The sequence below is a fragment of the Muscardinus avellanarius genome (genome assembly GCF_963383645.1).
Source record: "Muscardinus avellanarius genome assembly, chromosome: 11".
Classification (NCBI taxonomy): domain Eukaryota; kingdom Metazoa; phylum Chordata; class Mammalia; order Rodentia; family Gliridae; genus Muscardinus; species Muscardinus avellanarius.
The window spans coordinates 9,366,949-9,438,211 of NC_137797.1; the positions used below are offsets into that span (position 1 = coordinate 9,366,949).

At 48.7% G+C, this 71,263-nt stretch overlaps 1 protein-coding gene across 1 annotated transcript; it reads right to left on the reverse strand.

Moving 5' to 3' along the window:
* Window positions 1-5,866: 5,866 nt before the first annotated feature.
* GRAP2 (GRB2 related adaptor protein 2) lies at window positions 5,867-29,332 on the reverse strand (the record flags this gene model as incomplete). The annotated part of the gene is made up of 7 exons (XM_080706232.1): window positions 5,867-6,046; window positions 6,866-6,988; window positions 8,298-8,489; window positions 10,879-11,047; window positions 16,508-16,627; window positions 20,287-20,378; window positions 29,255-29,332. 7 exons carry the CDS (start codon window positions 29,330-29,332, stop codon window positions 5,867-5,869), a joined length of 954 nt encoding a protein of 317 aa, XP_080562358.1.
* Between the last annotated feature and the right edge of the window lie 41,931 nt (window positions 29,333-71,263).

Below are 71,263 nucleotides of genomic sequence, written 5' to 3' on the forward strand. Positions count from 1 at the left end.
GTGTCTGGGCATTTATTTTGGGCTGAGGGTCTCAGCCCAAAATAAAGGGGCATCAGGGAAAGAGAAAAGGGGAAGGCTGGCATCCCCCTGCTCTGTCTCAGACAAGAAGGTAGGATGCTGTGTTCACGGGAGGCTGTGAGAGACGCGGGACACAACAGTGCCTTTCAGAACGGGGGACAGGCCACACCCCTGCCCCCCACCCCCAGTGTGCTTGCCTCATGGGCTGCGGGGCAGCTTTGATGCCCTGAGGGATGGAGTCAGCTCACCTGCAGACATGATGTTTGGTGGGTCCGGTCCACAGCATCAGGGATGCTTTGTCAGCAAAGGCTGTGTGGAACACGACGAGTGCACAGCTCATGCAGGAACAGGAGCAGACCAGGGCCTATACCTGTGAAATAAACCAGCCTCCGACTCCTGGGCTCTCAGAACCCGAGGAGAATCCGAGCGCGGGGGCTGAAGATGCTGCATGCTGCCGTCATGGTTGCTATTGCCTTGTTTTATGGGTCTGTAAAGCCCAAGATATTTGGTTTTCAGAATAAGCAAATAGATGGGACTGAACTAGAATAGAAGGCATAAGGACAGGTAGAAAGGAGGCCTGAGGGACAAGAGTGGCCCTGATGTAAAGTCCAGGTTCAGCCGAGGGAGGTGGTGCATGCCTGTAATTCTAGTACTTAGGAGGCTGAGATGGGAATCACAGGTTCAAGGATAGCCTCAGCTCCTTAGGGAGACTTTCAGCAAGTTATCAAGACCCTCTTTAAAAAGTAAAAAGGGTTGGGGGTATAGTTCAGAGGTAGAATGCCCTTAGGTTCACCTCTCAGTACAAAACTAACTAAATAAATAAACTCCAGACTTAAAGTCTACTTTCACATAGATTGAAAATCTAGATTTAAAATCCACTTTCACACATTTCGATCACAAACAGAGCTCTTAAATCAATGATTGGACTTTATCCCTAGGTCATTGATTAGCTCATCTCTGCCGTGCCTCCCATCAAACCCTCAGTGTTACGAGGCTGTAATGCTAGGTTCACAAAGCAGAATGACGGACCCTCCCCCATGGGAACTTATTAGAGATATTTTTCATTAAGAATAAAGAAGAAAATAACCCCTAATAGGTAATAATTAATATACCCAATTGCCCACACAAAGGAAAACCAAAAACTTCCTCTCAGGTCATGTCTTTATACCACAGAATTTACATATATAAATAGGCCTAGCGAGATAGAGCCAGCAAGTTCCTCTCTAGGGCCCGCACTCTGCCCTGACTCTCACTGTGTGTACTTTGCTTTTTTCTATAAGATCAGTCTGTGCTTCACTGTGACCTGTTCTAAAATTGCTTTCTGCAATGAGGTCAAGGACCTTTACGGCCTGAGTGGAGACCCTCTTCCTACTTGGGGAACCTCCTCGGGACCCCGTTCCAGTGACAAGAGGAGGCAGTTTCATTGTTCCTCATTGCATGTACATTTTTTGAGCCTCTGTGTGCGTGCACAGTGCGAGTCTCTGGGTACAATGTTTTCCCCACACACAGTCGTCACTGCTTGCGGAGCCTCCAGTCTGACAGTCTTATAACTTGGCCTGGCGCCGCTCCTGTGCACGTGCTGTTCAGGAGAAACACGGGATTCATGGTAAACTCTAACGGGAAGGGTTATTTTAGATTAGGGGTCAGGAGGGATTATTTGAGGAAGTGACATTTAAAACCCAGACCCAACAAGAATTAGCAGGTGGAGGACAGAGGATGTACATCCCAGGCAGGGGGATCAGAGGTGCAAAGGATTTGGGGAGAATCCTTCACCATCTGGAGGCTAAAAGAAAGCCAGTGGGGCAGGGACATTAAAATGAGGGCTGGAGCCAGGCATGGTGGCACGTGTTTGTAATCCCAGTGCTTGGGAGGCTGAGACAGGAGGATCGCAGGTTTGCGGACAGCCTCAGCTACTTAGCGAGGCCCTACACAACTTAGTGAGGCCCTGTTTCAAAATAAAAAATAAAATGGGGCCGGGGGTGTAGGTCAGGGGTAGAGAGTTGAGGGAGGCACAGGAGGGCTGGAGCGCTGGAGAGGGATCCCGCAGGAGCCAGACTTCTCAGGGCCGGCGCTAGGACTTGGAGCTCAAGGCTAAGCGCAGGGGGAGGACAGTGGATCAGGTTTCTTCTTACAAAGATCACCCTGGCCTCAGTGTGAAGAACGTCTGGGACAAGCGGGAAAGCAGGAGCAAAGGGAGGAAGGGGGATACAGATGCCTGGGGGACCCGAGGGCAGCATGGCTGTGGTGATGGAGTGGAGGAACTTGAGAAACTTTTTTGTTTTTTAAAGAACTGAACCAGGCACCATGGGAGCTGAGACAGGAGGAAAGCAGGTTAGAGGAGGCCAGCCTCAGCAATTTAGTGAAGTCCCATTAAAAAAATTGAAATAAAAGGGCTGGGGGGTATATCTCAGTGGTAGAATGTCCTTTGGTTTCATCCCCGGTACCAAAAATTAAAATAAAATAATAGAAAACAGAAGAGTTGAGACAATAAAGAGTTATTTCACGCTCTCGTCTTCGTCTGTATAGACCGACGAAGATGTCGCCTGGGGACAGTGCAATCAGCAAACCTTTTGGCTGTGACGGTCCGTGAGCAGCCGGCGTGGGTGTCTTGGTTTGGGTTTGCGGAGAATGTAAGGATGTGGCACGCGTCCCTACCTCACTCACGTGACCCAACATGGCGGGCATCAGTTTCACATTTAGAGATTTCCTGAGAAAGCTTTTGCAACTTCTTCTGTAACCTCTGCTCATGTTTAAATAAGTACTGCTGGGAAATTCCTGTTTGCATTTCATCCGCATGCCTGTCACTTGAAAGGGTCTTGATTTCTGATGGAGATGAAGATATGAAAATAATAAATCACTGGGCTGCCAAATGCGAATGCCGTCATGATGCCAGCTTTGGACCTGGACTGTCCTCCGCAGCAAAGGGAAAGGGCTGAATATTCTCAGAAGAGGAATCCAATTAGATTTTTGAAGCTGTGTATGTAGCTCACTGCCAAGGTCTGTGCCCTTGCTGCTCAAAGTACGGTGGACCCAGCAACAGCATCTGCGAGCTTGTTAGACATGCAGGGTTGAACTGGCGTCTGCATTATAACATAATCCTCCGGCAATTTGTAGGCGCTTGAAATTTTGAGACGCACCGGCCTTAGATCATCCCGAGGCCGAGGCCGAGGCTGTGTGAAAGTGGGTGGGCAGTGTTACATGCCAGATCGTTGAAATGCAGTAAGCCTCAGCCAGCGGTTGGCAAAGCCCAACTGGTAGAACAGGAACTGGGTTTTCTCTAGAAGTTCCCTGCTTCTAAGCCATGCAGGGCGTTGCAGCCCCAAATAGGCCGTGGCCGGCTGCTGGTTGTGTGGCTGAGGAGTGGCTGGCTGGACACTCCACTGGTGCTGAGATGAGGATGGGCGGAGCCTGGGGTAAAGGACTGGGCAGGGGAGCACCTCCCTTAGTGCCCGCTCCCTGCAGCGCCAGAGGTGGAGGACAGTGTGGACAGCTCCGTCCTTGTCTGCTTGGATTGGTCCCTTAAGAGCCCTTCTTCTCTCTCTGTGGTTTTAATGATTATCTTGTTTCCTTCTGGACGGAGCCCATCGATGAGCAGAACAAGGCAGTTTTAGCACCTCGATAAAAAGCACTCCCCCGTGCTCCCCCCATGGCCCTGGCTAGAGCAGGTCTCCCAGTTCTGGGGCCTTTGAAAGCCGTGTTTACACTGCCCATCGTGTGTCAGCCTCTCCGGGCCAAGGGCCCCTACCACCCGGTGTCCCCTGCCCCCCTGAGGGCTGGCCACACAGAAACCAGACAGCTGGGCAGAACGGGAAGGAGCCGGCTTCCCTGCTCCCTCCTTGCAAAGCGGTTCCAGGCTCAAGATCTAGACCAGCACAGCATCACTTCTCTTAACCAGGGCTGCTCCTCCCACAGCATCAGACAAATGGATACGTTTGTGGGCTGTTTAAGGCATATGGTTTGCAAATACTGTAAAGCCAAACGTCACTTTTGGCTTTCATCTACTCAGTGTGTTACATTACCTAGCCCTGCGCTGCCTGAGGGGTCCCGGGCCTGGGCTCCCTTTCTCCTGCTCCGCGTCCCTCCCAGGCTGCCTCTGAGCCTTGTCTGCTCTGAGGCTCCTCCCCCGCTTGCCTCAGCCCCTCCCTCGAGCCCCCCACCCGCCCCTGGGAGGTCTGCACTTTCCCTCTCACGCCCCGCTCCTCACTCACTCTGCTTCCTGGGCTGCTTCCCGGCTGTTTTCTCTTCCCTCCCAGTCCCCACCTCAGTCCCCGGCTTCCCTTTTTTTCTCTAAAGGGAACATGGGGATCAGAGAATTGTAGACTCAGAGTCACAAGGGGCAGAGCTTATATCACACGGGCAGTCACTTCTGAGTCAGAAATTCTCTTTTCTCATCTACAGCAGAGGGGCTGGGGAGGTCAGGGCCCCAGTGTGCACCCTCCCAGGCATGTCCCACCCAACCCTTTCTCACCTGTCTTAGCACATGCATGCACACACATGCAGACATAAGCACACACACCCACACATGTGCACACACCCAGGCTCGTGCATTTATGTGTGCCTACACACACACACACACACACACACACACACACACACACACACACTTCCAAGTGCCCTCTGTGCAGATGTTTTTGCTTCTAGGGTCCACTAAGGCACCGTGCTTTGTCTCAAATGTCCCTTTCCCCCAGCCAGGCTGCTCTGTGCTCTACACCCCTGGGGTGGGCACTGGACACATCATTCTAGTTTGAGGTGATAAGGAGAGACAATGGTAGTGGGGTTCCTCACCCCTGAGGCAACTCTTGGGAGAGGGGAGGCCAGCAGCGGTCCAACAGGAAGCTCATTTCAAAGCCAGATCCCAGTGGGATGGTATTCAATCATCAGTCCATTTGCCAACCCATAGTCAAAGCTCTTGGCTTCTCTCTGGGTCCCTGAGCAAGGCATCTCCACACACAGAAAAACAACAGAGAAAATGAGCCCCGCAGAGCACTCGAGGCCCTAACACAATGAGAGGGAGTGGGCACTGCCGTCCAGGCTTCCCCAAGCACTTGACAGAATCCTGGACGCTGCTTTCCTTTAGCTGGGGAAGTAGAGGCGGCATACGGGTGAGCCACAGGGGATCTGTGAGGGTCCCTCCATGACCATGTTGGAGACCTTTCTCCATCAGTCGCAGGGAAGAGGATTAGCCAAAGAATGTTTATTTAAGGAGGATGAAAGTCTGAGCTGGGCATGGCCAGGGGGCCACATAGCAGGCAGAGCCTCTGTCCGCTGCAGCTCCTGTCCCGCCCTGCCCGCTCCCTGCTCATGCTTGCTCGGGCGCCCATGGCAGTGGAGGTTCTGCTGCTCCTTAATTCCTAACGCAGCAGCGCCCACCCCTTAGAGAACAAGGTAAAGCTGCCCCAAGCCTCCAGGTGTCTGCACTTACAGGCGAGCTGCGTGTACCACCAAGTCCAGCTCCACCCCGTTCCAGCGCTGGGTGTGGTCTCTGCGGCTCTCTGGGAGATTCCCAAGCCAGGAAGGAAGCCATGAGCTATATAGGACAAGACCGAGTCCTGTCCCATTTCCTACCCCCTTCCCGACTCCCCACTGTCTTCCAGGGAGCAGAAGAGAGTTACAATCCAGCTCCTTTCTGTACCAACCAATTAACCAAAACAAATGCCAATAAATTACTAGTATAAAATGTGTGTATACATAGGCATACATATATGTTGTGTGTATGCATAGGCATGCATATACACGTATACATGTATACTATATGCATGTATATGTAGTCATGTAGTCCAGATTTCTCTCTGTGCCCCCTCTCTTGTGGGTAGCTCCAGACAAAAGCCCCTGGTGCTCCCAGAAGGGTTCATCTTGTCATGGGTGCCACGTAGTTGGCAGGGAAGAGGCCCAGCTTGTTGTGCAGGCGGCCGGTCCACCAAGAGGGGTTGGAGCTGTCCAGGACCTCCACCACCTCTCCACTGCGGAATCCCAGCTCGTCCTCCTCAAGGGCTTCAAAGTCGTACAGCGCCCGGGCCCACCGCACACGCTGTGGGGAACAGAGATGCTTCGTGAGCCTGGCTGGCGGGCTGGCCTCCACATCACATCCTGCGGCAGGCCCTGCACGCGCAGCCAGAGCTCGCAGCTTGCCAGAACTTTCCAGCTTTGTTCTTGAGGCTCAGGACTCTGAGCGTGTGTGTGTGTGTGTGTGTGTGCGTGTGTGTGTGTGTGTGTGTGTGTGTGTGTGTGTGTTTTGTGGTGCTGAACCAGGGCCTTGTGCATGAAGGGCAAGTACTCCACCCCAGCCTTGACACTCAGGATGTTCATGGGCAGAGATATTTTTCTCCAAGGCCCCCAGGCAGCCATCCCTAACTACTCTCCCCACACCCATAGGTGGTAGTTTTATTTTCTCTAGGTAAAAAGCAGAATGGGAACGTGCCAAAAGTAGCAGCCTTCAGGGTTAGTGTGTTCCAGTGCTGAGTTGAGATGGGTTGAGCCAGGCGTGGTGGTGCACGCCTGTAATCTCAGTATTTGGGAGGCAGAGTCAGGAGGATCACAGGTTCCAGGCCACCCTCAGGAACTTAGCGAGGCACTCAGCAACTTAGTGAGACTGTGTTTCAAAATAAAAATAAAAAGGGCTGGGGGTGTAGTTTGGAGGTATAATGCCTTTGGGTTCAATTCTCAGTATCAAAAAGAGAGAAAGAGAGAGAGAGAGAGAGAGAGAGAGAGAGAGAGAGAGAGAGAGAGAGATGGGCCATAAGGATAAAGGCCACCAACTTCCCTATTTCTCACTCCCAGACTAGACCCAAGAAACAGGAGAACAGGAGAACAGAGCAAGTCCAGGGGGTTCCTGGGACAGCTGGCTCACCCCTGCCATGTGGAGTTGTGCAGGGTCTGTGTGTCTCCGATGCATGAGGGCCGCGTTCACCTCGCTGCTGGCGCCTGGGCCACAGTGCCCGTCATGTATGTCCAGGCTGCCTCCCCGGCGTTCCTGCGACAGATGTGACAGTCCCTGTTATCCTGCCGCCAGGGGCACCCGTCGCAGGCTCGGCTGGTGCCTTTCGGGGTGCTCTGGACACAGTCAGGATCCAGAACTGTTTGCTGAGCGTGAGCAGGAGCTTGGGCGATGGAGAGAAGGGTGGAGGGACGAAGGGCCCTGAGAGTCTGAGGGAAAAGATGATGACTGGTCTCACTGACTCAATTCAGGAGTAGTTTTAGGGGAGTCTCATGCCACTGTGCCTTAGGCACCTAAGAAAATTTATGTTCTTTTCCTCTTAAAACAGCAGCAGCAACAACAGAACTATTCACTAGGCGGCTGTTGTGTGTCTAAAACTGTCCCAGACACGAGGGATGTGATGCTGAAGTGGTCTCTGCCTCCACGGAGTTCCAGTTCCAGGGGAGCCCAGAGTGTCTGCGTGCGCCTGGGTAAACTGGGGCGGCGTCGCTCACGAGGGGGCAATGCTTCAACCCCAGCTCGGAGGAGGACTGGTCAGGGAAAAGCCGTCTGGGCAGAGGGAGCAAAGTATAGAAAGCACACAGCCGGGCGTGGCGGCACATGCCTGTAATGCTAGGACTTGGGAGGCTGAGATAGGAGTGCGGGGTTGAGGCTAGCCTCAGCAACTTAGTGAGACCCTGTTTCAAAACAAAATATAAAAAGGGCTGGGGGGTGTAGCCCAGTAGTAAATCAATCAATCATTAATTACAATCCACACAGACATGAGAGAAAAGGCTGTGGGCCATCCAGGTAACTAGAGGCGCAGCTGGGATGTCATGTGTGTGAAGGGGAAGTGGCTGCTGGTGGTGGTGGGAAGAATGAAGCTAGGGAAATAGATGCAGCAGCTCACAAAGGGCCCTGTGTGCCCTGTAGGAATTTAGAAGTGATGTTGTCTAGCCGTATTGTCTATCTCTGTACGCCGCCTGAAATCCCATCTGGTACAGGCGGGGTATAAATAAATAAATAAGTAAATAAGCAAAGCTCTATTGTGGGTGTTAATCCTTTTTTCTTGTGGATCCCACAGCCAGATCGGTTAAGGGACATTCATAGATTTGGAATTCTGCTGATACGAATATGAGACAATTGTTCTGAGTCCTCATGGGAAGTGTGTGTGTGTGTGTGTGTGTGTGTGTGTGTGTGTGTGTGTGTTCAGGTAGGGAGCCGTTTAGTTCACAGAAACTTCTTTGCTAAGAGCAGTGCCTGCATTTCAGCCACCTGGGGGCGGGGCAGGAGCTCCTTCACTGGCCCTGGGAGACCCTGAGAGGTCGGGCCTGGCCTGACGCTGGTCTGCCTGGTCTGCCGTTACCTGATGAGCGTGGTGGTGCTGCAGGTACCGCTGCTGCGGGGGTGGCGGCTGGTGCTGCTGGTACTGGGAGGGAAGGGAAGGAGGGTGATCCGACAGCTTCCGGTTCATCAAAGGCCGTATTTCTTCCCCCACTGCCCCACTGAGGTGTGGGCCTCCCTGGGACCTCTGGTCCAGGCTGTTGCCCCGGCGACCCTGGGAGAGAGAATAGAGATGTTGCAGATGCGTCCTCTTCCCAGATCCCCTGGCCCGACCCCGTCCTTCAGAAAGCTTCTCGACTTTGCTCACTATGGCTCCAAGAAACAGCAGTGGGCTGGGTGAGCACTGTAAAGAGAACTGACGGCTCGGATCGCTCCACTTCCAGACCTGGCCTCTGCAGTCTCCAGCTGCTCCCGTTGGAGGAGTCCCCATCTCTGAATGTGGTTCCCATCAGCCATTTCCTCATGGGTTTGTTTCTCTCTGGGTGATCAGGCTTAAATGTTCCCTTTTCCTGACACAATGCCACCCTTCCTTATCACAGGTTGCCACATGTTGGACACCCTACCCTCCAGATAAGCTCTGCTGTTGACTTTGTCTGATTTTGAGCTGTCATTTACAGCTGGTGATAGAGACCCAATAGCCAGCATTCTGTCTGCACCATGGAAACCAGGCTGGGTGGGGGCAAGTCAGGAACGAGCAAGGTCTTTCTACTTCCTGTGGTAACAACTGGTGAATCAGGAATACTTTATTATTATTTTTATTTAACCAACTACAGTCCTGGCCTTGGTATATGCTGGCACTTTACAGATAAATATTGACTCATTTAACCTAGGTATATGCGATTTTATATTGCCTCTGTTATCTCTGAACGCATATCCTAGTAAATTAATACCTTCGTCCGTTTCCTGGTTAAAATAATTCACTAGGTTTTGGTTCACCTTTGTTTTTCTTCCTGAACTTTTGTGTGCACATGGTGGGAACACCCTTTTCTCTTTGAGTGTAACTTCTCAGCCTTAAAAAACACGGCCAGCTGTGTGGAAGGGAGGCTTTCTTTACCTCCACAAAGCACATGCTGCTTTTCTAACAACCTGTGTCTAGGATTACAAGTATTCTAGACAGTGCTTCTTCCTGTAATACCTGTCTCTTATACTTGTGTTTTTTTTTCCTTTAAAAATAATTTATATATTGTATGTGTGTGTGTACAGGTGGGGACAGAGGACCATTTCCTTAGCACCTACTTCGGGCCAGATTCTGTGCATGGCTATTACTATATTATATTTAATCCTTACAAGAGCCCACTGAAGGATGTATTATTCTCTCCATTCACTCTACAAATCGGAAAACTGATCCTTATAGCTGAGCACGGTGGTGCATGTCTGTACTTCTAGGTCTAGGGAGGCTGAGACAGGAGGATTACAGGTTTGAGGCCAGCCTCAGAAACTTAGAAAGGCCTCAGGAACTTAGTGAGATCCCCATTTAAAAACTAAAGTGAAGCCGGGCTTGGTGGCACACGCTTGTAATCCCCGCGCTTGGGAGGCGGAGACAGGATTGCACAGGTTCAAAGTTCGCTGGCTTAGGAGATCCTGTTTCCAAATAAAAATATTTAAAAAAAAATAGGTCTGGGAGTGTAGCCCGGAGGTAGAAGGGTTTCCAGGAACCCCAGAACCACCAAAAAAGAAAAAACAAATAAAAAATAAAAAATAAAATGGGTTGGGGTGCAGCTTAGAGGTAGAATGCCCTGGATTCAATACTCAGTATAGAAAAAAAGAAAAAGTAAAAGAAGCACTCTATCTCTGAGCTACACCCCTGTACCCACCCCCCTCTGGCTCTCTTTTTATTTTTTTGGTTGTTTTGAAGCACACTATCACTAAGTTGTTGAGAGCTTTGCTAAGCTGGCTTGAAGCTATGATCTTCCTATTTTAGCGACCCAAGTGCTGGGATTACAGGTATGCACCACCGTGCCTGGCTAGGGCTTCTTAACTTGACTAAGTATATGAGTAGTTGGTGATTAAATCAGTTATTTAAGCTGATGTTTTTCTACTAAATAATGCTCTATATTACAAACAGTTGCAAAAGTAAGAATCCCAGATCATTCTTCTCCTCCAGTGCCCTCCCAAATTCACAGCAAGACTATCTAAAGCCCCCTGCTGCCCTGCTCCAGGAGCCCAGCTGCCCTGTGTAGCCCCGTTTGTAGCCCTGACTGTGCCTGGGCAGCTCCTGAGCTGGGCTGAAAACTGTCATTTTTCAGTGTCTATGAGTCATAGCACCCCTATAAAGCTAGCGTTATGGAGCATTTGCAGTGATTCAGAATGATGTAAGAGAGAGGGCGCATCATATCCTCTCACCTTCACAAGCCTCTGTGGGGTGGGTGTGTTACTCTTATGCCCATTTTATGGATAAGAAAATTGATGGTCAGAGAACTTTGCAAAGTCACATAGCTAGGAAGCGTTAAGCTAGGAGGGGAACTGAGATCTGACCTCAGCATTATCCCGCCTTACAAAAGACTCTGGGGCTCTGTCCCCCTAAATGCATTTTCTGGGTGCTTAGGTGGGATCTTGGGCAGCCTAAAGTCTCCAGGCGGGGGTTGGTTGGGACTTGAGCGTACCTGATCTTCTCGGGCTCTGTCCCTCAGGAAGATCTGCTTCTGTTTGGAGATGGAAGTCGTCCTGTAGTAATCCACCAGCTTATTCAGGGAGGGAAACTTCTCAGTCCACAGGAAGTAATTGCCCTTGTTGTCTCGCATGACCTTGAAGTGCTGAACATCATCCTCGTGCCTGGAGATGGAGGCAAACCCAAGGGGCACGTGATGCGGTGTCCACGTCCTGCCTCCAGGACTCGGCACCCAGGGACGGTGCCGTTCTGCTTGGGCAGGAAGTGTGGACATAGATGGCCCGCCTATCACTGGGCAGGCAGGTTGGTCCAGCCGAGCTCCAGCAGGAGGTTTGTAGGAGGGACCACTGAGGAGACCAGGTAAATGAGAGGGGTTTACATCAGCAGAAAGTAATCAGATGAGCTGGAATCTGTCTTGGAAACTGGAGCCAACACTTACAAGAAAAAAAAAAATGTTCCAAGAGCCTTAAAGACTAAGAGGTGGAGGAGATTTTCATAATGTTTATTTGAAATGTAGCAATGCCTGAGTCCTGTATTGTGCTAAGGACTCTGCAGCAGGGGAGTTTATCTTTCTGTTATTAGAGAACTTTGAACCATCTTCTTTAAGCCTAAAAGGTAGCCCTGGTCAGTAAGGAGTTACTCTCTTCCCTAAGGCATTGGTCATCGTTCTTCTCTATGTAATGAGGATTTCTTGATCTTGGTTTATGTTTTGCATAAATACAATGACAAATCATTTTGAGCATTTTTGGGGAAAAGCAGCATATAGAGTTGTAGCGTTTGACTGGAAGACTCTGGAGACTGGCTAGCCTTACTTCTCCATTTCACTGCAGAGGATGCTGAGGCTCAGGGGCACAGAGTTTGGTCAAGGTCACCATGAGTGAGTGACAGTGTCGAGATGAAAGCCCGGATCTCTAGTGCCAGTCTGACGAACCTGGGCTGTTGTACCACATAAACATGCTAATTTTTAATCATCATCATCATTATTATTGTTATTATTTTGTACTGGGGGTTGAACCTAGGGGCTTTCAACCCCTGAGCTACACCCTCAGCCCTATTTATTTTATTTTATTTAATTAATTAATTTATTTATTTATTTTTGTGGTACTGGGGTTCCTGGAAGCCCTTCTACCTCCGGGATACACTCCCACGGGCTACACTCCCAGACCTATTTTTTAACATTTTTATGTGGAAACAGAGTCTCTTAAGCCAGCAAGGCTGGCTCCGAACCAGCGCGATCCTCCTGTCTCCACCTCCCAAGCGCGGGGATTACAATCTGCGCCACCACGCCCGGCAGCCCTATTTATTTTAAAACAGTCTTGTTAATTTGCTGAGGCTACAATTTAAACCTGCAATCCTCCTGCTTCAGCTTCCCAGTTACCAGAATCACCAGTGTGCACCACCATGCCTGGCTTAATTTCTTTTAGATCAGTACTTTTTTGATACCGGTCTAGACTCCAGTGATGGGGCACCTTTGTACCAGGGGTGGAGATACTGGATTTTATCCATCTAAAAGGAGGAGACCGGGCTTTTGTTATCATTTTCAGTCTTACTCCCTCAGTGAGTCATTGTCTTTTGGATATAAAGTTTATTTCTCAAACAGACATACATTTCTATCTAAAGATCCACGGGCACTCATGATACCAATGGCTTTCTGCAGCAGGAGGGCCAAGAGTTCAAAGGATTTGGAGAGTAGCAACGCTGCCAAGGCTAGCAGAGGTATTTTAGGGATGGGTTTAGGGTCTGTGTTCAGAGGACAAATGCTTTTTCTTTTTCTTTTCTTTCTTTCTTTCTTTTTTTTTTTTTAGTACTGGGGATGGAACCCAAGGGCATTCTACCTCCAAGCAACACCCCAACCCTATTTTTTATTCTTTATTTTGAAACAGGGTCTCACTAAGTTGCAGAGGGCCTCGCTAAGTAGCTGAGGCTGGCTGCAAATCTACAAGATCCTCCTGTCTCAGCCTCCCAAAGGCTGGGATTAAAAGTGCGAGCCACAACGCCCGGCCCAGAGGACAAATTCTAACCCTCACTGTCGTCTTCTGTGCTGGCATGGCTCATGGCTGAGTGAAGCCGAAGGCTGTACAGTGGCCTCTTACTTGACTGTTTTGGTATAGTAACCGAGACAGCGGTCACAGCATGCTCTTCTCCTGGTTTGAGGGCCACTAACAGAAACTTTTGCATGTGTCTGTATGTGTGTGTCCATGTGTGCATGCATGCACGGGGGATTGAACCCAGGGGCATTCTACCTCCAGGCTACATCCCCCTACCTCTGAGCTACACCCCCAACTCTATATTTTAATTTTGAAATAGAGTCTCACCTGTTGTGCAGGGCTTTGCTAAGTTGCTGAGGCTGGCCATGAACCCACAATCCTCATTTCAGCCTCCCAAGTACTGGGGTTACCAGCATGCACCACTATGCCTGGCTTCATTTTTTTAATTTGGAAACACGGTCTCACGAAGTTGCTGAGACTGGCTTTGAACCTACAATTCTCCTGTCTCAGCCTCCCAAGTACTGAAATGACAGATCTGTGCCACCATGCCCAGTAAACAGAAGCTTTCTTCACACTAAGATTTTATGGTTCAATTCATAATCATTACTATGAACAGGAGGCAGAAATTTTCTTATTAGTGGCACTGGGGATTGAACCCAGGGGCATTCTACCTCTGAGCTACACCTCCAGACCTATTTTTTTTTATTATTTTATTTTGAATCAGGGTCCCTCTAAGTTGCAGAAGGCCTCACTAAGTAGCTAAGGTTGGCCGCAACCCTGTGATCCTCTTGTCTCAGCCTCCCAAATACTGGGATTACAAAGTGTGTGCTGCCACACCTGGCTTGTATATTATAATTATTTATCTACTGTCCTTTTGTCAAAGAACTGAAGGTGTGAAACATGAGCCTTTTCACTCCCCTAAGCTGCAGCAAGGACACGGGGGTGGCAGAGGTGACCGGGTCTATGGACGTAGAATGACCTGGCCGTTGCCTCCAGTCCCGGGAACAGAAGGTGACTCAGGCTCCAGATCCCGGCCTCTAGTGTTTCAGACCCGGAACAAGAGCAAGAGGAGAATTACAACTGGCTCCTAGTTATCTGTGCCCACGACAGAAAGCAGATGCACCAAGAAATAAAAATGATTTTGCTTTAGAATATGTCATGCTACATTCCCCCAGAAGATATAAAATAGAGCTTATTGTGATAATCACCACAGCAAGAGCCCATCTTGCCTCAGTACCAGGAAAGAGCTTGGCAGAAATCAAGGCTGATCATTTGGTAGAATTCCTTTTTTTTTTTTTTTTTTTTTTTTTGGTGGTACTGGGGTTCCTGGAAGCCCTTCTACCTCCGGGCTACACTCCCAGACCTATTTTTACATTTTTATTTGGGAACAGGGTCCCTTAAGCCAGCGAGGCTGGCTCCGAACCAGCGCGAACCTCCTGTCTCCGCTTCCCAAGTGCGGGGATTACAAGCGTGCGCCACCACGCCAGGCAGGTAGAATTCCTTTCAATTGAGGAAATATAAACCATAATTCCTAAGTGAAAAAACCCAGGATCACGGCTGTGCAAACCAAAGGCACCGAGAGATGCCTTTCAATCTAACAAATTACCCAGTCCCACTTATAATCAGGGCCCTTAAGAAGTTTGACTTGTAAAGCTTATTAGCAGTGCAAAATTTCACTAATTAAAACCTAATGAGTTTAGAATTTGTGATACATTAATATTAATCTAAAGTTTATATCGCCCATCTATGAAAAGGAAAGTTTCAGCTGGGGAAAATTTAGTTTAAGCAAGATTGCCAAGGCAAAGCTAAAAAGACCAAGCCATTTGCAAGGGCCCTGGAGGCGCGTGTGCCAATAAATGATTGATGCTGCCTCTGTTTCAAACACTCCGTTCTTTTTAAATGACGGGATGAGCCGGGCGTGGTGGTGCACGCTTATCATCCCCGCGCTTGGGAGGCTGAGACACGGGGATCACCCAAGTTCAAAGCCAGCCTCAGCTACTGAGTGAGGCTCTCAGCAACTTAGTGAGACCCTGTTTCCAAATAAAATATAAAAATAGGTCAAGGAGTATAGCCCGGAGGTAGAAAGCCCCTGGGTTCCATCCTAAGTACCACCAAAAAAAAAAAAAAAAAAAAAAAAAAAGACAGGATGGCTGAAGTTTATACTTGTGATTAGATTTTTGTACTTGAAGGAATAAAGCAGCAAAATCACGCGAACAGCCCCGACCAGAACTTCCTGCTGGTGAACTTGACAGGAGGGTTTAGTGTACAGGTTTTCCCGACCTGCTATCAGCTCTATTGCGCTTTCGTATGTGGTCACCGGGCCTGACTTGCCGTCGCTGACAGGCTGACCACACGCGCTGTGTCCGAGACCTGGGGCTGCTCATCGGGGGCCGTGTCACGCCTGGCCGGGGCTGAGTCATTTCCTCCTGGGTGCTGCACAGCAGTGAGGTTTCTCAACTAGTCACCGCCCCCAAGTGGGCGCTGCCGCTCGGCTCTGCTCTGGGGCGGTGCTGTGTCCAGGCTGCTGCACTTCCTGCCCAGCCACAGACAGCCAGGTAGGCTTCCTGCAGCAGCAACCTCAGAGCCCGAATCTTCTCTCTCCTTTTTTCTTTTTTTTTTTTTTTTTGGTGGTACTGGGGGTGGAACCCAGGGGCCTTCTACCTCTGGGCTACACTCCCAGACCTATTTTATATTTTTTTATTTGGAAACAGGGTCTCACTAAGTTGCTGAGAGCCTCACTCAGTAGCTGAGGCTGGCTTCCAACCTGTGCGATCCTCCTGTCTCAGCCTCCCAAGCGCGGGGATTATAAGCGTGCGCCACCACGCCCGGCTTTCGCTCTCCTTTCTTCCCCCCTTTGGTACTGGGGATTAAACCCAGAGGCATTTTCCTGTGAGCTACACCCCAGTCCTTTTTAGTTTTTGTTTGTTTGTTTGTTTTTGTTTTTCAGTAATGAGGATGGAACCAAGGGTATTCTACCTCTGAGCTACACCCCCGGCCCTATTTTTTATTCTTTATTTTGAAACAGGGTCTCACTGAGTTGCAGAGGGCCTAAGTAGCTGGCTGCAAACCCCAATCCTCCTGTCTAAGCCTCCCAAATGCTGGGATTACAAGCATGAGCCACTATGCCCGGCTCACAGCCCTTTTTAGTTTTGATTTTGAAGCAGAGTCTTGCTATATTGCTGAGGCTGGCCTCAAACCTGTGATCCTCCGGTATCTGCCTCCCTCTTCAGACATACATCAGTAGAAACAGAAAAGGTTAAGACTTATGCCTCCGGGTGGATGCGTTCATACGGGAGCTCCTTTCTTCCTCCTCCCCTCCTTCCTTCCACAAAGATTCCTTGATCATCTACAGTACGCAAGACTGTCAGGACACAAAGAAGAGGTAGATAAAAATCCTGCTCTTCCACAAGCACCTGGGTGGGAAGGGGAGGCAGATCAACGGACACATGATTCTGAACCCAGACCACATGTTCTGGGAAGGAAATGAACAACAGCCCAGTTGATGTCACCCGTCTCGGTCCCCTTAGCCACCAGGCTTCTGATCCCTGCGTCACGGCTGAGAGGCCAACTCGTGCTTCCGCAGCCTGGGGAGCTATGGGCGAGAAGGGTCAGAGTGGTGTCAGGAGCGGCCAGTACCTGACGGAGATGGAGAAGTCCCCTGGCGAGCTCTGGCTGGCCCGGATGATGAAGGAACCAACGCCCTTGCCCATGAGCAAGTTCTCTGCCTGGTGTCGCGAGAGCCCTTCGTGAAACCACCTACGGGGGAGACACAGAGGGTCCTTTAAGGCGTACGATGGTGAGGGGGAGAGAAGAGGTGATCCAGGGGTGGGGGACCGGGGAGTGCAGGGGAGGACCAGAGGGCCAGGTCCTTTCTGAAAACCAAGAAAACCTCGAAGCAGTTTTCAGAGAAAGCAAATGAGCTTGATTCACCCTCTTTGTCCCTTCCCTCCAGGAGAAGCCTCTCTTCCCTTGGAAAACCTGAATCCTGGGGCAGTGTGGGCCTGTGAGGGCCAGGAAAGAGCTGCAGGAGCCCAGCGTGGTGGTGCACCCGCCCCGCCACCATAATCGCAGTACTTGGGAGGCTGAGACAGGAGGATCGCAGGTTCGCGGCCAGCCTCAGCAAGTAGTGAGGCCCTCTACAACCTAGTGAGACGCTGTTTCAAAATAAAAACTAAAATAGTTCTGGGGGTATAGCTTGAAGGTAGAAGGCTCCCAGATACCATCTCTAGTCCCTCCCCCCTCACAAAGAGCTGCAGGGACAGACGATGCAAAGGTGGGGGGGCTGGTTGGCCCCGGGGCTGGGGCACCAGGCCCAGCAGACTGGCCAGGCCTGGGATGCTTACCCCCAGGCTACACCCAGTGACTTGGAGACCCCTCCCTGAGGTGGTGGAGGGAGTTCCAGCCCAGGGACTGGGGCTGCCTGGAGCAAAAGGAGGTTCTGCTCAGGGTGCCAGGCAGAAGCTGCAAGGCACCCCAGCCTCCCAGGCACCCAAGACACCCAGGCAGCTCTGCACAAACTGGAGATGAGGGCGGCGGCGGCAGCCAGACTTCAGCTTCTGCGGCCAGCTCCTTCTGATTCCTTTGTGAACAATTCTCTCTGCTTCAGGACACCCCCCACCCCCGCAGCGTGGGCATATAAAAAGCCACAGTCACTCTGGGCAGGGCAACAGTGGCTTCAGCCTGAGGGCAGGAGGCCAGAAACCTCTCTCAGCTGGAAAGGCGAAGGAAGGTTTGTAATCACTCGGTGGCCAAAGGTAGGACTGTGTCAACCGCTTCAAGGTGGCAGCTCTGATTGCTGCCACCAGAGGCTAATACACAGGTCCCCTTAAGGTTAGCACCTGATAGATAGGTCTCTTCTGGATTCCGCTGTGAGCCTCCCCTCCCCTCTCCTCCTCCTCCTCCTCCTCCTCCTCCTTTTTCTCTTTTCTTCTTGCTCATTCTTCTTATTCTCCTCATACTGAGGATTGAACCCAGGGAAATTCTTTTTTTTTTTTTTTTTTGCGGATCTGGGGATGGAACTCAGGGGCATTCTACCTCCGAGCTACACCCCCTGCCCTATTTTTTATTCTTTATTTTGAAACCGGGTCTCACTGTGTTGCAGAGGGCCTCACTAAGTAGCTGAGGCTGTCCGCGAACCGAGATCCTCCGATCTCAGCCTCCCGAATGCTGGGATTACAAGCATGCGCCACCACACCCGGCTCGAACCCAGGGAAATTCTACCTCTGGATCTATACCTTCAGCCCTTTTTAAATTTTTTTCTGTTTTGAAACAGGGTCTCCCCAGGCCATTGAGGCTGGCCTCAAAGCTATGATCCTCCTGTCTCAGCCTCCCAAGCACTGAGATCACAAGTGTGTACCCAGTTTATTCTCTTGCTTTCTAGGGCTGGAGAAGCTGGATTCCCCGGCAGGGATGTGCTTATCCAGAGCTGGGCCACAGGGGAAGGCTGGTTGTGCCCTCGGGGGGGCTGGCAGCAGGGCTTCCTCTGGTGGCCTGGAGATCCTGCCAGAGAAGTGGCCACACACTTTTGCAGGGCTAGACAAGTGGCCGCCACATCACTGCAGTGTGTAGGAACCATAATGGGGATGGGGAAGAGGGCAGTGTGCTCCGGGCTGTGACTTAGAAGAGACATCAGATGCTAAGGGGATCTAGAAAACTAGATTTGCTTTCTAACTGGCATTTCTTTCAAGAGTTCTGGAAATTTCCACACTCCACATATTAGTTACAAGAGGCCAGGGTTTATTTATTCCCAATCTTTCCAAAGCTACTCAGTTCACTGTGGCCTTGGGTTCCAGAGAGAACTGGAGGCAGGAGTTGGAAGCAGTGAACACAAACAGTTCTTTTGAGGAAATGAAGGGGTAGCTGGAGGGCCCGGGGATGGAGTTCTTTGGTTCTGGCTTGCGTTTCTTTTTGGCGAGTGAGCCGGGAGAGACCGCAGCATGTGTGTTTGCTGATGGGAAGGATCCAGCAGAGAGGGAGAGAGAGTGGGTGTGGGAGAGGGGGGGCTTCTGCTGGAAGCCGGGCAGCTCCTCCCAGGCAGCTGCAAGGAGGCAGAGCGGCTCTGGCAGTTGCGGGAGGTGGTGGGTGGGTGGGTGGGTGGGTGGGGCAGCCCAGGGAGCCTCCTTCTGGCGGCTTCCGCCTCCCAGTTGCCCCAGTGCCTGGAAGCAGGATAGAAGCCCAGGGCGGGGCTGGGTGGGGGCTGCAGGTTGGAGAAAGTGCCAAGTGTTTGCCTCGCAGATCTCTGGGCAGTCTCCTGGCCCAGTGAGGTCCCTCTTCTGGTTCATGGTCAGTGCTGGGTCACTGAGAGCCGAGCTGCTGTGCTTCGTGGGGGTCTCAAGACCACTTCCGCTTTCTCACAAACCTTTGCTGTTGAGTTAGCCCCTGGCTCTGAGACAAGGCTAGATTTCTGTCTAACCCTCGTGGCCAATTCTTAGACAAATGGGACCAACCTCAGTGTTTCCTCTGTCTGGAGGAAAATCCCTGCTCCCCCCACCCCTTCTCTTTCTGTGGCGAACATTTATTTTTTATTTTTTATTTTTATTTTTTGGTGGTACTGGGGTTCCTGGAAACCCTTCTACCTCCGGGCTTCACTCCCAGACCCATTTAATGTTTTTATTTGGAAACAGGGTCTCCTAAACCAGCGCAGCTGGTTAAGAACCAGTGCGATCCTCCTGTCTCCGCCTCCCAAGCTCGGGGATTACAAGCGTGCCACCACACGCCCAGCTGTGAGCATGTTTTACGGAAGGCAGGGAGTGTCCACACCGTTAAAGGAGAGAGCTGTCTGCGATCCCTGGTTAGAGTAAACAAAGGGCTGAGTGGTCATAGAAAGGCATCTTCAAGTAGCAGCTTTTTTTTTTTTCTGTGTGTGTACGTGGTGCTAGGAACTGAACCCAGGAGCATCCTACCTCTGACTTACATCCCCAGCCCTACTTATTTTTTATTTTGAAACAGGGTCTCACAAAATTGCTGAGGACCCTGCTAAGTTTCTGAGGCTGGGCTCAAACCTGTGATCGTCTTGTCTCTGCCTCCCAAGTACTGAGATCACAGGCACGCGCCACCATGCCTGCCTAAAGTAGCAGCTTTTGAAGTAGGGTGGCCAACAGTGCTCCTTCTGGGATTCTTGGAAACCCTCTGGTAGCAATTATTATGACTGATTTAAAATTTAAACCTATTTTATAAAAACTTAAAATAGGCTCTAGGTGCACCCGGTGTAAACTTCCAAAGGGAACGGCCTGAATGCACCTCTTGCTTCCGCCCCGGCCTTCCGCTAGGAGGAGCCTGAGGAAGCTTCTAGAGGGAGCGCTCTAGAGGAAGCCATGTTTGACAGTGTCTCGGGTATGCAGGTATAATTTTAGTGATGACTGAAAAAGTAGGAGCGTGTGTGGGTAGACCCATCTCAGCAGGCTAGAAATACTTACTCAGGAAACTGGATGTCTATAAAATTCTTGGGCACGTATCCTTCTTGGCTCCCAAGCTCCGCCTTGAGCCACTCTTCTTGACTACTTAAGACCTACATGGAAGAGTGCAAAGGACAAAATCACGGCTGGGGACGCACGGCAGCACGAGGAAGGGGCTGTGGGCCGAGGGTGCTCTTTAGGACTTACAGCAAAATACGCTCAAGGAACTAGACAGTAGGATCACCGCCGTGCCGGTGCGGGTGCGCGGGGCTTATCATTGGAGTTGGTCTCTCTCTTTCCCCCTCCCTCCATCCCTTCCTCTTTCTCTCTCTCTCTCTCTCTCTCTCTCTCTTTTTGGTATGAATGCCATTCTACCTCTCAGCTATGCCCCTTAGGCCCCCCTTTTGGTAAAATTGGAAACATGGTTCTGTTAGGTTGCTCAGAGTCTCATGAAGTTGCTGAGGCTGGCCTTGAACCTGCAATCCTTCTGTTTCAGCCTCCCAAGTACTGGGATTACAAGCATGCACATCTGGCTGGAGTTTGGCTTCTCTTGACTCCAAGTTATTTCTGTCCGCTGTGCCGTCCACCTGTGTCACCCCATTGGAGCCCGGCCTCCCAGAGCCAGCGCCCAGGGACTTCCCTGGAGCCCTTCCTTCCGCTACTGTGGGAATTCCTTTGTCCTAAATCTTGATACCTTCAGTTCCTCATCCGGGAAGATGGTGAGAAGGCAGGCATGGCTACTCCGTGGTCTTTTGTTTTTTCTTTCTTTTCCAAGTTACCCATGAGAATTTTATTTTATTTATTTTTGGTGCCGGGGATTGAACCCAGAGGCATTCCACCTTCAAGCTACAACCCCAGCCCTATTTTTTATTCTTTATTTTGAAACAAGATCACATTAAGTTGCGGAGGGCCTCACTAAGTAGCTGAAGCTGTCCGTGAACCACGATCCTCCTGTCTCGGCCTCCCAAATACTGGGATTATAAGCATGGGCCACCATGCTTGGCCCCATGAGAATTTTAAAAATTTAATTTTTTTTTTTTTTTTTTGTGGTACTGGGGTTCCTGGAAACCTTTCTCCGGGCTATCCTCCCAGACCTATTTTATATTTTTATTTGGAAACAGGGTATCTTAAGCCAGCGAGGCTGGCTTCGAACCTGCGCAATCCTTCTGTCTCCGCCTCCCAAGCACTGTGCGCCACCACGCCCGGCAAAAATGTAATTTTTTAAAAACAAGTAGACTAAAACTTGGACCTCCAAGGGGACCTGCTTTGAAAACAGTAACTCTTTATGTTCACGCTCTCTCTGTTTTCACAAATAGCTGGGACAGGATTCAAGATACTCAGATGCCTTTGGTAAACTTGCTTTTAAAGCCAGATCGCGAGCAAACCCAAAAGTTCTGTCTCATTTCTCTGTGGTCCCACCCTGACTGTTACCCCCACACATTGTCAGATTACCCACCCGACTTGGCTGTGGGGCTTCTGGCTGTTTCAGAAAATAAGATTCATGGGCAAAAGAAAAACACTTGCCACCCCGCCGAGAATGCCTGGAGCACAGGCCTAGGCGCAGTGTGGCGCCGGACGAGAAGGGCAGAGCAGAGATGGGCAGAACCTGACTGCCAGGAGCGCGGGAGGCAGCCCCCAGGAGCCCTCCTGCTTCAGGGCTTTGATAAGAACCCTTGCTATTGTTTTATTTAGCACTGGGGATTGAACCCAGGGACATTCTACCTCCGACCTACACCCCGGCCCTTTTTGATTTTTCTATTTTTATTTTGAAACCAGGTCTTGTTGAGTTGCTGAGGCTGGTCTACAACCAGTGATGTTTCTGTCTCCACCTCCCAAACCACGCCTGGCTTCCTGGTTATTGTTTACGCTGTTTTAGTTCCTGTTTCTCGTAGCTTGGACATGCCTTAATGGCGTCAAGTACTAGGGAACGCAGAAGACCCGAAGGAGCGGCTACCCGCCCCACGCTGGGTGGGGTGAGGCCTAGCCGAGGCCCCTGGGGAGGCCGAGGGGCGTGGTGCATCCTGGGAGTAAGTGCTCCCTGGCTGGGGTTAGGAAGTGCTCCCTGGCTGGGGTTTAGGAAGTGCTCCCTGGCTGGGGTTAGGAAGTGCTCCCTGGCTGGGGTTTAGGAAGTGCTCCCTGGCTGGGGTTTAGGAAGTGCTCCCTGGCTGGGGTTAGGAAGTGCTCCCTGGCTGGGGTTTAGGAAGTGCTCCCTGGCTGGGGTTTAGGAAGTGCTCCCTGGCTGGGGTTAGGAAGTGCTCCCTGGCTGGGGTTTAGGAAGTGCTCCCTGGCTGGGGTTTAGGAAGTGCTCCCTGGCTGGGGTTTCGATGGCGAATCCGGGAGTAGGAAGAGGGAAAGTTAGAAGCACGCAGGGCCTCGTGGGCCCACGTCGAAGAGTTTGTATTTTTTCTTGAAATTTATGGAGAGCCAGGAGAGGATTTTAAGCAGGGATGTAACAGTAAGAATGAGAGTTAGGAAAGAGCTCTGCATCATGGGAGAAGATGAACAGGGGCGGGGTAATGCCAGAGGAGGAAGAGGGAAGCGGACTGGCCCCCCAGGCGAGAGAAGGTGGGTTTTTGAGGGATCAGGAGCCACTGGGCGGGATTTCGTGACAGTTTTGGGGAGCCGCCGGAGAAGGGGGCCCTGGAATGACTCTGGCTTTCTAGCTGGGAGACTGGGTGGGTGGAGATGATTGTACCGAAATAGAAAGGAGGAGGAGGAGGAGCAGGAAGGACTCATGGACTTCAGATTGTGTGCGCTGAATTGAGTTGATTCTTCCAACGAGAAGAGCTCAGGGAGCAGGTAGTGTGTGCGTCGGGCTCAGGAGACAGATGGCGCCGGAGACTGCCATTCCAAAGTCATCTGAAGGGTGTGGCGTTGAGGTCATGGGTCCCTTGGGTTTCTCTCTCCCAGAGAGATCTGGGAGGAGAACTGCGGAGAGCGGCTTGCTGGAGAAGCAATGGTGACCCTGGAAATTGAACTCGGGGCATTCTACTTCGGAGCTATTTTTAAATTTTGAAACAAGTCTCACTATGTTGCTGAGGCTGACCTCCAACCTGTGATCCTCCCGTCTCAGCCTCCCAAGTACTGAGTTTCCAGGCATGCACCACGCCTGGCTTCATGGTTGACCTATTTCTATCACTACTGCTGAGGTGGGAGGGAGGGGGGAGCGCCGGGGCGGGAGGAGAAGGCCTGGATTCCGGCTTGGCTCTGCCACTCGCGTGTGAGTGACGTGACGCTGGGCAAGTCAATCGGCCACCCGAAAACCGGGATAACAATAACCCCGCGCCTCACAGATCTGACGCGAGGATCAAATGAGCCCTGAAAGTCCCTCTCAGGTGTACGCTCTTCTAGAAAATCGGATTCTGTCAAACGCGCTATCTGTATGAGGGCGGCCTCTGGCTCTGAAGGCCACACTGGAAGGTTTATAAAGTTCTTTAAAGCATATCCGCGTGTGTTTTGAATGTAGCCATTTGTTCTGAAGAAACGAAAGCGTGTCCCACATTTGAGTTCGAGAATTGCTGAGAACAGAAAACTTTATAGTTCCTAACTTCAAATGGGGTGTGGGTATCACTGAGGACGCGTAGGTATGTGTGTGCTCAAGGGGGGGCAGATGGCGAGGAGCAAATCTAGGTCAGAGGAAGAACTAGGAGGCCCGCAGCGGCTCCTGCCCGAGCCGCGCTCCCAAGCTCCCCCTCTGCGGCCCTTGCTCCGTACCTCGGGAGCGTGGCGTTTGGCCTGGGTGGCAGATGTCAAATCCAAAGGCGGCTGGGATGAGGGGAAAGTGGTTTATCACAGTACGAATCACACTCTGTACTTGTTCTCTGACCCGAAACCAGCTGTAATTTTAGTCATCACGGCATCTACCCTCCTAACTACAAGCTCTTGAAACAGAAAGATTACCCCCCAATGCCTGCCATTGCTCCACCACCCGGTGCTTGGCCTGAGATTGGGTTTCCAGGAGGTGAATTTACAGGCTTTTTTGGTATATAGGAGGCAAGGTCTTTAAAAAAAAAAATCTCATTTTCTGCAAGGAAAGTATGTGGGGGAGGGGAGGCGATTTCCTCCCCGCGGAGCCTGCCGCTTCCTGTTCCTCTCTTCTCTCCCCACCTCCCGCACCCATCAGGTGACCTGAGCCCGGAGTGCAGCCTGAAGCCAGGAAGTTTTACGCTTAAATTTTGGTGTCTTACTTCTTAAAATTTTCCCTAAGAAAATAATTTTCTGGGTTACATGGCCTGAGAATAAGTTACACGTGGGAAGAGAAAGACCAAAAGTGCAGCTGGAAAACATTTAAAATTGGATGGGATTGCAGCTCTGAGAGGCACGGCAGAAATAGGAGGGATGGAGGAAGTTAATTATGTAGGATTAACTTTTAGCGCTTTTAGGTCTCTGTTTTAGTAAAAAGAAATGGGGTCGAGCTGGACGCATTACAGAGGCAAGTGGAAATGGCCTGGGTCAAGAGACATTTTTCAAAGCTACTGGAAAATTCCAGCAGTAGATTCCGACGAAAGCCTCGTGTGTAGCTACAGGTATGGAGGTTTGTGACATGACGGAAAAATTTCATTCCTGACTTTCCAAACATTTCCCCCAGGAGAACAGAGATCAAGTCCTCGGGCAGGGTTCCTAGTCCACCATCTTATTTGCCATTCTATGCAAGTCAGTATGTGGTAAGCGCCTGCTGTTTGCAATTAGGTGTCAGGAGCACAGAGGTAAATGAGCTGGGGCCTCCACCCGGGAACTCAGTCTGGAGAGGGTGGGTGGTTACTGAACTAGTCAGACACCTTTTGGTAATTTTCTAATGAAAAACTCTAGTCTTCAGCATCGAAGGCCAAACGTGATCAAGGGCGCTCCACAGGGCACTGCTGGGGCCGCCGAGCGCTGGCCTGGCCGAGGATTGTGAGGATCCCTGGGTGCGCTGCCCATCTCGGGATGGGAGGGGCTGGCACTGCAGTGGTCCTGGGGCAGCTGTGGCACAGGCACCGGTGCCATCATGCAGACACTGTGAGCTCAGTTACCAGTTCTGTGTTCCCCTCGTGGCCACTACAGCTGCAATGGGCAGAATTTGCAGAGAGATTGGCTTTCTAAATGAGCGTGCAGAAATGCAATTTAGCAGTTCAAGAACCCTGCACTGGGCACTTATGTGGGGGCCGTGGCTTGTGTTGGGTGCCGGGAAGTCAAAAGGATGAAGCTGGCATGGCTCTGTTCCCAGGAGCTCCCAGTGGAGGGACCCAGTCACCAAACGCCAAGGAGAGCCAGCACTCTGCTGTTGGAGACATGGAGGCAGACAGGCTCCTGCCCTGGCAGGGCCTCCGGTAAGTAGGGTAGCCAGCATGCAAATGGACCGGCAGGAGCCCACAGGGCAAGGGCATAGGTGAGAAGTGTACTCCAGAGCTGCGGCCTCCCACAAATAAGCATCACCGGAAGCAGAATCACAGGTGCCTGGAGATGAACTGTGTGTGGGACGCCGGGGAAGGGCGGAGGAGGAGGGGGAGGACGGAGAGGGCGGGGAGGGCGCGCTCCCTGCACAGGTGGTCGGGCCTGAGTGTGCGGAAAAGGACACTCGGAGGACGGTATGTAGGTTGCGGTGGAACCCGGGGCTGTTAGTACACAAAGATTGTGTGTGTGTGTGTGTGTGTGTGTGTGTGTGTGGCCGCACGCCTGCGCCTGCCTGTGAGCATAATGAGATTGGACAGTACATTGGGGCCAGATGGTTTAGATTTCAATCAATCGGTAATGGGGAACCACTGAATGCTTTCGAGCAAGGAAATGATATGATCTGATTTGTCTTCTAGAAAAATCCTTCAGGGACTAGGATGGAGAATGATTGAAGGAGGAAGAGACAGGAGGCAGTCAGGTCAGTCACGGGGCCTCGGCAATAGTCTGAACATGCAGAGGCAGCAGAATTTTGTCTACTGATAGTATGGCAACCATTTATCGAGCATCTGCTTTGGGCCAGGACCCTGCGGGATAGATACTCCTTCCACTGACGGCAGATGACACTGAAGCTCAGAGAGGGCAGACACCATGCTGAGCCACACAGCCAGCGAGCTGGGAGTGGAACTCACGTCTCGCTGGCTCAAAGCCTGTGCTCCTTTGCACTGCATTATATATTTTTTCCTAGCTAGAAAGCGCTTTCTTAGAAAGACAGTCAAAGCAATGCCTGGTGCTCAGCGGTCAGAGCTCGCCTCGACCCTGGCTGGGTCACAGTCTACCTCTATGAACTTGAACACACAATTTAATCCCTCTGCCTGGGTTTCATATTTGTTAAATGGAGGAAAGTTTTAATCCTATCGCATAGGTTTGCCGAGATGATAAATAATGCCTTCAAACCACCGGCCAGGCCCTGGCCTCAGTGGGGTTCAGGAGACATTGGCTACTGATGACCAGGGCTTGGCAAGGAAGGTTGGGCTGGCTGCAGGGGTGACCGACCTCTGGAGACACTTAGAAGGAGAATGGGGAGTGGCTGGTGAGGAAGTGGGGAAAGTGGCCGAAGAGGTTTGGGTTGAATCTGGACACTGGAGTGAGGGCCGGAGTCCACATGGCCATCTCCAGCAGAAAACTGGAAGTGTAGGTCTGGGGTTCAGGGAAGAGACCAGCGCTGGGGAGAGGGCTCACTGGAGGGCACGGAGGCGGCCCAGAGGGGAGAGCGAAACCAAGAAAAGTGGCTCAGAGCAAGGGAGGAAGCTGGCGTCTCAGGTTAGAGAGAAAGAAGACCACTAAAAAATGAGACCCGACCAGGCATAGTGGTGCACACCTGTAATCTCAGTATTTAGGAGGCTGAAATAGGATTGCAGGTTTGAGGCCAGCCTCAGCAACTTAGCAAGATTGTTTGAAAATAAAAAGGGCTGGGGGTATATAGTTCAGAGGTAGATAGAATGGTTTAATCCCCAGTACAAAACCAAACCAAACCAAAACAAAAAATCATAAGTTGGCTCAGGACGGGAGGAGGAGAGTAAGAGTGGGTCCCACTCAAGCAAGGAGAAGGGCTTCAGGATAGGGGCAGTTAGCAGAGTCACAGTCTACAGGTGTTTTGGTAGGGCTATTATATTTCACATGAAAGAGGTCTCTGGTGGACTTTGAGAGGGTGTCAGCAGGTAAAAGGCAGGTTCCAGAAGGTTCAGGAATGAATGGGAAGGGAAGAAGAGGGTGCCTTGGGTAGAGAGTATTTTTTTTTTAAGTGGTACTGGGGATGGAACCCAGGGGCATTCTACCTCTGGGCTGCACCCCTATTTTCTATTTTCCACTGTTTATTTTGAAACAGGGTCTCACTGAGTTGCAAAGGGCCTCACTAAGTAGCTGAGGCTGTCCATGAACCGTGATCCTCCTGTCTCAGCCTCCCAAATGCTGGGATTGCAAGCGTGCACCACCATGCCGGGCCTGGGTAGAGAATTTTCCCCAGTAAGGGCAAGAAAGCAGAGAAGAGACGTTGGGAAGCAGAGCTGGGGAAGGTTCCTCCTCCTTCACCTTTCTGGAGAATGGGAGAAACTTAAAGGAGAAGTCAGGTGTGTTTGCAAGGGAGGGTGAAGGTGGCAGCTGGCTGCCGGCCTCGTGAGGGGTGGGCGTTCCAGCGTGGTTGGGATACCCCACAACAAAGGGAATGACTTCTCAGCACAGGGCAAGTCCCCCAAGGACTCGCCTGGTCAGCAGCCCAACCCGAACGTCATGCTGGTGAAGCTTCGCCGCTGCACCTTTCCAGCCGAGGGCTGTTCGGAGCTTGTGTCCTGGGAGTGCCAAAATTCCCAAAAAAACTCTTCTATGTGCCTGGGTTCCATGGATACTTGCCCGGTCCCCCATCAAGGCTCTTTATATAGCACATAGTTCTGCACTCTGTGACAGTGGTCACCTTGGGCCACAGGCATCTGAGGGCAGGACCAGGCTCTCTGATGGCGCTCTGAGGCCAGACTGGCCCACTGGCCTCCTGTGCTACCGACTGGCCTCAGGAAGGGCTTGTGTTCTTTTGCAAGGAACAGGGCTGAGCTGGACGTGGTGACACACACCTGTAATCCCAGTACTTGGGAGGCTGAGACAGTTGGATCATAGGTTTGTGGACAGCCTCAGCAATACAGGGAAACTCTCAGCAACCTAGTGAGACCCCGTTTCAAAACAGAAAATAAAAGGGGATAGGGGTTTAGGTTGGTGTTTGAATGCCCCTGACTTCAGTTCCTAGTACCAGAAAATTAAAAAAAAATAAAATAAAAACAAGGGCTAACTTACAGTGTGCGCAGGAAATAATGTGGAAGAAGTCCAGGGTCACTTCAGCCAGGCAAGTGGCTACTACAAGTCAAGTGCAGGCTGAAGACAAGTTTTACGAGCCTCTGAGTGGCCGGAGGGCATGGCCTCTGCGAGCCACACCTGTCCAGCTGCCTTTCCCAAGCTGTCTGCACCGCACGTGCACGCACGGCTTCCCCTGGGCTCTAGCCACACCGATCCGGGGTGCTCCTGCATTCCGCACAGCCCCGTGCGCCCCACTCCTGCTCCTGACATTCCCGACTCCGGAATGTCCTCCCAGAGAGCTCTTCAGAAGGGCGTGTTTCCCCCCCACACCATGAACCTCTCCAGACAGGATGGTGACTTGTGCCAACTCTGTATTTCTGTCACCTAGCCTGGTGCCCAGAATAAACAAAATAAATGTTTGGGTAGAGGTGAACTTTTCTCTTAAGAGGAACTGTGTAGCTGGACATAGTGGCCCACACCTATAATCTTAGTACTTGGGAGGCTGAGACAGGAGGATCACAGGTTTGAGGCTGGCCTCAGCAACTTAGACCCCATTTCAAAATAAAGAAAAAGGGATGGAGGTGAAGCTCAGAGGTAGAATGCCCCGGATTTAAACTCCAGCACCATCACCGCACATAAAAAATAAAGAAGGAAAAAAAATAAAGAAAAAAGTTGCATGCAGTTCTTTGGAGACAAAGGCCATGGATTGTTAGATGGCCCCAGTGGCCAGGCTCAGGGACCTCGACTCTCCAACTCCCCTGGACCCCTCGTCACCTACCTTCAGAATGTCTCCAGCATGGAAGCTCAGCTCATCTTCACCAGAGGCCACGAAATCAAACTTGGCGACAGCTTCCATCTCGTGATGCGAAACTGGAAGAGAAATAATGTGGTCATTGTGCCTTTCCGCCAGGGGAAGGGCCACCGAGCAGATGGCGCTGCCTGGCAGTCTCGGCGGCAGGCAGGACCAGGCTGAACGGGCGCCTGCAGGCCGGAGGCGAGGGCTCCGTGTGCAGCAGGAGCCTTTCAGATCGGGTTCCTGGTTTCCTTCTCAGAATCGCCAGATGCCAGGAGCAGGAAATGCAGGCCAGAGACAGGCTTCCCCCTCTTCTTTCCTCTCCAGCTGCCCGCCCTGGCCTGTCACCTCTGCTGGGGCCTCTCTGTTTCCAGTTGATAAGGGCAGAGGCTTGCTATCTACTGGAACCTGGGCCCGAGGGGCTAGGAAGACTGTTCTGTAAACACTGTCCTGAGGCTGTCCCTTGGCAGCTATATTTAACCAGGCGGTGTTAATTAGACAGATGCCACTTTCTCTTTTACATCTGAATCATTTAAGAGAATTAGACAGCATTGGCCAGTAGGGAACTCAGTGTCCTTCTGCAGGGTTGGAGAGTAGGAAGCATTTTGGTTTCTGAGCTGGGGAACTTGGTTAGATTCCTTATTCTATTATTCTAGCACAAGCCGAGTACATTTGGAAATTTTGGAAATTTCTATTTTGATATCCAAGTTGAGTAAAAAATCCTGACCCTTATAATGCAGGAGACCTGTGTAAAGATCAGAGTTGGCCTACACACTATATTGGAGATGGAATACAAGTATTTTATAGAAGCCTCTGGGACATCAAAGAGAGCGGGGTAGAATCCTAGTTTTGTTGGTACTGGACGAAGAATTAAACTTCTTGGAGGCCAGGCCTGGTGGCACACCCATGTAATCTAGTACTTGGGAGGCCGAGAGAGGAGGATTGCAGGTTCGTGGCTAAGCCTCCGCAACTTAGTGAGGTCCTGCTTCAAAATAAAATAGCAGAGCTGTAAGTGTAGCTCAGAGGTAGAATACCCCTGGGTTCCACCCCCAGTAAATACGCACGCTTGTGCACACACACACACACACGCACACACGCACCTCTTGAAGCATGTTTCCTCATCTATAAAATGGAAATAGTAATATTCAATGAATAAAATTGTGAGATGAGACTAAATAATAGATGTAAAGTATTATAAAAGATAAAACTAAGGGATATTTATGTTTTAAAATAACTTTGAGCCGGGCACGGTGGCGCACGCTTGTAATTCCAGCATTTGGGAGGCTGAGACAGGAGGATCATGGTTTGCAGACAGCCTCGGCTACTTAGTGAGGCCTTTTGCAAGTCTGTGAGACCCTTTTTCAAAATAAAGAATAAAAAATAGGGCTGGGGGTGTAGCCCGGAGGTCAAATGCCTCTGGGTTCCAGCCCCAGACCCACAAAATAAATAAATAAATAAGTAAATAAATAAAATATGCAAATGGCTGAGGATATAGCTTGAAAGGTAGAACACGTCTGGATTCAATCCCTAGTACCACACAATAAAAAGATAGATAGATGAATAATTTAATGGAATGACTTCTTCCCTAGCCAGATGCAGCACGTTTCTTGTGTGTCTCCCTTCTCCTCTCAACTTTTCTCAACAAACTGTGGCTTTTAGTCTCTAGGACTATCAAATCCTTAGATTCTATGCTAAGACAGCTTACTGTCAGGTCAGAGCCTGGGAAGCCAGGGTTTGGCATTTCTGTTTTTCAAAAATTTTCCTAAGTCTTGAACCCTTTGGGTAAGTTAATAAGTAACCCTCGAACCCAGTGGACTTTCAGTGATCAGCAAACTGGGGCCACAATTGTCTGCGCAGTGGGAACTTCTGCCCCAGTAGACAAGATTTGGGTAAATTAGGAGAGTGACGGCAGGTGGCAGAATGCAGAGCTGGGAGCTCAGGGGATTAAAGCCACGTGTGACGGGTGATAGCAAAGAGCTCGCGTCTCTGATTTTCCATATTTGCTTGGTTTTTTTTCAAAGGCAATTTGTAGCCGCAAATATTACCAGTTCAAAGGTAGATATTAAGCAAAAAATAGCTCAGGATCCAAATGAGATGTCATAGTCGAATCTCTGAGTTTTGCGTCAGTTGAAACCTATCCCCAAACAACATAAATATGCTTTTTATACACTTTCTTCAAGATCTAAGGCAAATTAACATTTTCATGACCTCAGTTGACCGGCTCAGCAGGAAGGAGTATTCCGCCTTCCTTCATTAATGCTAAATGCCTTTGCTAATTTGATTCACCCCATTACAGTGACATGCAAAAGTTCTCCTAATTAAGGCCTTGCCTGTGGTTTGCAGGGGCCATGGCTTCTGGGGGTCACCCTCAGGGTATCCACAAGAGACACTGGTCAGCGCAAGAGATCAAGTGTCAGGTGAATGGCCTGAGACCACGGTGCCATTTCCATGCAGATTAACCTTAATAAACAGCATGGAGACAGGGGAGGACAAATGCCAGACTTAACAGAAAGTCATATAAATTAGAGATGAAAAAAACGTCTAAAGCAGGCTCCGGGCGTGACCTTGTGCTTGGGAAACTCTCCCGCTGTCTGCGGAGCTGGGCTCTAACTCTGGGGCGGGGAGGGCTCTGGGTCCAGGCCGGCTGTGAACTGCTTGGTGAGAAGGCGGAGGCAGAAGTCAAATGGCGTCTGAATCGCCACTTCCCTGCCTTCCCCCAGGAGGCGGGCAGTGTGCGAAGCCAGCGGCACAGCCCAGCAGAGTCCCGGCCTGTAATATTTATCCGGGCTCCAAAAACCCAATTAAACAAACCCACTCTTCACAAAATCACTTTGAAAAAAAAAAAAAGAAAGTATTTGCTCCCATTTCAATTTGTGAAATGAAATCTGTTCAGGGGCTGTGTGGCGGGAGGGAGATGTTCACGGTTGGGGCGAGGGTTTTCTGTTTTTGTTTGAATCACAGAGCTCCAGAGACTCCTCCCTTGATGCACCCTCCCCCCCAGCGGAGAATGGGAAGCAGGTCACCCTAGGGGCTTGTCTCCCGTTTGATGGGTAAAAGGCATAGGAATTTATATTTCCATTCCTCTCTGTCCATTAGTGGTAATTTTGAAAAGTTTAAAAATTACCACCAGGGAAAAAGAAAGCTGAACTCATATAGTTTATTCAGTATGTATTGATTGGTTTTATAACTGCACCTGCCACCACTACATAGTGTGTGTGTGTGTGTGTGTGTGTGTGTGTGTGTGTGTCTCCCCAATATGTGAGAGGTGATAGATAGATACAGATATGATGGAGGTAAAAACTGGGTAGCATCAATTCCAAGAAAGAGAGAGACAGAATGTGAATGCACAGAAGCCTGAGTTCCAGAACACAATGGAACAATGTGGCCGCCGTTTGTGATTTCAGTGATTTTGACCTCTGGGGGAGATGAAGAGAGAGCCCCCTTTTGAGAACCTCATGGATGGATTCGCCGTGCTGTCTCTGCTGGTGACTAGCTGTAGAAATGGCTAAATGCCACCTGCCATAGAGCGTGAGAAGCGGTAGCCTGCGGGGGCAGCTAAGCCGCCTCCAGCAACCTCTCCCTCCCCCCACGCCACGGACGATGCCATTTGTGGGGCTCTAATGCCAGCGCTGCTGCTCCCCGGCCCCCGAGACTCTCTGGCACATTTTCCATTAGCAGCCCTGCGACACAGGTCGCTTCCCCACAGCTTAAGGCCGCACAGGACCGCCCCGGCATGATTTTCTCTGCCCTTGAATTGCCATGGAAGCTTCTTTTACCATCCAAAAAAAAAAAAAAGCCTGAAAAATATTCAGGCGGTACACCAGGACTGCTTGTCTACTCCTAAAATACAGTGGCCAGAAAATAAAAACAAAAGGCATGAGATAGCTCTTTAAAATAACCTCAATTCGAAAGCCAGGTTTAAGTGGATTGTTCAGAAATACAGTTGCCATCGAAATGGTACCAGGCAAGAAACTTCCTGAACAATGTCAGCTCCTCCTAAGCTGCCTATGAATAGCCAAGGGTTCCATTTTCTGTATGTCCTAAAAAGGAAATTGCATAATGCCACAGAGCTAGGGGAAGATTCAGGCTCAGGACCCAGTGAAAGAAGGAGATGGGTCCCAAATTGAATCAGCAACACCACTTCCTATTTTGCAGGGGAGAGCTCTAATTTGAACACTTGCCCCAGTTTATGTTGTAATTCAGATAACATAATGTCTTGCAATTTTAAAGACACAGAGGAAAAGGGAAAGAGAGATTGCTTTTTTTTTTTTTTTTTTTTGTGGTACTGGGGATGGAACCCAGAGGATTTCTACCTTCGAGTTACACTCCCAGACCTGTTTTCTATTTTATTTGGAAACAGGGTCTCACTAAGTTGCTGAGAGCCTCCCTAAGTATGCGATCCTCCTGTCTCAGCCTCCCAAGCACTGGGATTACAAGCGTGCACCACCACGCCCGCCTGAGAGATTGCTTTTTATAAGTATTGCTGGTCACATATCTATCAGGACATTCACATATATGTAATCTTTATCATTTTGTCTTGTATATAAGAAAATAGTAAAGAGTTTACATTTTAGGACTTTGGCTACAGCCACCAAGAGAAGCTTAGCAAAAAAAATAAAATCATACCAGCTATCTAATGTCATATAATATAGGCACTTAGAACCCACAGTCTTGCTGGGCGTGGTGGTGCACGCTTGTAATCCCTGCGCTTGGGAGGCAGAGACAGGAGGATTGCGCAGGTTCGAAGCCAGGAGGTAGAAAGTGTAGCCCGGAGGTAGCCCGGAGATAGAAAGGCTTCCAGGAACCCCAGTACCACCAAAAAAACCCCACAGTTTTTATTTTTTGAGACGTGTGCGTATGTGTTGCGATGTTGCCCGGGCTAGCCCTGGACTCCTGGGCTCAAGCAATCCTCCTGCCTCAGTCTCCTGAGTAGCTGGAGCACAGGTGCATACCATGGTGCCAGACTGGATCTGTGCCCTTTCTGTGGTCAGGTAAAGCCTCTTTCAGAGACAAGCAGGGAGGACCCTTCCTCCCCCACCAAACTGACAAGGCCGTCTCATTTACTTTCCCAAAGTAGGAATCCTTACACTGCCAAGAGAAAATTATTATAGCTAAGCCCCACTGTACACAATAGGCGTGCTCTAGAAAAGTTATTATGAATAGAGAATTTGTAAATGGGATCATATTAGCATGCATTATGGAGACTCACTTGACAAAGGAGCCCTGTGGTGAATTCCCTTATAAAATGAAAAGGAAAGTGTATTATGCAAATAGCTACCTTTTAATTGATCTCTTTCAAAGTTTGGGCTTCCAGGCATTGAATCTTAACACAGAGCACACCTGTACAGACCTCCAGCTCCCCATGCTGGGGACCAAATAAATACTAGTTTTCCCTCTTCTCAGTTCCCAAAGCACTTTAAAAATGGTTGATACAGGTTAAAACATTCTACCTTAGCATAAGATCAGAGGCCAGAGGCCAGCAAACCTTTTCCGTAAAGGCCTGAGATTGGAAATATTTTTGGCTTCATGGGCGCACGGTCTCTGTCATCAGTGCATCTGTGCTGCTGTAGTCGGGTGCTAAATAAACAGCTGTGTCTCAAAACTTTATTTGTGGGTAATGACATGTGAACGTACATAACTTTTACATGTCACAAACTATTATTATCTTTTGATTTCCTCCCCAGCCATTTAAAAATGAAAAACCAGCTTAGCTCAAGGGCAAAAACATGTTATGGGCTGGATTGGACCCACGGGATGTACATGTTTGTATCTATTACCTGTTTCCTCTAGTAGTTTGCAAACTTCTCTGGGGGAGGGTTGCAGTGCATTTGTGCACAGACCCCGACACATAGTAGGTGTCCTATGAGTGGAAGTTCTTGTTAATCTATTCATAGATGTCCTACCATCTCTAGCCAGAGCTTAGTAGGCACTTAGCAAATGTTTGTTGAATGAATAAAATCATGACAAATGGCCACCTTTAGGGCTACAGCTATACTTGATTTTCTGAGAGAAGGGACAGCAGGCAGAAGGGTCCATTTGTAAGAATCAATTAATTTCCCAACTCCAAGGTGCACCAACTTTTCAGCAAATTCAGCCAGAGAATGAAACACACACCGACACTAAGAAGTCTGATTTACTTAATCCAATAGAGGGCAATGGTGCTCCCCAAACCTTCCTCTGCGTCTTGGAACTTCTCTGCCTCTTTGAGGCCCTGCAGTCTCTACCTAGCTGGACGGGTTCGCTGATTGTCCTCATTGTCCCTTGTGAGTTTTAAGGCAAACACCAGTGTTTCAGAGTCTAGCACCTATAAAACACAGAATTGCTTAGATGGAAGAGAATTAGAAATCATCCTCTCCCACACGTTTTCTGATGCTTAAACGCCTTCCAAGCTTCCTGGCAAGGTGGCCCCCATTTATTTCAAGGTAACGAGTGAGTCCCTCTCTCTGCTTTTGATTCTAGGCGATGGTTCCTGCGTCGAAGTCCTTATTTGTGTGGTTTTCTTTTATCTGAACCTTACGGCTGTGTTCGGGGCCTTTCTGCCTCAGTGAGCGCTGGGCGCCGGCACAGGAAACTGAGAAGGGTAACAGAGGGCCCTTCTTGAAAACCTGCAGGCACAGGATAGACAGTGACTTCACGCCCATCTCTCAACCACTGCTCAAATGTCCTTCCAGAGACCCTAACTAATCAATTCTGGAAAAGTGTGTGTGCATAGGGGAGAGTCCAGGCCTGGTCAGGAGACCCAGGATTGGCCTCTGCACATTTGGGGCTCTCGGTGATGACATTTTGTTTGATTCTATACCAGCAGAATCCCTGCTTGCAGGATCATTCCTCATGGGCTGGCCATGTTGGCAATGTTAACCCCTCTCTCTCAGTGCCTAACAAAGTTTACGCAGTGCTTCAGTGCACCTGCCCTTGAATGACCTCCAGCTCACCCTCTGTGGCCTTTTAATCAGACCCTCCGATCCCTGTCAAAGGAGATCTGATTTCTGGTTTATCTGAAGCCCAGCGCAGAGGGTGGGGTGAAAACTGGAATGGCAGTGGCTACAAACTGGCTCCTGCCAGGCCGGTGGGCCCCACTTGGCTCAAGGCTACAGGCAGCTATGTTCTTGGGGTGCCCGCCAGAGTCCTCTGATTCAGGAGGTCTTCTACTTCTCCACCTCCCATGTGGGAGTTGCAGGGCCATATTTCTTTTTGGTTCAGGATCTCAGGAGAATCCACAGCCTTCTCCATAGAGCAGGTACTCTCTCCAGGTGATATAAACAGTTCTGATTTTTATTGCAACCAAAGTAAGCAAAGATGAGCAAAATATACCCGCTACACCGTTTCTGACTAGTTGTCTGAGATCCTAGTTCCCCTCGAAAAGCCTCTATTTTAAGTGATTTTGTGCACACGGGACACTCTGGTTTTTCTCTTGTCCTCAGGCGACTCATTATTTTCCCCTCCTAAGCCCCAGGAAAGCACAAATCCCCCGTCAGGAGCGGCAGGGGTGAACACATGGAACTCGATGGGGCCCTCTGCCACTCGTCCGAGAACAGTAATTCATCAGTGCTGAACTGCTGGCTCCAGTCTTGGAGACGCGAGGAAGTGGCTTATGAATAGAAGCCGCCAGGGTGCCCCCGTCTCCCATCCATTCCTGTCCCGGCGCAGGTGCATTCCCCAAATAACAATTCATCCTCTCGCCACCGTTTCTCTTCTGCTGAAAGCCTCCGACAGAGCTGTCTCCGATGACAGGCCACTAATGGGAACTGGCTTTCTAGTGAGGTACTGAGCAGGGGGGTCGCTTTCTCCTCCCGGGCTGGGAGGGAATGAGGCTGCGTCTGCGACCACCCACGCTGAGGAGGCTTTACCTGCTCTGTCCTTTATTTTACTTTTTTTTTTTGTGTGTGTGTGTGGACCTGGGCATTGACCCCAGGGGCATCCTAACTCCAAGCTTTACCCCCTGCCCTGTATATTTTTGTTTTGAAACAACATCTCACTAGGTTGTTGAGAGTCTGGCTAAGTCGCTGAGGCTGGCCTTGAACCTTCAAGCCTCCTGTCTTTCTTGGCCAGCCTCTGGGTGTTCAGAGCCCACTGGGAGTCCCCAGGCCCTCTGAACCCTTTAGCCTGGCCTTGTGGTCTCTTCTTATTTTCCAAACAGAGACCATCTCCCTAGTTAGAAGGCACTTGGTCTTCAGGTTTGGAAGCCAAATAAATATATATATATATATTTTTCAGACTGACAAACGTTACATAACTGGAGAGTCTCTCTCAATCCCTTATATCCTTATTTAATCAAATTGCTGTTCTGCAGGTCCCTGTCTGTCACTGTGGATTACGGGAGATTTCACTCATCTCGAGGATGCTTTTCTTGTTTTTAATTAGCTCCCTTTTTCCTGAATAAGGGCTTTTATTCGGGTGTGGGGGAGGGAGGGAGGAGACAAGCCAGGAGTCTGTCCCCGTGCAGGTCCCGCCCTGCCAAGGCCCGGGCACTTGGGTGATGCCGCAGAGGCACGGTCACCCACTCTCCTCCTGCCTCTTTCTTGCCTCCTCTTTAATCCACTCCAGTCTGGCTTATATAATCGAACTTTTTTTAGTTCAAGGCTTATCACATAAAATCTCATTTGTCCTCAAACTTTCCGTAAGAAAAATATCTTTTTAAGTATAGTGCACGCGAGCAAATTCCGCTGTTTCTCGCTGACCTGCCGCTCTCGGCAGGGGGAGGCTGCTCACGGTTTTCAAATTTCAAGTCCTGTTGCTTATTTGGTAGCTGGGGAACCTCAATTTTTCAGTGCCTCGGTTTGTATTCCAGGACTTTAGATGATAGTCCTCACCCTGTGACATCTTAGGGCAGACCATGTGGAATGGTCGGCTCAGCCCTAGTTCCAACTGTAAAGTGTGTCTTTTTTTTTTTTTTTTTTTTTTTTTCAGTACTGGGGATGGAACCCCGGGCAGACCTCTGAGCTACACCCCGGGCCCTACTTTTTAGTCTTTTTATTTTTGAAACCGGATCTCACTGAGTTGCAGAGGGCCTCGCTAAGTAGCCGAGGCTGTCCACAAACCGCGATTCTCCAGTCTCAGCCTCCCAAATGCTGGGGTTACAAGCGTGTGCCACCATGCCCGGCCCAAAAATGTCTCTTTTTCCAAAATGTTTTTGCATTTCAGCAGTCTACCAACATTTTTTCATAGATTAAAAACAAGTTCCCAAACTGGTGTTGTTGTGTGTGCATGTGTGCACGCGTGCATGTGTGTGTGTGTGCACACGTAGGCGCATTTTGTGGTACTGGGGATTGAACTCCAGGATATTCTACCCCTGAGTTCCACCCCCAACCCTTCTTTTTTGTTTGTTTATTTATTTATTTATTTATTTTTTGGTGGTACTGGGGTTCCTGGAAACTCTTCTACCTCCGGGCTACACTCCCAGACCTATTTTTTATATTTTTATTTGGAAGCAGGGTCTCTTAAGCCAGCGAGGCTGGCTTCGAACCTGCGCGATCCCCCTGTCTCCGCCTCCCAAGTGCGGGGATGACAAGCGTGCCCACCACGCCCGGCTCAACCCCTCTTTTTGATTTTTTGTTTTGAAACAGGGTCTCACTAGTTGCTGATAGTCTTGCTACTTGCCTAGATTGGCCTCAGATCTGCACCTGGATCTCAAACTGTTCTCAAAGAGTATAAACCCTGCAAGGCTATGCCTTTCTTCAGCCTCCCCTCCCTTCTTCTAGGCAAGGATGGCGAGGCCCTGGCCGCAGCTAGCTGAAGCAACTCACGCTGTGATCACCACCACCCAGGAAGCAGGGAGAGGTGGTGGCCCTGGCAAAAGTGTGGGGAGTGGAGCGGGAGGAGCAGGCCACCCGGTGACCAGCCGCTGTGTTGCTGACTTTAAACAAAAAGCACCGGGCCACTCCAGAGGGAACATGTCACCCAAGATCTGCCAGTGTCTGAGAACGCGAAGGAGCCAAGAGTAAGTTAGCATTTACTGGCGTGGTCTAGCATTTGCCAGGGCTTTACAAACGCTCACCCTTCACAACAGTGATTATTATTATTACCGTAGTAGTAGCACTCATACTTTATAGATGGGAAACAGAAGTGAGAGATTTGAGTACGTATCTGTTGGCTTCTAAGACTCTTTAAGTGATGACTCTGCCTCTGTTTTTCTTTTCTTTTTCTTTTTCTTTTTCTTTTTTGGTGCTGGGGATGAAATCCAGGGGCCTTCTAATTCTGGGCTACACTCCCAGACTTTTTTATACTTTATTTGGAAACAAGGTCTCACTAAGTTGCTGAGAGCCTCACTAAGTAGCTGAGGCTGGCTTCGAACCTGTGCGATCCTCCTGTCTCAGCCTCCCAAGTACAGTACTGGGATCACAAGCGTGCGCCACCACGCCCTGCGCCTCTGTTGATAATAAGAAAACCACGAACATCCTTACTAATTGAAGATAATTGCTAACTAGCTTATGCCCCTGAATCTTCTCAAGTGTCTGTCCTTCGGCTAAGAAATTGACAGCAGCAGTTCTTACCCATGAAATCCAAGCTATTACTTCTTGATCAAAGAGTTTGACCTGGTTGACCTTGGACCAAGCAATCATGTGCTTTAAGGCAATTGCAGAAATGAGAAAGAATGTCAGTTCATAAACCTCCCAACAGCGGTCCTCCTCCCCAGCTCCTCCTCCTCTCACCCCCTCCCTCTTCAGTTCCTCCTCCTCTCTCTCCATCACAATTTCCTTACCTTTCCTATGATACACTTTTCCAGTACATTCTGCATTTCTTAAGCTCTTCCTCCTTCTCCTTAAAACACCAGTGACTTACCCTGAATCTCGTTAGAAAAAATGTATCTGAAACACTTCTGTTTTGAATCCCCCTCACTTTTCTTATTAAGATGACACCGTGATCCCATCAATTCCAAACAACGGCCACAGAAACAAACTCCACAGAGCCGCCAGCCCCGCCGGCCAGGCCACTTCCAGCCTGCTCAGCTGCGGACCGACCTCGCCGGCCGCCTCCGCCTCTCATCTTAGCCTAGTGTTTCCTAAAGCGATAACACTTGTCGGCAGATTCACCATGAATCCTGCCAGCAAGACCAAGCATCCACGGAGCATTACAAATATCACCCTGAACCAGACATCATTTAACAAGCCCTATCAGGAGGGCCGGGGGGAGTAGGTGAAAGCGGAGGGCAAGACAGACAGACAGACAGGCCTTTTAATAAGTCCAGGCTTCCTTTTTCTTTTTTTTTACTTCCAACTTTCAAGCTGCATCACGATCCCCCTTCACATACACCAGCAGGATTCTCTGGCGCCTTCACGTTCTCTTTTTCTTCCCTTCTGTCCACTTCATGTTTGTTTTTATTACTCGGGCTTGGGAAGCTTGGCTTATTCATCACAGAGTTGAAAGCCTCTGTCTTCTTGTGCGGTTGGCACCGGGGCCGTGACATTCTTCTCCAAGGCTGTGAGTACTCTCGGCCTCCCCTCTCCTCTCCCTCCTCCTCGGGGCCCTGGCTGCGGCAGTTCTCATTTGGGCGAAGTAGAGAAGTGTGAGCGGATGACTACCTGACTGCAGCTGCTTTAATCTTTCTGCCACTTTTACTTATGTTCCCCAGCCCCCATTTATTACGGGGACGCTGGCCATTTCTTGGCTCACTGGTCTCAGAGCTTGCAGAACTCAACATTAATTCATACAATAACTTACCGGGTTTCATGTGATAAGTCTATTCCTGAAAAGCTGGAGGTGATGACATTTGCACATAGCAAGTCACTGGGTACAGGTACTCAAAAACTGGGCTGGGAATGTGATTCAGTGGCAGAGTGCCTGCCTCGTGTGCACAGGGCCCTGGGGCTGATCCTCAGCACCACGAAAAGGAAAGAAGAATGGAGGACACTAAAGAGTTACCAATCAAAGGGATAATATTGTGAATTCCTCTCATCCAGTGAATAATTAGAATTTTCTTATTTTTGGAAAATTTAGGTCTTTCTAACTTGAGTTTGATCAAAGAACATCTGTACTTGTCTTATTTAAGACAGTCTCTCTCTCAGTAGAGCCTCGCCCATGACAGGCACACACTCTACTGCTGAGCCAAACTTAAGCCTCAGTATCCTTCCTTCCTTCCTTCCTTCCTTCCTTCCTTCCTTCCTTCCTTCCTTCCTTCCTTCTTTCTTTTTTTTATTTCATAGTGGTGATTGGACCCAGAGGCAATCTACCTCCGAGCTATATCTGCAGCCCTTTCTTTTTGAAACAGGGTCTTGCTGGTCGATCTCATTAAGTCACTGAGCCTGGCTCAAATCTGACATCCTTCTGTATCAACCTCCCAAATACTGGGGTTACAGGTGTGCACCACTGTGCCAGGCCCCCAGTTCTCTTTCTATCTTCTTTCTTTCTTTCTTTCTTTTTTTTTTTTTTTTGGAACTGGGGATTGAACCCAGGAGTATTCTACCTCTAAGCTACACTCCCAGCCCTATTTTTTATTCTTTATTTTGACACAGGGTCTCACCAAGTTGCGGAGGGCCTCACTAAGTAGCTGAGTATGGCCTTGAACCTGCGATCCTCCTGTGTCAGCCTCCCAAGTACTGGGATTACAAGCGTGTGCCACCATGTCTAGCTTCTCTTTCTTTTAATCAAATGCCAGATCTAAGGAGGTTCTCAAAGTTGGAAGCTCTTCAGGAAGCTGGTGGGTCCTTCTCTACTTCACTGAGATGTTAGAGCCTTGGGGGTGGGGTGGGACTGGACAGAGGGCAAAGAGCTAGCCTATGGCTTGAGAATTGGTTTTGCTGAATCAAAAGGCTTCTCATTTTGGTCAAAGTCTTCCTTAAGAAGTAAAACAAACAAGCAAACCAAACCTACAAGTCAGCCAGGCATGGTGGGGACGCTTGTAATCCCAGTACTTGGGAGGCTGAGACAGAAGGACACAGGTTCAAAGCCAGCCTCAGCTACTTAGGGAGAACTGCAGCTAGTTAGTGAGACCCTGTTTCAAAAACATAAAAAAGGGCTGGATGTGTAGCTTAGAGGTAGACTCCCTCTAGGTTCAATCCTCTTCCATAATAATAATAATAACGATGATAATACTAATAAATAAATAAAAATGATTTGGAGCCAGGCACGGCTGGGAACAAGTTGGCTCCTTCGTTTGCCACCTGTGTGTGACCATCTGCAAACTGGCCGTCTTTGAACTCAGTTTCTTTACCTGAATTCTCCCTCCAGGCTGGCATTAAACCACAGTCAACGTCCTTTGAGTATCCATGACGCGCTCATCAAACTTATGCCGTCTGTCTTCATTTTGTCCCTATAATTTCATGAAAAATGCAGCCCGATGTCTGGCTGGGATCTGGCCGTGGCCTCCCTATGTGAAGTCTGAGGATCCCATGGGTGAAAAAGAAATGCACTGTTACGGGGTTGGCTGCTGCTTCAGGGCCGCTTGGGGAGAGGCCGTGTAGAAGAAATTCACCTGAGCCAGGCGTGGAGGTGCACACCTGTAATCCCAGTACTTGGGAGGCTGAGACAGGAGGATCACAGGTTCAAGGCCAGCCTCAGCTACTTAGTGAGCCTCTCAGCAATTTAGTGAGAGCCTCTTTCAAAATAAAACATAAAAAGGGCTTAAAGGTAGAATGCCCCAGGGCTTGATCTCCAGTACCCACCCCCCAAAAAAAGAAATTCCTCTGCTCCGTTGCTCTCCTGTCCTTTTTTCCAAGACACAGGATTTCTTTTTGTCAAATCTCTAGATAGGCCACTGTCACCGTGCCGCACGCCCAGTCTTGCTCTGCTACACGCTTTCTGAGGCCCGTGTTCCCGTTCAGGACTCGTCAACGTCCCAGAGTCACGCAGGCCTCTCTTGTCACGTCAGCCTCCAGCAATCTCTCTCCATCCTGTCTCTCAACATCCACTTCAGAATTCCACCTACCGGAAGCAAAAGCTTCTTGTTCAAGCACAGGCAGCATCCTGCTTCTGCACCCAAGCCGACTCCCATGGTCACCTACCGCTTGGGCCGGCTCCTGTCTTGATATGTCTACCCTTTGCCTAATGCTGCTGCCAGGCAGAGTGAGGTGGCAAGCACGTGAGCTTCAGAGATCTGCTGCCAGCGCCCCAACACTGGCCCGGCCACTGCCACTGTAGGTGGCCTTGAGCAAGTTACCTAACCTCTTTGAGCCTCCTTTCTTTCTTTCTTTCTTTCTTTCTTTCTTTCTTTCTTTCTTTCTTTCTTTCTTCCTTTCTTTCTTTCTTTTTTTTATTTTTGGTGGTACTGGGGTTCCTGGAAGCCCTTTTACCTTCGGGCTACATTCCCAGACCTATTTTAGTTTTTTTTTATTTGGAAACAGGGTCTCTTAAGCCAGTGGGGCTGGCTCTGAACCAGTGCGATCCTCCTGTCTCCGCCTCCCAAGCGCGGGGATTATAAGCGTGTGCCACCACGCCCGGCCTCGTTTCTTTATTTTTAAAACAGATAATTAGAATGACTGCCTCATAGTATTTTGGGGAAGAAGCTATAAAATCTCCATCTAAATCACTTAATATGGTCCCGACACATAGTAGGCCCACTACAGATGTTAGCTAGTGTTACTGTTATGCATATTTCTTTTCTTTCTTTTTGTGGTAGTGGTGGTTGAACTGAGGGACATTTTTACCTCCAAGCTATCCCCCCAGCCTTGTTTTGTTTTGTTTTGAAACAGGGTCTTGGTAGATTGCTGAGAATCTTGCTTTGAACCTGTGATCCTCTCGTCTCAGCCTTCCAAGTACTAGGAGGACAGGTGTGCACCGCCACATCCAGATCATGTATGTTTCTCAAGGCTAACAACTACTGAAATGTGTGATGAGTTGCCTAAGGCCTTGCTAAGTTGCTGAGGTTGTCCTTGAACCTGCCATCCTCCTGTCTCGGCCTCCCAAGTACTGAGATTTCAGGCATGTGCCATTGGGTCTGGTGAATGGAATCTCTAGGGTTTCTTTCTGTTTCTTTTTTTCTTTGCAGTCTGTGGAGGGGACCCCAGGGCCTTGTGCGTGCGAGGGAAGTGCTCGGCCACCAAGTCAAACCCCAGTTGCCAGGAGCGTCTCATGCACTTGTGGTTCTTATGCACAAGTATAGATCTTCGCTCAGACATCCTGGGGGCCCCAGAATGCCGTGCCCCCTATTTCCTCAGCTGTCTTGTATGCTTTGCTCCTTTTAATGCTGTGTGGGTCAAAGGCATGCTTTCGCCATTTTGCGTTCTGTAATAATATGTGTTTTGATAAGTAGGTTTATACGACGGAATTTCTGTTCTTAGAAGTGACTTTTCTTAACCTCTGTGTTTGTGGCGAAGCAGGACTCTTCTTCAGTCCTCCTAATGTATTCAGGTATTTTCCTGTGATCATCCTGGCACTTCACATGGTTACCCTAAAAGGCACCGTCTCCTTTCTCATACCTTTCACTCATCAGACTTTCCCGCGCTCGGCATTTGGTCTGCAGCACAAAACTCCCGGGCACTGGCTCCAGCGGATTGGTAGTCATTCATCACGTAGGCACCAGGTTGACGTTTGCGTGTGTCACCTATGTATGCAGTCCTGATGACAAATACCCTTGAACTGGTTGATGATTCCTTATCCTTTCTTTATCCTTTAAAGTGCCTTTAGAACTTTCTTTCTTCTTGGAACCATTTTAGAGGAAATTACTAAACCACCAACAGTATCAACTATGATTCTCGTCTCTTCCTGATCTCTCTCGCTACACACACACACACACACACACACACACACACACACACACGCACACTCACACATTGTGTGTGTAGGGGTCCTGGGGGTTGAACTCAGGAGTGTTCTTCCTCTGAGCTACATCCTCAGCCCTATTTTCTTTTTTATTTTGAAACAGGGTCTCACTAAGTTGCTGAGGCTTCACTGAGTTGCAATCCTCTGATCTCAGCCTCTAAAACACTGAGATTACAGGCATGTACCACCAGGCCCAGCTTCTGCTGTATATTGTACACTTACGGAACATCTCAGTTTGGACTAGTCACATTAGAAGGACTTGGGACAGCATGGGTCTAGGATGACTAACTTCTGTTATGGGCATCTTGGTAGTTGGCAGAAACATCTCCTGAGATGAGGGAGGAAGAGGAGGTGGCTTAGGAGGAGTTTGACTTGCTTGTGAAACACTTAGGCAGAGATGCCCAGGCAGGGGCTGGATGTGTAGGTATATTTCTTAGCTTAAAAGTCTGGGGAGAGAAAGCCATTTGGGGCTATGTAGATGGCTGTTAAGACCCCAAGTAAGAAAGAACAGACCCAGATTGCTTATGTGGAAGGACTGAGCGTTTGGACTAGTGGGGAGAGCTGGTGCCTGCGTGGCAGCAGGTGAGGCACCCCCTTCGGATGGGAGGATGAGCCTGACCTGGGAGGTAGCTGGCGCAGCTAAGGGGGGCCACAGGCAGGAAGTGGGTGGCCTTCTCACATAACGTCGGTGGTGGTTTGCTCCGCTCATTTTATTTTCTTCTGTTTCCTAGAAGAGGGAGCCTTAGCTTATATCCCTGACTGCTCATAACATCTATATGTGAAAAGCAGAACAAGAAACAAAATGTAAATATTTGCTCAGCCAGAGACTAAAACCAAGAGAAGCACTTATTTCCCCTGACACCTGCTCATTCCCTTTCTTTGTTGTCTTCCTCTCTCCCCCCTCATTAAACTCTTCATTTTGAAATTCTTCTAGATCCACAGGAAGTTGTCATTATAGCAGAGAGAGGTCCCGTGTACTTTTCACTCAAATTTCCCCAGTCGTGACATCTTACATCACCACAGTCAGCGTTCAAAACCAGGAAACTGACATGGGTACCAAACCATCCGCTGGGCTTCTATCTCCTCATTGACTACATCCTCGCTGGAAGTATCCTGAGTAAAAGATTCAAAATTACATAAGATGTAAGTTCCAACCAGGTCAAGAGCTTTGTGTATGTTTGGGAGTTTTTCCCCCTTGTAACTAAATGGCCTGCATCACTAAACTAAAATGCCTCCTAAATGCTCAGGTCAAAAACACCTTCTTAGGACTGAACGTAATTTGCACCGACCTCCTGTGGTTAGACCAGGCTCTTCACTGTCGGCTCGGCTTTGTCTCATTATGGGAGCAGACTGTTCAGTTGTTCCCAGCGGCATCCATAATGAGGAAGCCGAGGCCAGGGAGAAAAACAGTGTGCCCACAGTTGCACTGCTGTACAACCCAGGCCCCCTGGCTCCAGAACTCAAGCTCCGGGTAGACCGAGAACCAGCTCTCCGTCCATGGTTGCTTTATGCCTCATCTGCACAGAGGAAAACCCAACGGGTTAGGAGGGAACTGGCATTCGGGTGGAGCCCACCCGGCTTCCATGTGGAGAGAGCTTCAGAGGAGCCCAGAGCCCCCAGCGCAGTCTGCCCCTTGTTAAAGATTTAAACTTGCTTACTAAACGATCAGACCCAAAAGCGTTAGGCACAGTCCTCAAAACCAGAATCAAACAAGCAGAAACGAGGAATCACTTTGCTTTAAGCAAACAAATGCCAAGGAGAGAAAGTGAAGCCAACCTAAAGCGTGCCATGGCTGTCCCTCTGCCAGGGTTCAGCCAGGTGAGCAGCCGTTCGTTACCACGGAGAGGGAGAGTTCGGGGTTGCACTGTGCACGGCGATGTGTCAACAGGTAGATAGGGAATGACTCTCTTTCTCCCTTGGTCCTAAAATACCAATATAACCATGTCTCTAACCCCAGTACTTGGGAGGCGGAGACAGGAGGATTGCAGGTTCAAGGACAGCCTCAGTAACTTAATGAAACTTTCAGCAACCCAGCGAGTCCCTAGTTCTAAAGAAAAAATAAAAAAGGGCTGGAGGTGTAGCTTGGAGGTAGAATGCCACTTGGATCTAGAATGCTACCACACACACACACACACACACACACACACACACACACACACACAATCTATCTATCTATTTATCTATCAAGAGAGAAGATAGAAAATAAACAACAACAACAAACAAAACCCAAACCAGGTATTTGGTCCATTAAGATGTGATTTGAAAGCAAAGGAAATCTGTATTTCCAGTAGCTGGGTAGTAGGGGTTTGGCCTTGGCAATTTCTGAGCTGCCAAAGGAGGGAAATCTAGCAGGAAGAGCTAGGGCAGGAACCGTCGGGTGCCCTTGGGCAGAGTGAGCCCTCTAACTGATGTCGCTCCTACCTGAGCCCCTTATTTATTTTGCAGACCCGCACTTGCCTCCCGACAGCTTTGTGAATTGGACCTGTGCTAACAGTAGTCAAATAATGTTTGCTGAATTCAGGAAGACAGGCTAGAGAACAATGTGTAGATGTAAACAATGAACTAGAAGCTGGAAGGGACAGGGCACAGGGAAGGGGTTCCTTGCCCTGCTGCAGCCACTGAGAAGGGCCTCGGCCCTCCAGGGTAACAGAGCAGGCCCTCCAGGGTAACAGAGCAGCACACAGGTGACGGGGAGAGAAAAATAGCTGAAACCAACTGAGCTCTGTAGGTGGCCATTGTCAAATAGTGTGTGCGGGGGGGGGGTGGGGTGGGGGGGTGTCGTGCCTTTGATGGACTGGCCCTGCCAGGATTCTGTCATCGACGTCCTCCCCAACGATGAAACCTGATTATTCACATCCAGCCCCAGCCATTTGTTTTGGGAGAGAGAGGCGCAGCCTGCATTTTGAATCTGTGCCTAGCCGGACCCTGCTCTCCGGAGTGACGACAGGGATGCCCCCAGATGTATCCGACATGTTCCTCCTTCTTTCAGGTGTTTTAATTTAAGAAATTCCTCCAGCATGGAGTCTGTCCCAAGGGTCGATTTTTATCAGGATCTTTGAACCCTGGCTCTGAGACACATTACATGGATTCCCATGAGCCAACACTGACAAAACGCAAGGCCAGAGGGTCAGGCTCACGCAGGCAGCCACGAGCGTGGTGGGTGCAGTGACGGTGTGCCCGCCGTCTCTCTGAACTGGAGAAGCTAAGTGGAGGCAGCGTGGCCGACAGGACAGAATGAAAATGTGTTCAACGTGGCATCTGGTTTCTCTTTTCAGTTTTCACAAGTGAAGAGAGAGAGAGAGGGAGGGAGGGAGGGAGGGAGAGAAAGAGAGAGAGAGAGAGAGAGAGAGAGAGAGAGAGAGAGAAGAAGAAGAAGAAGGAGGAGGAGGAGGAGGAGGAGGAGGAGGAGGAGGAGGAGGAGGAGGAGGAGGAGGAGGAGGAGGAGAGGAGAGGGCGCGCGAGAGAAAATAGAGCAAGACAGGGCCCCTTCTGGGAAAAACCGATTTTAGTCCTTAATTCTCAACTGTGCGTTCCACCTCCGAAAGCCAGTGGCCGCCTTGGTGAGCCCTGGGTGACATGCTGGAGCCAGGCAGCGGGTGGCAGCTTCTGCCTCAATCTTCCTGCTATCTCCCTTCCCATTCCAATCACGATAAATATATTTATACTCACTTGATTATGTCAGCCAGACAATGCTCCCTAATTGGCCGTGATCAGGGTTCCAGAATTGCTTGGGCGAACCTGCTGTCTCTCTATCAGGCAGAGCGCTAAGGGGTCGCTAATGCATTCCCCATTAACAGTTTCCAGTGGAATAAAGAGCGGTCCCCTGACTCTGCATGGCAATGAATTTTCCAAACAGCTCCTAACAGCCAGCCCTGGAGGAGCTCAGACTTACTCGAAGCTGCCCAGCATTGAATGCTTTATAGATCGTCCCCACCCCGGGCTCCTGCACACAGGAAAAAGCCCCATCACTCCCTTCTGCTGGGGTTCCTTTGTTCCTTTGTGCCCTCAACCCCCTTTTATCCAGCTCGTGGAGCTGTCATGTTTGCTTCTGGGTTCTTTGTAAATTCCAGGGACATCTGGCTCACAGTTTGCTGCATTTGTGAGCTCTGGTATTTGTAGATATGCATGCGCTCTCTGCTGCGTGTGCATGTTAACGCTTTGCATACATAATTTATGCACGCATAATTTGGAACTTGAGTGCATAGGTTTGTTTTGACATTTAAGTATTAACTATGTGGTGCTGGTGCTGAGATCGTAGGTAACTGCTCAATAAATATTTATGAAATGAATGAATGCACCAAGAAGGAACAAATAGGTAGCTGTCATTCATTGGTTCATTGGATCTTGGATGCCTGGTGGGTGGCGGCCCTTGTGCTGATTCTGGGTGTTCACGCTGCACGCCCACAGCCCTTGTCCTCAGGGAATCACATTTGAGGGGCAGGAGGCAGACACATAGACATCACAGAGACAGAGACGTGTCAGGTAGCATGGCGCTCCAGAGGAAGACCTCAGTTCACCTAAGGAAGAGGCCACGAGGGCACCCTGGAGGTGGCGAGGCCTAGGCCGGGGAGGGTTCCAGACACACGGGGAGCGCAGCAAATGGCATCGCAGGGGGCGTTACCTGGAGAGCAGTGAGGTGGGGGCTGGCAGCCGTAGGCAGGGACTGGGATAGGTGGGAACCTGGGTGGATCAGGTGGAGAGGCGCTGCCAGCCAAGAACAACCCCTCCACTTGCCCCAGACGCTCCGGGACTCCTCCAGAATTTGTACACACACCTCAGGGCAGAATTTGGACTGCCTGGAAATGGGGCTGGGGTGCTAAGGAGCCCTGAGGCCACCACGCGAATCTCATTCACGGTGGTGTGACTGAGTAGGTAGGAGGAGGAGCGGAGTTCAGGGGTGCCAGGACTCCCCAAGCCTTCCCAGTGGGCGTGGCCTCGGCTCCCTAAGGTCTGTGAACATCACACCCAGCCATCCCCCTGCACCCTGGGCTCAAAAGGAGTGAACGTCTCAGAAAGCACACGCTCTCCCCACATCTCTGCCTTCCGTGGAGAGGCAGCTAGGCCCTTAGAGGCCCGGTATTAGATTTTATATGACAGCCGGGCGTGGTGGCACATGCTTGTAATCCCAGCATTCGGGAGGCTGAGACCAGAGGATCACGGTTCACGGATGGCCTCAGCTACTTAGTGAGGCCCTCTGCAACTCAGTGAGACCCTGTTTCAAAATAAAGAATTAAAAAAAAAAATAAGGCAGGTGGTATAGCTCGGAAGTCAAATGCCTCTGGGTTCCATCTCCAGACACGCAAAAACAAACAAACAAACAAACAAACAAACAAACAAACCCTAGATTTTATATGACTCCTTAAGAACTCACACAGCCAGGCATGGTGGCGCACGCTTGTAATCCCAGCATCTGGGAGGCTAAAACAGGAGGATTGGGGTTCGCAGCCAGCTACTTAGGCCCTTTGCAACTCAGTGAGACCCTGTTTCAAAATAAAGAATAAAAAAACAGGGCTGTGGGTGTAGCTCAGAGGTCAAATTCCCCTGGGTTTCATCCCCAGACCTGCAAAAAAAAAAAAAAAAAAAAAAAAAAAGAACTCACTGGGTAATGGAGAAAGGCCTCTGTCCCCAGCTAAGTCAGGGTCTCACCAATTGATTCACAGCACTGATCTTAGATTTAATTAGCACTGAAGTTAGATTTAATTTCTCTAAGTCTCACATCCTTTGTCTCGAAAATTCACTTTATTCACAGAATTAAGTCTGGGGTTCTTAGAGTGGCATTCAAGGTCGCCTCCAGTCTACTGCAGTTCCCCAGCCCCCCCCACGCACTGTGTGGGGCATCTTAGCAACAGTCTCCATGTTCTACCTTTTCTCCCTCCCGCCCCCTCTAATGATCCCACACTATTTTAAGTCCATCTCCTTTTATTTATTTAGTTATTTTTTGGTGGTACTGAAGATTGAGGGGCATTCTATTTTTGTTTTAAAACATGGTCTCACTAGGTCAGTGAAAGTCTAAGTTGGTTCTGAGGCCGTCCTCACTAAGTAGCGGAGGCTGGCTGTGAACCTGCGGTCCTCCTGTCTCAGCTCCCAAGTACTAGTGGACTTGCCACCACGTCTCCTTTAGGGCGCGGTCTGGTGGTCCCCATCCTCTTCTCAACCCTGCAGAGCACTTCCTGACCTTGTTGTTCATTAGCAACCTTAATTTCAGTTGATGGTTTATTTCATTTCTTCAGGTAACTTGTAAGCCTCAGGGATAGGAGCCAAGCTGCACCCTCTGTCCTCTACAGAACGCGCACTGTATCCCACGCAAGGTAAATGCTGATGAATGAGTTTTCTACATCGTCGCCTCTTGGAGGATACTGAGAACAATCCACTGAGGGGATGATGATTATGATGATGGTGATGGTGGTGATGGTGATGATGATGATGATGATTCCCTCATTAGTATCCTGGCGCCGCAGCCTGAAATTCTTTTCTCTCCTTGGAGAGAGTGGTTTGGTGTGACCATTTGGGAATAATGAGACTGTGAAACATTTCTCTCGCGAGTCAGAGACAGTATTTTACATGTGTTTCTTGGGAGCTTAAAGTTCATCCAGGAATGAGCTATTTCACAGATTAAAAGGAGCATATGTCCAATCCACCAGTAGGAATAATCATGCTGCCACGTTTAAAGGGAGAAAGACTGAGTACTCCAGCCCTCGAGCAGAAAGGGTCTCATGTCACGTGGCCAGCGGGGAATGCGAGTGACTTACTTCATTTCTGGCCCCTGTTATTCAGTGTTTGTGGTATTTGTGCCAGTAAGCAGCACACAGGACTTTTCACAAAAGAGGAACTGGCATCGGATCAATAAGGGAAATCAGCGTTTCCTAACTGATCCGACGGCATTTAAGGAAGCTCTGCCAGTATGTACGACTGCGTGGAATCTGTGACTGGGCAGTTAAACCCATCATCTAAGCTGGCAGCTGTGATTTTTCTTCTTCCCAGAAGTAGAGCTACAGGGAGAAAAATAGCTTTTAAACTTCAGTTCCATTTTTGCAAATTGGATCTTTGTGTGAAAAACCGTTCTTAAGCCCAGATTTGTTTGTTCTTGGGGTTCACCCCCCCTTTTTCTTCCCTCATTAGTGAAACAAATGACTATTTTTTCTTCACCTGCACAAAAATGCATTCACTTACTCAATAAATATTATTGAGCCTCTATCAGGAATTAAACATGCCCAGCTAAAGGGCATTTTAGAAAAAATACTTAGTAAGAAATTATATATATACTGGGTGTGGTGGCGCACACTTGTAATCCCCGAGCTTGGGAGGCAGAGACAGGAGTATTGCACTGGTTCGGAGCCAGCCTCGCTGCCTTAAGAGACCCTGTTTCCAATTTTAAAAAAATATAAAATAGGTCTGGGAGTATAGCCCAGAGGTAGAGGGCTTCCAGGAACCCCAGTACCATCAAAAAAACCCAAAGAAATATATATATATTTCTCTTTACACATACAGTTGACCTTGCCATGTGTCTTCGAGGTGCATTTCTGGGAGATGGATGCATGCCAACTTACATTTGTTTGTCATTATGGCACTATCTGGCAGGGTCATCCACACCAGCAATCCAGAATTCCTTCTGTACTCTACCCCATCTTTTCTTCCTGGTTCCCAAACCTGGAACCCTACTCTAAAACACCTTAAATCCATGTCCTGCTTTTCATCCCCCCTCCTGTGGGCAGGCTTGGTAATTTCTCTTTATGACCCCAACACCCTACTATTCCTCCCTGACATTTGGTTCAAACACCTCCTGTCTCCCCGTCCCCGGCATGGCTTCTGGGTGATTTGTGTAAAACATAGATCACGTCGTCCCAGGTCTCTTCTTCCATAGCCTCCCCTGGCTCCCCACACCTGCGGGATGAGCTCAGGCTTCTTGGCCTACTCTCGGCCACCTGAGATGCTGTACACTTCTGTGCCCTTCCCAGACTCTGGTCCCCAGATAGTTCACCTCATCTGCATAAGGCTATCTGAGCGCTCTAGGACATATAAACGATTCTGGGTATTTCTTCTTTCTTGAACACACTCCTCTTTCCCCTTAATTCTTGCCATCCTTTAATAAGGCTCAACTGCCATCTTTTCTGTAAAACCTTCTCTGACCTTAATCCTCCCTCTTCTGCCCAAGGCTATCCTGGCCTCACCTTCTAACTTCAAGTACAGCAGCACCTGGTGGAAAGATATTTGCAATGATCAGTTTCTTTCTGTGTCTTTCCTCCCAGGCTGTAAGTTCCTCTTAAGTAGACAGTATCTGATCTGGCCGGGCGTGGTGGCGCACGCTTGTAATCCCCACGCTTGGGAGGCAGAGACAGGAGGATTGCGCAGGTTCGAAGCCAGCCGCGCTGTCTTAAGAGACCCTGTTCCCAAATAATAAAGTATAAAAATAGGTTTGGGAGTGTAGCCCGGAAGTAGAAGGGCTTCCAGGAACCCCAGTACCACCAAAAAAAAAAAAAAAAAAGTATCTGATCTGTAATTTTTTTGCTTAGCATAGAGTCTGGTGCGCAGCAAGTACGCATAAGGAATGAGTGAGTGAGTGAGTGAGTGAGTGGTAGTCTCCTTTGGCTTGGCTTGTGCTGGATGCATTTGAGAAGGGGGTGGCTGTGGCAATACAGCAGAGGGAAACCAGCTGACCCCCGCGGTAAAGAACTCGACTTGGCTCTTAAAAACGGCGAGTTTTGAACATTTGTGTGAACGGGCAGCAGGTGATAAGGAATTTCCAAACTGCATTTTTCTCTACAATATTTCTGTGTGGGTTGCATCTGAAGAGGAAGGAGAAGTTCAAATAAATGATTAGAGCATGTAAAACAGACCCATTAAGGAATCCAGATCGCTTACTGCAGAAAAGAATCCCGAAGAGAGTTAATAATGGTTTTTAATGAAAGATTGTATTCCAAGGACGGCTAGACATCTCCGTGAACACAAAAGACGAAGAGATGAGATTAAAGTGCTTCAAAGATTAAAGTTAAAAATAAAAAGAGCTGGCTGATTTCCTGCTGGGATGTGTGGGTCCGCTTCAAGTCTCTATTGGGAACCGCTCACCTGGGTTGAAGGCCACTGGGAAGTGGGCCCTGCTCCAGGCGCTTCCTTGTTATCTCACCTAAGGCCTGCCAGAGCTTGGCAGGCTCCCTTTAATCTTTTTCTTTTTTTTTTTTGGTGGGGGAGGGGAGACTGGGGGTTGAACCCAGGGTGTTACACTTGCAAGTCAAGCACTTTACCCCTGAGCTACATTCTAGCCCTCCCTCTCCCTCCCTCTCTCCCTTAATCTCTCTCTCTCTCTCTCCCTCCCTCCCTCCCTCCCTCCCTCCCTCCCTCCCTCCCTCCCTCCCTCCCTCCCTCTCTCTCTCTCTCTCTCTCTCTCTCTCTCTCTCTTTGTGTGTGTGATCCTGGGATGGAACTCAGGGGCATTCTACCTCTGAGCTACAACCCCAGCCCTATTTTTTATTCTTTATTTTGAAACAGGGTCTCACTGAGTTGCAAAGGGCCTCACTAAGTAGCTGAGGCTGCCCGCGAACCGCGATCCTCCGGGTCTCAGCCTCCCGAATGCTGGGATTACAAGCGTGCGCCACCACGCCCAGCTTCTTCCCTTACTCTTTATTATTCTCATTTTCAGGCGAGGGAGTGGGTGGCTTAGTAACTTATTCAGATTGAACAGGGGCAAGGGGAAGGCTGAGACTGTACCTGGGCTGGCTGGTTCCAGAGCCCTGAGCTCTCCTACTTTGCTGAAACAGATGTGAGGCCTCCATGGATGGGCCCAAAGTTAAGCTGGAAAGGCTCCGTGGGTTCATTGGCTAGTGAAAATTGAAACAAGAAAGTCCCTGGGTATACTGATAGCCTGTCATTGCTGGGGTATCTGGCTCTTTTCTGGTCTTCATTACAGCAAGTGTATGTGTGTGTACAAGGCAGAGTATCCATTTCTCTATTTTATTTATTTATTTATTTTTTGAGATGCAGTTTTACTACGCTGCCCAGGCTGGCCTCAAGCTCTGGGGCTCACGACATCCTGCCTCAGCTTCCCGGGTGCTGGGATTACAGGCTGACCACAGGGCTCTGCTCATTTTATTTTTGTTTTGGGAAGCTGGCTTACCAGGGCTTGTCATTCTAATGAGACAGTAAGCCGTTTTGTTTTGTTTTGCTTTGGGCTATTAGGACATACACGGTTTCAGCATCCACATACGTGTGTGTATTTATAAGACCTGACATAAATCGAGTCTTATTTAGATATGATGATCTTACCTCGGGAGAGATGGAATGGAACTTACTGTGGGGCTGGAGAGCCAGCAGCTCCTCCCCCCCCTGCTTCTTTGCAAGGTGACCTTGTTTCCCCTGCCTTGGGGTATGCGCAGTGTGGTCACTGGCAGCTTGGAACCAGGGCGCTTGCCCTGCAGCTCAAGGCAGCTCCAGTGCCCAATGCACAGAAGCCGCTGCTCATCTGGTGGGCGGAGGAGAGTAACCTAGCTGCACTCGGGTGGCAGGGGCCGGGGCTGCTGTGGGAGCCCAGGGGAAGGGTGTGAATGAGTCATTAGACTTTTCAGGTTGACTGAGATGACTTCTGCAGACTTTCTTCGAATTTAGATGTGTTATCAGTGTTCACGCACTGGGCATAACTGGAAGGAGAGGAACGATCATTTTCTTGATAGTGCTTGGACTTCAGCAGGGTGGGGATAAGATTTGGGGCAAGATGTGACTGTGTCAGGTGGCACAGGTGTCCCTGCACGCCCTAGGGGTGTGGCAGCCAGCGGGTTCCAGGAGGAAGTACCCTTGGACAGCAGACACTGTCCACCTGGGTTGATAGTTACTCACTGTCAGACTCTGAGTTCATGGCCTGAGAAAAGCACTTGCTTTTTAATGTCCCCACCATAAGCAGATGGATTATTGATGCCTTGGTTAAGGGTTTGAGCTCTAGGAGTTCACTTCACCTCTTGGGCCTCATTTTCTCATCTTTAAAATGGGTGTAACAACAATACTTATCCCTTTGGAGGGGATGAGATAAATTAATACACGTCAAGGACTTGGACGGTGCCTGCTAGCTAGCCAGATTAAATGGTTTTGCTTAATACATAGATTTTATTGATAGAATTTCTTATAAATGTTTTTGCTTAATACATAGATTTTATTGATAGAATTTCTTATTTGCTAGAGGATTTAATCCACTGCTTCCTCAAAATGCATGCTTAAGTCCAGCATGGTGGCCCATACTTGTAATCCTAGTATTTGTGAGGCTGAAACAGGAGGATTTCAAATTCAAGGCCAGCTTCAGCAACTTAGTGAAACCCTATTTCAAAATAAAAAATAGGGCTGGAGTCTAGCTCAGAAGTAGAATTCTGGGTTCAATCCCCAGCTTCAAAAAAAAAAAAAGGGGGGCTGCAGTGTAGCTAAGTGGTACAGTGTCCCTGATTTCAATCCCTAGTATCACATAATAATAATAATAATAATAATAATAATAATAATAATAATAATACAGAAAGAATGGAAAGCATAATGTTTTAGGACCTGGTATAGTATCATAAGAATATTTTTATATTAGGTTGAATCATATAAAATTTCTACTCTTTGGGTTAAAAATAGGCTGTTGTTAATTTCATATGGTTCAGTTTAATATATTTAAGTTAATTAAAATAAATCAAAATGCTTATGTTACTTTGCTTTTAATTATCTCTTTAAACATGACCATAAAACTAAATTGGCCATTTTTTAATCCTTTTTGGCCTTTCAGAGTTTATACACTGTAGGTGCTAAATAAATGTTTTGTTAATTGAGTGGTATTTTATTTACTCTCAAAAGTTAGGCTTCAATTTTGCTACACTTACTTAATTCTGAGACTTCTCTTAAAATATAATGAACAAAGCATCCGCCTCATTGCAGTTTTCAGACTCAGATGGGTCCTTTCTGCCTCTTGTTGGGGCAGCTCTGGGAAACTAATTACTACATTATTAAGATCTCGTAGAGACGAACGAGACTGTGCTTGCCCAGCCGTGACAAGAATAAATTCAGGTCAAAAATATTTTTGCAATTATGGAAAATGTTATTATAATAGTGAGGAATTACTGCTCCTATGATATGACTGCACGTTGTAACGCGCTGTAGACTCACACCGCGGGTGAGCGGCAGAATCAGGCAGGCTTTGCCCCACTGTTCAACTACTTAGAGCCCAGAGGGGATTTCTAAAGTCCCCTGCAACGAACAGGCCTTTTGGACTCTCAGGAATGATGAGTTTCATTGTTATTAATATAATATTTCATAACAGTTGTGACTGGTCCCAAACTTAGGTGCAAGCAGTGCAGTCACTGTAAAGGCAGCACGAAGCGGTTTCAACTCAGAAAATCACCAGCTCCTTCGACAGCACGGGCTGAGGAGTGTTCAAGGAGGAGTGTGAGCAACCCGTGGGTTGTTCTTCTGGGCCTCACTTTCCGCATTTTTATTAATCACCTTCCAGAAAATATTCATTCTCCATGCTATCTGTTGTTGCAAGGATAAATCGGATAATGCCTTAAGACGCCGGACCATTCTTTCTCTCATTCTTTTTCTTTTTGGTCCTGGGGATTGAACACAGGGGCATTCTACATCCAAGCTACACCCAGCCCCTTTCTTTCTTTCTTTCTTTCTTTCTTTCTTTCTTTCTTTCTTTCTTTCTTTCTTTCTTTCTTCTTTCTTTCTTCTTTCTTTCTTTCTTTCTTTCTTTCTTTCTTTCTTTCTTTCTAGTTTTGAAATAGAGTCTCGGTTGCTGAGAGCCTTGCTAAGTCGCTGAGGTTGTCCTTGAACCTCTGGATCTCCTGTCTCAGCCTCCCAAGTACTGGGGTTACAGGTGTACACCCGCACACCCGGCTGTACATTTCTTGAGAGGGGAGAAGCCAGAGCCATAGAAGGGAATTTATGAAGTCTGACTGACCTAGAGCTGGGGCATCAGCCACATTGCATAAGCAGAGTTCTGAGAAAACAGAATTGCTTTCATTTTTAAACTGGAAGAACCACAAACCCCTCTCTGTTTGGGTCCTTACACAAATCAGTTATGTGGGTTGAAAGAGGGTCCGTGAAATCACCAATTATAATTTTTTCCCTCAGTGCCACGGGTTTTTCTTAGGGATGTTTCTGAGCGCAGAGCAGTCACGATTTGGTACGAGTTGTGCCATCTAATGAGACCCCAGCCCCGGGTGATGGGATTCTCTAACGGTGTGGCGATGCTAATGCATTTTAGAACGCGTTGCCAAGAAGAGTGCAAACCCACCCGAGGTAGTAGCTAGTCCTACAGCCAGAAGGTCGGCGGTCATCAAGATAGAAAAAAGTCGCATCCGTTAAGGTGCGTCCAAGCGGTTTTGCTGGAGAGCTCTTGTTGAAGTTGTCAAGGGCCCTGGCAGTAACGACAGAGCCTGGCAATCCTCTCTCTCCCTTTTTAGCTCATTGGAAACTCCCGGATTGCTGGGGGCAGTGTCTGAGGACTAGAAGCTCCTGGCAGGGGTGGGGCTGGAAGGGGGCATGTTGTTGGGAAGTGGACTGGCGTTTGGGGTCGGGGTCCTTGCCAGGACAACATCACATAGGACTGTGGCAAGGGGGCCGAGGCGGGGCTCAAGGCTCGAGAGCGTGGTGGGGCGGGGGCTCCGGGCCAGTCCTTGTTAGTCAGGACACAGCTCTAATCCAGAATAACAATAAAGCCGGCAGAGGAGTGGGCGCGGATCACATCAGCAAGCTCTCAACGGTGCAGCTTCCATAACACTGTCTGATATGCCCACTAACTCTCCATTAAAAAAGAAAGGATTTCTACTGAACCCCAAGGAGAAACAACTGGAAATGATACCCATCGTTTGCTCTCTTAAGTACCCGAAGTTATCATTTGTTTCAAAGTGCACAGTATTTTTATTTTACTTTAATTATTTAATTAATTTATTTTTGTGGTGCTGGGGATTGAACCAAGGGGGCATTCTACCTCCAAGCTACATTCCTAGCCTTATTTTTTATTTGGAAACAGAATCTTACTACATTGCTAATATTCTTGCTAAGTTGCCGAGGCTGGTCTCAAACCTGTGAGCCTCCTTAGCCTCCCAAATATGGGATTATAGGCCTTCACCCCAATGCTCACCTTGCTTAATCCTTTTATTTTTTTATTTTTTATTTTTGGTGGTACTGGGGTTCCTGGGAACCCTTCTACCTCTTGGGCTACATTCCCAGACCTATTTTATAATTTTTTTTTATTTGCAAACAGGGTCTCTTAAGCCAGCATGGCTGGCTTCGAACCCGAGTGATCCTCCTGTCTCCGCCTCCCACGCGCGCGGGGTGGGGGGTTTACTAGCGTGCTCCACCACGCCTGGCGAACCTTGCATAATCCTTTTTAAAACATTTATTGAGCCAGGAGTGGTGGTGCACCCTTGCAATCCCAGTACTTAAGAGGCTGAGACAGGAGGATCACAGGTTCAAGCATAGCCTCAGCAACTTACTGAGGTCCTCTGAAACTTAGTGAGACTTTGTTTCAAAATAAAGATTATAATAGAACTGGGGGTGTAGCTCAGAGGCTGAATGTTGCTGGGTTCGATCTCCAGTACCCTCCAAAAAATAAATAAAAAATAAAATAAACAAAAATCATGTATTGCAGGCTGGAGATATAGCTCAGTGGTAGTACATTTGCCTAGCACACACAAGGCCCTGGGTTTACTGTCTAGCACTGAAAAAATGAGAAAGAGAGGGAGAGAGAGAAAGCAAGCACCTGAGATATTTTGTTGTGTATGATGGCACATGCCTGTAATCACAGTGCTTGGGAGGCTGAGACAGGAAGATTGCAGATTTGAGGCCAGTCTCAGTAACTGAGAGAGGCCCTCAGCAACTTAAAATAAAAACTAAATAGGGCTGGTGCTTTACCTCAAAGATAAAATACTCTAGGACTCAATCCTCAGTACCAAAAAAAAAAAAAAAAAAAAAAAAAAATTCCTTAAAAAGTCATCTGGCAAAACAAAACAAAACAAAATATTTCCACTTCACCAAAATATTAAAATAATAAAACAGCTCAAGGAGAGAGAGGTGGGGGGGAGGGTGTGTGTGCGTGGTACTGGGCATTAAACCCACAGATGCTCTCCCACTGAGCTACACTCCCAGCTCTTCTTACATCCTTGCTTAGCCTCTCAATACTGGGATTACAGGATGCGCCCCAGCTCAGCTCAGCTTGAGGATTTTTTTAAAATGTGCTAAAAAGTGGTGCTTTTCCTCCTCCAAGAGTCTCACACCCTGTAAAATTCTGTTCAATAAGGATGCAGTGTAAGTCTCATCGTGTGAAACACAGTCTGAGAACACAATTTCACAGGGTCCCATATTCAGTAGATAAACTACGGCAGAGTCGGGCAGCAAAGAATAACTTTTCTAACTCACACAATAGGAAAGCTTTTAGGCTGAACATCGAGTTACCATGACACTTCTGCAGCTCTAACTTTCAGATTTGAGGGAGTCTTTCTATGTTCATTTTCAAACAGAAAACATCTCGAATGCGCAGCAAAGTACAGAGAATAATGAGAAACTTATCACTCCTCGTATCTTTCCGAATCTATTTAGCAGACCCTGTTCCATTTGAGGGAGTCCTGCAGTTGCTTACGTAGACTTTTTCAAAACTGAGCTCAGCCCCAGTGCAAGCCTTTCATGGGACACTTTTTTTTTTTCTTTTCTGGTGATACTGGGGTTCCTGGAAGCCCGTCTACCTCCGGGCTACACTCCCAGACCTATTTTATAGGTTTTATTTGGAAACAGGGTCTCTTAAGCCAGCGTGGCTGGCTTCAAACCTGCACGATCCTCCTGTCTCCGCCTCCCAAGCGCGGGGATTACAAGCGTGCGCCACCGCGCCCGCCCAGCAATGGGACACTTCTGGGTTGCAGGATTCTCTCCCTTTCTCCGGCCATTGTGATTTGAGTTGTGTGCACTCGTTTCCATTCCTGCGGTGCAGGAAGCTCCGTATGGGGCTGGCTGCGGCAGAGGCCAAGTCCGCAGTTCACAGCGGATTCTGGGGATGGACATCCAGAGAAATTATTTTTATTTATTTATTTATTTTTTGGTGGTACTGGGGTTCCTGGAAGCCCTTCTACCTCCGGGCTACACTCCCAGACCTATTTTTACATTTTTTTAAAATTTGGAAACAGGGTCTCCTAAGCCAGCGCGCGCGGCTGGCTTCGAACCTGCGCGATCCTCCTGTCTCCGCCTCCCAAGCGCGGGGATGACAAGCGTGCCCACCACGCCCGGCCTAGAGAGAAATTATTTTTACACATGAACAGGAGGGCCCAGGAGGGAGATCCCCGCTTGTCCCAGGAAGCGCCTCTCCTGAGAGGCGTGGTTTGGAGCTAGCCCTTGGAGGTTGGCTAGGACGTTGGAAGGTGATGTCAGGGGCTGGGGAATTGAAGCTGGAGTGAAGCCTTTGTTGCCAAATGACAGGCAGACAGGGCCTGGGAAGAGTGCGTGTTAACTCTAAGGATGGGCTGCGGCTGAGGAGAAAGGTCAAGAAGCCTCTAGCTTGTTGATGGAAGGGTCACACTCCAAATTCTCTCATTTTCTATCTCACCTGTACTACTGAGCCTTACTGAATTTTTATCTATCATCCAGCTGCCTTTTAAACCCCAAAGTCATCTAATACGGTCATAATTCGCTTTTGGAGAGGCATATTGCTTTTTTATACCCATTATTACATTGGCTCCCTATCACAGCCCCGTGACACCACAGGGCTCATCTCTACAAGCTATTTCCTTGGGAAGTAACTACTAGTTACAGAAGCTAAGCTGTAGAAATCAGAAAAATGTCCACTAGCAGCTTTATTGTGTTAGAAGCAGCAGCCAGGATAGAGTGAGCGATTGAGAAGGTCTGCGAGGAGACACCTCCGGTACAGACAGAGACCCAGAGTCCTGGGAGGAGGGGGAGATCGTGGCTTTGGAAATTGAGTAAGACGTAGAAGGAGATGTGGAACGAGGTGGAGGGTGGGGTACTTAGCACATGCGGGTACGCAGCAAGCGGATACTCCGTGCTTGTCCAGCCACCAGTGGGGCTGGGCATCTGTCATGAGCAGTGCCTTGTGAAATACACCTCAAAAACTTCACAACACACCAGGTAAGGTAGTGCACACCTGTGATCCCAGTACTTGGGAGGCTGAGACAGGAGGATCCCAGGTTTGAGGACAGCCTCGGCAAGGGAATGAGACTTTTAGCAGCCTAGTGAGGCTCTGTTTCAAAACAAAACCAAAAAAATGGGCTGGGGGTATAGCTTGGAGGTAGAATGCCCCTAGGTATAATCCCTAGTACCTTCTCCTCCCTCCCCCCAATAAAAAAGAAAAGAAAAAGAAGAAAAACAGAAATTCACAACATTGGTAGAGGGAAAAAATGAACTTAAAAAAATAATGCCAGGAGCAAGGAACTGATTCAGTAGAAATGTGCCTCTCAGTCGACATATCAGCCTCCCTCTCATCCCGTAACATCTCATCTATTGTAACGTTGGTAAACTGTTTTTCAAAGCACGTCCTAAGTGGTATGCTTTGGCAACTACTTTCTAGAAGGGAAAACAACCGGGTGACATTATCGTTGCAATGTAGTCGGAATAAATCTCACTGATGTCGGAGGCACCAACATATCCATTTAGCCCGCACAAATCATTTTGCCTTCCTGCTCAGAGACACGATGTGAAATGAAATTAATCCGGTGGCAGCAAAGTGAGGGGATTCAGTTGAAGAAATCCCTTTGCTGCTCAGCAGAAACAGAGCCACACGGCAGTCCACAGCGTCTTAACCCACGCGGCAGTCCACAGCGTCTTCTCTGGAACCGAACACACGCATCAACCCTAGCTTTACTTACAGCCAAACGCACATCTGAGCTATGCTGTGTGACCTTGTACTCTTTGGGCCTCAGGTGAGGGTCACAGAGAAAACCTGCGCAGAACCCAAACATGGAACTTAGCCTGAGGACGCGCCAGACAAGACTCTTAACTCAGCCAAGATCAGCATTCCTCGGAGAAAGAAGAGAGACTAATAAAAAGCAACACAGCTGTGAATATTCTTTTAGAGTCTCCCTTCTTTGCTTTCCACAGTCAAAAGGGCAGCGTGCACACGATCTACATTTAATAAATACATTTTGGTGGTAGCTATCGCCAGCAGGCACGTCTTGGAGCAGGTCCAGCGGATAACAAAGAAATGAGAGGGCTGGAGAGAGGCTCTTGGGGCGGCATGCCCACAGAGCCGAGATTCTGCAGCCTAGAAAAGAGAAGCTTGCGTTTGGCCGCTGTGGCGGGCGGCCGGTGTTATTTACCACCCCGAATTGTTAGAAAACACACTGTGGCAAAGGGAGCAGCTTACATCCCAGCGAGCGGCTGCGGGTCAGGAACAGGCAAGCAGTTTGGACTGAGATGAATTATAAGGCACCGATGGGTTCCTCAGAAATCTTTCTCTGGAAATTTTAAAGTTGAAGAGTAGCTAATCTTTCTGAAATGATTTAGATGCCCCACAGGAGAGAAATGACCGGGAAGACCTCTCCAGTTCCAGGCCGTTTTTGTCCGGTGGTTTGCAGGGGCAGGGTCAGGACCCGGCTTGCTTCTGGTCCACCTTCCTCCACAGCTGGAGGCCCTGACTCCTTGCAAGCCACACATGCTGTAGACTCAGCACTGAGCCTTTTCTCAGCCGGGAGGGATTTAAGAAGCTCACTGGAGCCCAACACTTAGCTGACCGCGCATCAGGTCACCCCCTGCCGCCGGCCTGGCTCGGAGGTGTCCCAGTTCTAGCCCGAGGGATTTTGCCTCGCTAAGTCACTTCTTCCTGGATTTACCTGAATCCATCCTGCTGCTCCTCTGCTAACACTCAAGTGGCCGCCTGAGTTTTCAGGTCTGCCGTGATTTTGAGATCCTCACTAGTATCCACTCCAGGCTGGCAGGAGTCTCTCTCTGCCCCCTTCTCTCCGGCCCTCCTACGGCTCACACCTGGCGCCCCATCCCTGTCCCCTAGGCTGACTGCACCTGCCTAGAAGTCCCCGCCCAGCTGTGGTGGGCTTCTCAACACCCTGCCCGCAGACCCCCGCTGCCCTCACTCCACCCATGGCCAAGCTGTTTGTTCTTTGCCGTGGCTCTGTTTTCTGTCGTTCATAACCGCACATCAGAGTCTTTCTCCATAAGCCACGTACCCCACATCAGGTTCCTCAGCCACGACGTCGTCGATGTTTTGGGCCTGTTGAATGTCTGTCGTGGAGCATCCTCTGAGTTGTAGGATGCTCAGCAGCATTGCTGGACCACAGGTGTGTGCCACCGTGCCTGGCACGAATATTTCAATCCAATAAAATCTTACCTAACAACTCTTCACTCTTAACAAAACCACTCGGGACTCTAAGTGTTATCTTAGAACACAAGGGCGTTGGTGGGTAAAATGGAGTGAAATCCCTTCACCTAGCTTGATTCTTCCCAGAGTTCACTGTGCGCAAGAATCAGCAGGGAAATCTTTTCATAGATTAGCATCTGATTCAGGAGGTTTGAGGAAGGGCCTGAGAGCCTGTTTCTCCTTCCCTCCCCCCCTTTCCTTTCTGCCTTCTTTTTTGGTGCACTGACTGAGAATCAAGCTTGAGATCTTGTTTCTATGAGGCTCCCAGGTGGTGCTGATGCCACTGGTCTTGGGATCGCACTGTCTACATCAAGCATGGAGGGCCGAGGTCCCCGGCACCAGTGACAGGCAGGGAGGGGGCTAGTGGACTCCACAATTACCAGATCACAAAGGCAGTATTAAAATCTGCATTAGAACGATAGACTAGAAAAATCTGGATTGTTCTTTGCCCTCTCTGTAAATGAGCAAAACTGCTCACAGGGTTGTGTTTTGAAATGTGACGGTTCTATTCGCTTGAAATTGTAAATACTGTACGAGTTATCCGTGATCTTTCCGCATGGCCAGAGAGGAAGATCTATGGACCGCTTATTTGGTGAGACTTTCAGAGGTTTCCAAAATTCTAGTGGCGACCTACACTTCCAAGTCTTTGTTCTCCTTAAAGATGGAGACGAGACAGTGGGAATTAGGGTGAGGCAGGAGAGGAAAGGGAGAGAAAAGAACCACTCTGGTTTTTTTTTAAATTTCCTTAAACTCCTCAGATTTCTCTGCGGTGTATGAGTATGTTACTGCTTAAAGATATGGCAGTTCCTTTGTTCTTCATATCAATTCCTCGCCAACCCTTTTCCTTATTAACCTAGAAAAGGTAAAGTCCTTGTAGACACGTTGGAGACTCTCTAGGAATGTGACATGTAAGTTTATAATGAACTGAAAAAGGATGGGGGATTTTTATGAATTGGGTTCTAGTGATATTAAAGCCAATTCTTACATACACTTATATAACTTAAGAGTCACTTTCAAATGGGTCTGTCAAAGAAGAAATGCCTTGTGGCATTTACTTGAGTTACAAGTAATTTTACCTAAGAATTACATTAATGTCACATGATGTCACTTCATCCCCAAATCAGATAACCTAGATATATCTTTATAATAGCTATGTGAATGAATGCCCACTAACTGTACTCTGTAGTGAGTGCTAAGGATAATCACGTTTTCTGAAGGCTGTTGAGAACCTGAAATAAAGTTTTTCTCCTGTCATATGTCAACTGCCTCTGAGTAACATTTACTAAGGGTTTGCAGCTGTCTAATTCACTGTTGAATGGAAATGGCCACTCATATTCATTTCTCCTTTTCAGCTTGGAAGAGTGAGGCCCACTGATCTGTGCAAAGATGCAGATTTGTTCAGGGTTGCAGATGATTTATGGGTAGGAAGGACAGAATAAAGTTCTGGCCCTTTAGAGGCCAGAAACCGGTGTGCAATGGCTGTGCTGCTAATAAGTACTCATCTTCTGGATAAGAACTCACTTGCGGGAGGGGAGAGGTCATATGCCAGCTCTGGAATATTTTGACAAGTTGTGACCCATATGACCAAATGTAATAGGGATACATGTCACTATATTTAAACGTCTGTGCCTAGTCCCCCCACCCCAAGTCAACAGCGTAAGTATAGAATAAGGAAGATATGGCTTAATACATCACATGAGAACTCATGGGTTTTAGCTGACCACAATTTCGGTATGAGTCAGCAGGGTGACATAAATGCCAAAGGGCTAATGCAATTGTGGACCATCTTAATAGAAGTACAGGGTACAGATCAAGGGAGGCAGCCACCCCATAGTGTTCGGCATTGGCAGATTACTCCTACGGAGTGCTGTTACATTTTGGGCACAATAATTGAAGAGGGGCCTTAAACTGGGGTCGATCCAGAGATGAGTACTTAGAACAATCGCAGCCTGCAAAACCACACCACAAGAGGGTGACTAAAAGCACAAGAGAGCTGGGCGTGGTGTGAGCACCTGTCATCCCATTACTTGGGAAGCTGAGTCAGGAAGGATCACAGTTCCAGGATAGTCTCAGCAATGTAGGGAGACTCTTAGCAGCCTAATGAGATTCCATTTAAAAAAAAATAAAAAAAGGCTGTGGGTGTAGCTAAGAGGTAGAATGTCCCTGGGTTCAATTCCTAGCCCCTCCCCCCAGAAAAGAACCAGGAATTTTTATGCTTGGAAAAGAAGACTTTGAGGGGCATGACTGGAGCCTGTCCAGGAAGAGAGCGAGAGGTCCAGTTTCCAGTGGCAGAAGTTTAATTTCTGGGTCCCCAAGGGCTTTCTTACTCTCTGTTGTTTGCAAATAAACATCTTCAGCAGCGAATAAGACCCTTTTCCTCCCATGATCTCCTTGAGGTGCTAAATTCTGTGGCTGCATTTAGGCCTCTTTGCTAAGACAAAGCTCTTTGCCTTCAGACATTCCTCCTCTGAGAAGCTTCTCTAAAATTCACCTCCAGCCACGGACTCAGCTGCCTCCTTGTCCCGAGTTTTGCTTTCTAGTAGCATTTTCTTTTGTCTGCCCTAGTTTCCCCAAGAGACTGTTAGTTCCCCAGGGAAAAGGACCTTATTAAGTTTTTTGTTGTGATTGCCCTAAATGATCTCAGTGTATCTGGGTACCTGTCAGTAGGGATTGAGGGAACTGAGGGCATTTCTGCAGACGGTAGCCAAAAGATGAATTAAAGGAAGTGGACAGGTAATTTTTTATAGCATCTACATGACAAAGCGTTACAGCATGCTTGCTTGATGATAACAGCACTGAATTGACCCTTCACTTTATGAAATAATATGAACTGACAAAGTTAGTTGTAGAGCAAATCTTACTCTTACATCTTAATTTTAACATGGAAACTGCGAGTCTATGCTGAAGAAGAAGTCGCCTGGCTTCAAGCTCCATCTCTCTTATTCCAGGTACTGGGGATTTCTCTCCAGCTAAGGGATTCCTTGACTTTGTACATTATCTTTGTTTATTTGGATATTTACAGTACACCAAAGGTTAGAGTCATAATATTATATAACCTCTGGCTCATCAAATGAATTTTATGGTGGCACCTGCTTGTAATCCCAGAATTCGGGAGGCTGAGACCAGAAGATTATGGTTCACAGACAGTCCTTCACAACTCAAAAACACTAAAATCTAGGGCTGGGAGGGGGGTGTAGCCTAGAGGTCGAATGCTGTTCCATCACCTGTACCGCAATTTTATAAAATCTGGGCTGGGGGTGGAGCTCAGTGGTGGAGTCCTTGTCTAGCATGCACAAGGGGCCCTGAGTTTGATCCCCAACACTAAAAAAACAAACAAGCAAACAAAATACTAATCTAGGGGAGGAAAATTCCATAGAACAAGTTTTCTTAAATAAGAAACACCATGCTATGCATCTTACAAAAAAGATCATGCATATTTATATTCGATCAAAAAATGAACAAATGCAGCCAGGCATGGTGGCACACATCTGTAATCCTAGTACTTGGGAGGCCGAGATAGGAGGATCACAGGTTCAAGACCAACCTGGGAAACTTAGCAAAACCCTGTTTCAAAATAAAAAGTAAAAAGGGCTGTAGTATAGCTTGGAGGTAGAACACCCTTGATTCAATCCCCAGTACCCAAACCAAACAAACAAAATGTACAAATGCTTTTGGGACGGCAATGCATGGATCTTCCTAAGTCTTTTGTGCAGCGGGTGGAAGAGCGTACCATTTCCCTCAAGAACACGGGAGCGGCCGGGGCACGCCGAGTCATCTTTGAGACTGAGAGCAGAGCCAGGATTCAGGAGCTGTGATCATGACCCATTGCTCTCCTCACGGGACACTGTTAGCTCCCACAGCCCAAGGACCGGACATGGTATGGCGCAAAGCATACACTTATCCGTAAGAGGTAAACGTGACACCACTTGTCAGCCTGAAGTCCATTCTGAAAATTTCAATTATGGGAAGACTGAGAAACAGAACCCCAATTTCCTACCACCCACTGCTCATCACAGAGACGGCCCCCTTCCTGGCTCCTGAGGTAGCCAGCCTGTCCATGCTGACAGCGGTTGGCCCGGTATAGTCCAAAGGCCAAAGAGAAGGGCTGGTTACGTCCCTTCTTAGTCTCAGGGTTTCCGTGTTCAGAGCCCAGGCCTTCTCTCTGTCTCCAACTGCCAAAGCCATTTCAGAAATGAAAGGCTACAACTTTTAAAAACAAAAAAAGCAGGTGGAAGATATTGCATCCTTCAAAAGGAAAACCTTGTCAGAACAAGAGGGTCTATCAGTCCTAGGCAAGTCCATCAGCCTTATTTAATTCCATACTGCACTCTGAACTGCCCACGCGGGATAATAAAATACTGTGGTATGTCTGTCCAGTGTACAGCGCGGGGTCAGAGTATAATTGCTGTGAAATAGTTGCCCCTGCAGCAAAGGACTCCTTCAAGAACTGGGTGCCAGCTCCTATGACCTACAGGGGGAGGGTCTCTCCATCTGTAGCAGAAAATGTCATTTCCTTGTGTTCTTAGCGGGTTAGGTAGTTTTCAACAGAAAACCAAAGGGCTTCAGAGAATGCATGCTCTGGCCTCTCGCTTGACTGGAGAGGAAACTGAGGCCCAGCAGTGTTGGGCGATTTGTTCAAGGCCACGTTAAGTAGTTTTCCTAGAATTCAGACCTAGAATTCAGATTACAGAAGCCCTGTCCAGGCCTCCTGGCCCTCCTGAATGCTATCCCCAGAACCTCTCAGGGAGAAGGAGCCTGAGCCCCACTTTCACAGTGGCGTTGCTAAGTCCTGGCAAAAACTGGCAAAATTCCCGTGAGTGAGGCACACAAGCATGTGAGCTTCAGTGTTCTCTCGCTCTGCAAAACGAGAGATAAAACATGTGGTCCGTCTCCCTCAAAGATCAGAGCTAGATCAAATGAGATAATGTGTGAAAACCCTTTTTGAAGCTCTCCTGGGTTCACTGTAAAATTACTCTAGATAAAGGAAAAATTTCCCATGGATGGACAGCAGGGTGATTTTGTGTAAGGTTGCACGGGGATGAGTAGGATTCCCCCCGCCCCACCCAGGGCTAATTTTCAATGCTTTTACCAGCTTCCCTGATGTGTCTGTGAGTGCTCCCTCCCAGCCACCTCAGTGAGAACCTCGAGCTGTGGAAATCTGCCTATGTAAATCAACTTGAAAGGTTGACATGATGTATTAAAAGTTGACTGTTTTCTTAGATTTCATGTATGCTTGAGATAGTCAGTGTCTGAGTTACTGATTTGGTAATCCATGTTTTTAGAACAAATCTATTTGGGGGAAGAGAGCCTTTTCAGCTGTCTGACTTCACATTTTGTTTCCTTAAGGGCTGAAGTCTATGGCCTATAAAATGAGGAATACAAATTTTTACTTGCAAATCAACCAGGTTTTTACCCCCTGCTGCGTACTTCCCTAATTATGTTTCCTAGTTATTTAGAAAGGCTTTTCTTTAAAATCGTATTTAACCAGAGAACTATCTACTTATTATTTACTGAGTGCCTACGGAGTTCTCAGCGGTTTGTTTCCATATTTTCCCATAAAGCACTAGACAAAGGACACAAATCGTCAAGCATTTGTAGGCCGACGCATTAAGCCTGTGGCTCTCGGAGGCTGAGGGGCGTAGAGGGAAGCCAATGAAAAAGTATTATTTATGACCAATTGATCAATTAGGCTGCTTTTCATTAAAAAACATAAAAAGACAGAACCAATTTAGCAACGACTGTGTTCGAAATGTATAAGAAACATTATTAATGCTGGAATTTTCCTCCCACTTATTTTTAGTTCTCTTTAGGAAATTATACTGGAGAGCCTTCGGTAATGGCAATTTAAGGAGCAGATAGGAGTGGGCTGGTTCTGGGCCCCTTTAGTAATGCTAATGAGGAGACGAGGACCAGTACCTCACTGGGAATCTGGATCTAGTTACAGGTTTCAGAAGGCACAGCCGACCCAGGAGTGTCTGGGTCTAGGAGATAACCAACCTGGGAAGTTACCTTCCGACCACACTCACCCATTCTCCCATTTGGAAATCCAGTGTGGTCTTTTATAAATCTGATAAGACCTATACTCCTGTGTTTTAGTGGTAAAATCTTCAAAAGGAATGTGAAAAGGAGAGAGATTTTTTCCCCTCTCCATTCTGACTCTATCAAAATATCATCTTCCGCCCTGTGGCTCCGCGGACTCATGACTCCCTCTTGTATTATTCTTTTCAGATTTTTTTCCCTTCCTATGGATTTCTAGTTCTCCTACTCTTTTTACTTCTGTTTTATGTTTGAAGTTTCTCATGCAGGGCCTTAAGCTATGTAAGTGCAATGAGTATACTGAGGTATGTGTCACAGAATGCCGCTCTTGTTCAGACACATGCAGCCGAAAGTGTGTTTCGGTGGCAAAGCTCCTGGATTTTCAATGCCCACGCTTGGGGCTCACTGACTTCTGTTTCCTTCCATTTGTGGCACTCATCATTCACGTGGCAGTCTTCAGAGGGAATGTTCTGGAGTCAGACTACCTGGGTCGGAATACTAGCTCTATGGTGGGCAAACTGAGTGAGACCACTACCCTTGAGCCATTATTAAACACGGTGCCGCCGGGCATGCTGGTGCACGCTCGTAATCCCAGTACTTGGGAGGGAGGCTGAGACAGGAGGCTGAGGGAGGCTGAAGCCAGCCTCAGCAATTTAGCCAGGCCCTTGGCAATTAGTGAGACCTTGTTTCTAAATAAGAAATTTAAAAATCTGGCTGGGGGGGGTGTGCCTTGGAGGTAGAATGCCTCGAATTTAATTCTTAGTACCAAAAAACAAAGATGCTATATGAAATAAGTCTGTGGCACCTTGTAAAACAGTCCAATCAAAACCTACTCATGTTTTTAGTCCTAACTTAGTTTATATGAAGTACAGGAGGTAGAGGTACAAATTAACCACGAGATGACAAGTGCAGAATGTGGGGCGTTCTGCCAGGCCTTT